Below are 72,089 nucleotides of genomic sequence, written 5' to 3'. Positions count from 1 at the left end.
ACAACAACACAATATTTAAATCCAAATAGCAGATTGTATTCTAAGAATGCAGCAAAGACACATGAAAGTAAACAAAGGAGGTATTGGGCACTTGAGATGGGCCCAACCCCAAGAGCTACAACCTCCTAAGAGATATTTAGAGCTGGTGCAAAGCTAGATTCATCTTTATTGATCGAAAGAAATGTTACATTCCAAAACTATCCACAAGGAGAACTTGAAAATGTGCTAAAAGCAAAGCTAATCTACTGCCTAAAAATCGAACTACAAAATGAATACAAAAATGACTAACTACTGGCTACAAAATGACTAACCACTAGCTAACCAAAATGAGGCCCTAAGCCTTCTTATTTATACAAATTGAGGACCCCAACAGTCCTCCTAAACTTTAGGGAATCGGCTGCCCAAAACTTGTAGTTAACAACAATCCTACTTGACTTGCTTGGCTGCCCTTGTGTTAATTGATTTGGTGGCCCTTGAACTCTGAGTTGATGGTGGAGAATTCAAGGTAAGGGCCCATAAATGAAGGGGACACCTTCCTACAAATCCTCTCCCTTGTTCTCCCACGAATTTGGCTGCCAAGTGCTCATTAAAACCTTCAATTTTGTCTCCAAATTGACCAAAAAGGCTACACAAAGCACCCATTAGACTTGTTGGCATAATGACTAACCCAATTCACTCTATTAGCATAAATATAATCAAAAACATGCAATAAACTAATGATAATGGTGGATTAAGTCGAATTAGGAGGTTGAATGAGCCAAAATAATTATCCATTTTTGGGGCTCATCACTATAGCAGCAATGAAATTTATGTCTAAGGCTCGAGAGTTCGATTCAACCACGAGTTTGGCTAAACCTTGGCCTTTAATCAATTTTGCGGGCTTGATCTCAATGTCATATTCTAGTATGGTCGCAATCCATTTGCCTAATTTTCCATCGGGTCCATTTTGAGTTATATTGTCCTTTAAAACTAAGTTTGGAACATATGCTATTATGTGAGAGTATAGGATATATACTCTGAAATCTTTTATGGCTTTCACTAAAGCAAGAGCTTGATTTTCCATTATATTATACTTTAGTGTAGCATCTTTCAATGTTTTACCGAAGAAAGCGATGGGTTGTTCATAACCCTCATCATTCTTCTGCAAAAAGACTGTTGCAATAGTGTGCTACTGTGCTTTGAAGAAAATGAAAAAATTATGAAATCTCTGTTAAAATTAGGACTTATAAGGATAGGTGTTTTAGTAAGGGCTTCTTTGATTGCTTCAAAAGACTGCTTAGCCTCTACTATCCATTTAAGTGTTGAACCCTTTTTTAACATGTTATTCAAATCTCTAATTAGTTCTGCTAAGTTAGAAATGAATCTTCTAAGAAAATTTATTTTACCTAAGAATGCTTGTAATTCTTTAATGTTCCTAGGATGATTGATATTTAGGATTGCTTATATTCTAGCTGGATCAATTCTAATGCCCTCTTTTGAGATTATGTGTCCCAAGAGTTTTCCTTCTTCTAATCCAAAAAGTGATTTTTTAGGATTTAAGGATATGCCAAACTTTCTGCATTTTATGAATACTCTTCTTAGATGATCTAGATGTTCATTATCTGACTTGGAAAACATTGTGATATCATCTAGGTAGATGACTAAAAATTCATGGATTTCCTTTGCAAAGGCTATGTCCATGGATCTTTGGAATGTTGCTCCAACATTCATTAATCCAAAGGGCATTTTCAAATACATGAAAGTTCCCCAGGGAGTGGTGAACACAATCTTTGCTTGATCTTCAGGTTGGACTAGGATTTGATTGTATCCAAAAAATCCATCAAGTAATGAAATTATGGATGACCCTACTACCCTCTGGAGAATGTGATCCATCTTAGGGATGGGATAGTTATTCTTCAGTGATACTTTGTTCAAGTTTCTGAAATCAACACGAAGTTTGATTTCTCCTATTTTCTTTATAGTGGGGACTAAATTAGAGACCCAATCAGAATATCTGATGGGTGCTATGATCTGATTATCATACATCCTTTTAACTTATTTATCTATAAATGGCATAAGAACAGGGTTAATTCTCCTTAGCTTTTGTTTAAAGGGTTTCTAATTTTCTTTAATTGGTATCTTATGCTGGATAATGTTGGTATCATAAGACTTGAGGTCTTCATAACTCCAGGAAAAGACATCTTGGAATTCTTTAAACAAGCTAATGTACTTCAACTTTTTAGCTGGGGGTAGTGTCTCAGATATCTTAATAATCTTAGGATTTTCTTTTGTTCCTATGTTGCACTCCTCTATATCTGACCTTAGAGGCTCCATTTTAGGTTTTCTAGTGACATCATTGGAGCCAAAGAGGTCTTCTAGTGGGGCTAACCCCTTAGGCAAAAAGTTGTCTTTGAGGTTCAAAACTTGTGATTCATCACTGATTAATTCCTCAATTTCAATTGTCTCCAGTTGTTCTATTTCTAGTTTGGTGAATTTAGTTGGTTCTAGCTTATTTACATTATTTATATATATTTCATTGTTTATGGTATAATATGATGTACAACCAGTGTCTTTGTTATCATTTTGAAACTCTCCTTTAGAAATCATAAAATCACGAATTTGATTGTCATGTGAAAAAATTTGCCAATACTTTAAATTATCAGGTATGGTTGGTCTATGTCTTACCTCAGCTGTGTACTGATGATTTGGCTGGAAGGGTAACCTGCATGTGCTGGCAAAAGTGGCTAAGCTATGAGCTTGCATGTTTTTCTTTCTTGGAATGACAGCAAAGTCAATTTCAAGGAAACAATTTATCAAGTCTAGGATGGTTTCTCTGTAACAGCTAAGTCTAGGGTTATTAGTAATGTACTCTCCCTTGACTTGTTTTATAATGAGTTCCAAGTCTTCCATGATGGAAACTCTTTTAGCTCCCAATTTTCTTATAATTTGAAGGCCTAGCACTAATGCTTCATATCCTACGATGTTGTTACTTCATTTGAAATTTAATCTGAACTAAAGTCCTTCTGAATGATCATTTTCTAAATTGTAGATCCATACTCCAGCTCCCACTCCTAATATATTTACAGAGCCATCAAAATATAAATTCCATAGAGATTCATGTGTTATGCTCTACAACTGTGATTTTATCTTTGCCATTGTCTGAATTATATAAGATAAATGAGTCTAGATCAGAATGGATGGAATAAATAGGGTAATTTTGTGGTCTTTCTGAACTACTTACCATGTATTTCATCAAGGTCTCTATGTAAAGCTTTCTTTGTTGACCAAATACAGAAATGGTAGCATATGACATGTCTAATTGCAATGACCCTTGTAATTTTGCTCCCCATGAGCAAGATAACAACATACCATACTTGGGTGGGATACAACAACTACTATATCCGTAACAATACTCTTTGCTAGGAACTGGACTAGAGTTACACACAGATCTTTTATCAGGCCAAGACATTTGACTTGACTAGAATCAAATGAAGACAGGTCCTTGTAGGGTCTAGTGATGTCTAAGTTTAATATTTCCATGACTTCTTTAGGCATTAGGTTATGAGATGCTCCTGAATCCAACATAGCATTATGTAAGATTTTATCATGAACGTTTAAGCTAATATAGAATGGAGGGATACCCCCTTGTTTATGTTTTCCATTTACTTCTAGACCAAATAACAACTCAGGTTAATCATCATTAAGGTTTACAACATCTTCGCCTTCACCTATCTTTCGTGTTTCAACGATTTGTGCTTTGTATGATTCATTTTTTACCAGCTCTGTTAAAGGAACTAGTGTTTTCAATTGGGTTATCTCAATTTTGATATTGAATGGTATTTGAGTTTTGCCTAATTGAATGATTTCATTCTTAGCAATTGTGGTTTGTGTATTCTTGTCTTCTCTATCAGCACTTGGTAATTCAGTTTGTATGTCAACTGTTTTGTTTTCAATTTTCTTGTTTGGAACAGTTTGAGTTGCATTTGAAGTTTGAGTTGTAGTTGATGTTATGTCCACAATATTTGGGATGGAAGCCTCCTAAGCTCCTCTAGGTAGAATTTGTAGGATCCTGGTCACAGAGGCTTCTACTATTTTCTTATTTTGGGTTTGCACTGATTTCTTAGGAAGAACTTCTATGTTCTTTTTGCTTCTAAGGCTATATTGTTTATGAACTTCGTATATAGCAGATTCATAGCCTTGTTTGTAGTCAAAGGAATCTCCAGACTCTAATTGTAATTGCTGTAACATGTACAATTCCTGTTCTTCCTGAGTAAGAAAAATGGAATCCTCATTGTTTACTCCCATCAAGTTTATCTGGGTGTCCTAGTCTTCTTCATGTTGTTGTGAACTTTCAACATAATTTTCCTGGAAAGGTGGTCTAACCTGTTGATCAGGTACAACTTCTCTTGATTTTCCAGTATTGGGATTTTTTCTAAAGTTGGGGTTCCTAATTTGGGGTCCTTGTTGATTTTCCCACTGAGGCTTTCTTTCCATATTCTCTGCTCTCATTCCTCATCCTGGCTCTTTTAGCCAATAAGTTAGCTTGTACACTAATTGCATCACTCTACATGTGTTCTAAAGTTGCAGGGTTTCTTTCTCTTAATTGATAGGACATGTTAGCATCAAAACCATCTGGAAATTTAATCAGGGCAAGGTCTGGTGGGGGTCTAATATTCACTGGAATTGCATTGTAAATGTTGTTAAACCTAGTACAGTAATCCTGGACAGATTCACTAGGATATCTCCTTATGTTCTCATATTCAAATAATATTTGGAGAGAATTTTTCTTTCTTTCCCACCTATTTATGAACAATTGGTGCAAAGCAGCTAGATCAGTAATATGGTTAGGAGGTAAATATTTAAACCACTTTTTAACATATCCTACTAGTGTTTGTGCAAATAATCTCATTTTTACATTAGCCTCATCAACTTCATGTAACTTAAAATAATATGTCATTTTATTTACATGTTGTTGAGCAGTATATTGAACAGTACCATCAAACTACAAATTTTACTTTGGTAATCCTGTGGCATAGCATGTAAAGGGGCTTGTAAGGCCAAAGGTGCATATTTGTCTACCATGGCTAAAGTTTTAGCTTGACTGGAAGGTGAAGTAGTGTTGCTTGAAGATGAACTTGAAAATTTAGGTTGGAGAGGAAGTTTAGGTATGAATGGCTTTGTGGAATGAACTGTGGTGGATATTATAGGTGAGGTGGTACTAAATGAGGTTGTATTTACAGATTGTGAAGATACTGTAGAGTGTTTAGGGGTACTAGTAGTTAGGGCAGCTAGTTCAATTGAATTTTGAAAATAGGCTTCGTCTATATGCCTTATCAAAGTGGAGATTAACTCATCAAGTTTGTCAAAAGTATCCAAAACATGTTGATCAAAATCAAGATGTATAGTATCCTTCTTTGACTCGATAAATTGAATAAAATTGGGATCTATTACAGTATCATAGACTGAATTTTCAGATTTGGTACGAAACAAAGAATGCTAAAATGATAAATCAAATTGAATATCCTTTAAGATTGATAACTCTTTAGGAAGTGAATTTGATTTATTTAACTGACTAACCCTTCCTTGACTTTCTATCTTTCTAGATTTTCTTAAAAGTCTGCTAAACAATTGTAGCAGGTTGTGGATTAGGATGAGCCCTGGTATAATATGTTCTTTTAGAAGGCAGAATTTTAACTTATAATGATGATTTAAAACAATCCTTTAAAAGCTTAATGTGAAAAATGAGGAACAATGTTTCCTTTAAGATTGATTTTAACTAGGGACTGAGTTCTGCAGTATGGTTGCCACTATGTTATCACTCTGAAATTTCCAGTGGTTGTTCAATGTGTTAAAAATAAATATCAGAGGTAACTACAAACCTACTTTGGAGCTTAGGATCTAGCCTTCCTAACCTTAGAGAGGGCTCTCTCTATATGATTTAACTTTGTTTATTTTTATGGATTTTAGGCTAGTTATGTCTGCTTAATTGGATTGGTTTTGATTGGTTAGTGGAATTCATGATCTAGATGAATAGGTTCTTTTCCATTTCCATTGGGCTATGGATTCAATATGACTTTGAAAACAAAACAATCAACAAACTATAAAGGAAGTATTACAGGGCAAGATAGATGAGCTATATCAAATCTCAAGGTTGAATGGTGAAATGTTTTTTAATTGGGATCAAGGAGAAACTAAGAATTCCTCAAACTAGATACTGAAGAAGGATGAAGAAGATTAATCAGGATTTGAGGGCAATTAAGAATTCTCTAAACCAGATATCAGAAGAAAACATAGAAATCTATAACAGTTAAAAGCAGAGTGTAATGTTTAAGCAAATTCTACAGTAAAACTCCTGTTATAACATTTAAATTTAGAACACATGAAAGTTTATGAAATACTTAGAAAGAAACATGAACAATTGAAACTTGAATCTTGTAAAGAAGTCTCTTTATAACTTTTTCAGTCTGTCAACTGGAAGTTGGTACAATAACCCTCAGGTAATAGATCAGTCAACTACAAAAATATTCAAAAATCTACCCTTGATACTTCAAATGATGAAGTATTTCTACAAAAATTTACAAAATATATTGTCAACTGACTAGGATTTATTTAAGGAAAATAAATATCTTTATGCATGAAGATAGTGACACCTGTTTAATTGACTCAAATATGTCTCTTTTTATTTTCTTATTGTTACTAGACTATTTATTTCATCTGCTTGTCTTTCATCTGATTTTCTTTCATGTTGTCTGTTCCTTTCACTCGCTTGTCTTTCACCTGATTCTCTTTTTTCATCCTTTATGGTAAATCACTCCATTTTTCCCATGTTTCTTCAATTGGGAGTTTTATTTTCATCATCCTCTAGTAAATCTCATCCGCTTCTATATATTTGGCAAATGTAGGTTTGTTCACAAAAAGACGATTTACCTCATGTTGGAGGTAAAAAAAAGTTTTCTAAAGTCTGGAGGAGCACTTTTCCTGTGGGAACACCTTTCATGGATGAACTGTTGGAAGTCTCTTTGGCTACCTCTCTCATATTTTTATCATAGTCTTCATGTTTCATCAGTTTATCATTGATTACCAAAGGATTAGGTAGACCCTTCTGTCTCAATACTTTAAACTTGTCAAAAAACATGTTTACTACAAGTTTCATGTTTTGAAATTTCACCTCAAGCTGTATCATCAGATTTCTTTTGGAAATAAATTTCTTCACTTCTAGAATAGTCTTTGTTTTTTCAGTTATCCTAAGCTCCTCTAATTCATACTTGTTTTTAGATTTAGAAATTTGATTATTTTAGAGGCTTCCTCTGGTTTCTCCCCAAGGTCTGCTTTTACCCTTCGAATTGCCTCATTGGCTACCTTCACCAAATCATTTTATTCAATATTACCTATATAGAAGGCCAAATGTCATTAACTGAGTTAATGATATTGGCCCATGTTGGAAGCGGGATCCCCCAAGGATAGTTTTGGGGCTAAAAGCCCATGTTTGAGTCAAATTTTGTAATAAAATTGTAAAGTCTCCAGATTTTGTGGTCATGGAGCATGAAGGTGTCATAATTCATACAGGGTTTTCCGCCCTTAGTTTTGTAAAGTAAAGTCCGTTGTAAAGATATCTACCCATGGTTTGCAGACCATGGGATTGTATAAAAAGAGCTAAGCTCTAAGTAGTTTTAAGGAGACAATGATAAATCATATAAGAGAGTCATAGCTCTGAAGTAAGAAGTCTAAGTCTTGGGTTGTAGCATAGGTATAGGCTCTGTAGCTGAGTGAGCAGAGACTTAGGATAGAAGTCTACAGCTGAGTGTGCAGACCCCTACAACTGTGTGCACAGGGTGAATAGAGTTTATAATTACTTGGGAGATATCAATAAAGAGAGATATTCTACAATTTATGTGTCTTTGTTCTGTTAAATGCATCTTATCACCTTATGTATGAATTTCCTTTATTATTCTTATATGATGCGTGAATGAATGTAATTACACTGGAAAACTAAACGCAATTAAGGATATCTATTTACGCAGTGTTAACTATAATTGTTTGATAAATATAAGCAAGTCACTTAGATTAATTGGGGAATCTGCACGATACGCTGCCATAGCAGCACGAAAGTACCTGAGCAGTAGGTTAGGGCTATGCAAAGGTTGATCATACCCTTTCATGGAGGTATTAAAGGACAGAATAGAGGGCTCATTTGGCTAGCCCTAGAACAAAGTGACCTGTGTGAAGGCAGGAATAAGAGGGAATTAACTGACATCACAACCATCTAAGGGTGCAGAAACTTGGTTCCAGCATCCCCCCATAATGCTTCAGGTGAGATTTTAGTCTGCGCTCCATGGGTTGATGTTGAAAGGGCCAATAGTGTAGGGATTTGTTTGGCTAATTAACGTTGAACTTGGATTAGGCCCCCTCAAGCCAAGAAATGGTTCCATTGCTGGGACCGCAACCTGCATAAGAGATGTGTGATGTCATATCACTGGAATACAACTAAGAAGGAGATCGAAGAATGGTTGGATAGGAAGATCCACGAATTCGTGGCAGAGGAGAACATAATCCCGTGATTGATAAAGGAATAGTGGTTGGACACATACCTGTATATAGAGATCCATGAGATCTTTTTCTTCTCCTTCCCAATTGAGCTATACAAGTGGATCACGAAGCTAGCAGATAGCCAAGGAAGGTGGAAAATTGAGGGTCCTATTGTTTGGACTACGGAGCTAGTACAGAAATTGGAAGCATCATAGGACAAGATCACCTACGGTGTCGATCATTGGCTCGGTTGCATCATAGGAGGATTTGTGAGTGAATTCACGTTCGAAACCTCAGTCAGCTATATTGAGCTGGAGCAACATTTTTATAAAGGACTGCGAGGTAAGTACATGAAATCTTTGAATACCTAGATTAAAACGCTATTGTGTGAAAAACGGTTTATGCATCTACCTTGATGTTTGAAACTACGAGAAGCGAAAAACTTACAAGAACGAATGAAAAAAGGTTCCTGAATATAATCCATTGATTTCACCTCCGCGAGGAGATGAGGAAGGGATAGCGAAAGTTTCTCCATGAAATTATATTCAGTTAATAACACAAGGATTCCTGCTAATACCACCTTCACCCACACCACCTCTGACTTCACCTGTACCACCTCCACCTCCACCATAGTTCAGTATGGAAAATTCAATGAAGCTGCCTTTCTTCAAAGACTTGGGAAATGATGACCCAAAACAATTCTAGTTTGTTGTGAAAGCTGTATGGGAAGCTCAGGGTGTTACAAATGATCATATAAGAAGGCAACGTTGGTTAGTGCTCTGCAAGATTGCACAGTAACTTGGTATATCAAGTACTCTAATGATAGCCCGAATGCTGGAGTGGCAGACATCTAGACAACATTGAATAGAGAGTTCAGTAGGCCTAAATATGAGGCACAGTTGACTATGGGATTCAAGGAGATGGCGATGCAACCAGGCGAGATGCCTTGGGAACTAGATCAAAGGTTGAAGTGTACAATCTGCAAAGCCAACATGAATTCGACAGACAGACAATATCGCGAGTGGTTTGTGGCTTCGCTACTGCCACACTTAAGGGTTGCGTTGTCACAAAAAAAGATAACAACTCAAGCGGAGACCTTGGCAATGAGACTACATGAAACACGGATGCAAGATCCAAATCTAGGGGTTTAGTAGATCCAGGCACAGTTGAAGAATCTATGCCTTGAGATGCAGAGCCTTAAGTAGGACAGGACGGTCCGACCAGAGGTGCGCAAGGAGGTATGATGCTTGAAATGCAAGAGTCAGGGGCATGACAAGGACCATTGCCTAGTCTTTATGAAATATATTGAAGGAGGAGGATTGATGCCTTTGAGGCTAGAAGCTCAAGCAGTACCTAGCATGGTGCCTCCATTATGGTGCACTATATGTCAGGTAGCAGGAAAACATGCCACAGATAACTGTCATTTGCTGCAGAAGTTTGTACAGATACCGCAATAACTATTCTGCAACTTTTGTAGGTCAGTAGGGCATGATGAGCATAATTGCAGGAGTTATGAATTGATGATGGATAAAACTCCCGCCTATAGGGTTTAGGCAGAAATGTGCCCCCTAACCAGAGCACATGGATGGAATTGACAGAATTTCAGGGGCATGGATGCGGCCGAGGTAGAGGAGGACCTGGTAGAGATCAAGGATAGTTGATCTGATACAATTTTGAAGTACCAGGACACTATGTCTATGATTTCACTAACCCAATGCATCTGTCATGCAAGTATTGCACGCTATTTGATCATGAAACGAAAGACTATCCTACATTGATAGCAAGGATACGTGACAAAGGGGCGCTACCACCTCTGCTGACTCAGAACCTACAGATGATGAGGTCTAAGCCACACGAAGAGGATCCAAACATAAATATAGTGCTCCGAAGTGGAATCGCCATAGGAGATGACAAGGGGAAATAGCTGGAAGAAAATACATGGGTTTTCAAAGCTCCGGCAAAGGAGGCTGAGTTAGATTTGGAGCGCGCACGTGAAACCTTCATGGAAGCTAAAAGGAGCTTCACTGAGGCCTCCACCTCAGGAAGCAAGGATAATCCTAATTAGGATATGGACCTTTCTATGCTCACAACCTTCCTGGAGACCTGCATGAAGTTACTGTGTGATAGTGAGGTTGTGAAGGCATTACAAGAGCTCATCAATAGATGCGCTAGAACCACTTCAGGTGATCTGTGCGTAGTACAAAAGATTGGCAAGCATAAGACAAGAATAGGATGGGAGATGAGACTATCCACGCAGATAGGAGAGTATGAAATAGATTAGGTTATTTTGTACCTGGGGTCAAATGCGAACATCCTACCAAAGCAAACTTTGGAACGGATGGGGAGACTCGCACTGTAGTGGTCTCCGATTTAGTTAAGGATGGCCAATCAACAGAAGATCATCCCCATGGGGTGGCTGCAGGGGGTGACTGTGGATATTGAAGTGCGAGTGCACTGGCTGACTTTGAAGTAATAGAGATAGTGGATGACAAAAATCCCTATCCCGCGCTCTTGGGAATTGACTAGGCTAGTGATATGAACAGGGTAATCAACCTAAAGAAGCAAAATATGATATTTGAGAAGAAATCGCTATGCATAATAGTACCCCTAGATCCTTCTGAAGGATCGTGTTATACTGAACTAGTCTGTGATTATGAGAGTGATGATGATTTGGATTGTATCTATAAGATAACAGCATGAGACCAAGATTGGGTGAATCCCACTACGGATGGACGAATTACATGGGATCGTGAGAGTTCTTGCACTTCAGACTCCAATGAAGAATTAGAATGCTGGTAGAATTGGTTACATGAAGTGACTACGCTAAACTGCAACATGATGACCTGATCGTTGTGCTGTGTGTCCTCAGATATAAGAAATCTACCTACTTATGATGACCTGAATGAGGTAGATATATTTTTCGATACGTTTGAAAGGGAGGTACCAGAAAAGTAGCACTTTCAGGCATTGGACTGGGCACTGCATGCTACGCCCGCAAGATGGTGGGGTACGCATAAGGGAAGTTTTGATGATTGGCATGAATACAGGAGGATGTTGAGAACATGATTAGGAAAGCCTAAGATGCGAATGACAAACAAGTATGATGGGCATGATGACCTGCATGCGCATTTGGCCAAATGGGCCTAGGCTTATGAAGAAAAGCCCCAACCTGAGTGGGTGCACCTGTTCTGTCACACCTTGGATGTTGTCCCGATGAATTGGTACATAGAAACAGAGCTCCGCCATGGTATAGGTGAATGGGATATTCTGCGTGAGGGCTTTGTAATGACATTCAGTTTTGAAGATGGGTTTGACTGCATTGATGAGGGGTTACAAGAAGTGAAAGAAACTATTTTTTGGACACCACATGATCCTTTGGACCTGATTCATCTTGAGTGGGCTACTCAGCTAAGTCATGCGTTGGAATGCTATAACATGACTGCTAAAGAAGAAGATGAGGATCCATAAAAGATTAATATTCCAAAAATAGAAGGTCACCGCGAGGTTAAAGGACCACAGATTGAGAACCCTGATATAACTATGTCGTTGAAAATGAAACAAGTAAATATTGGTACGAAGGAAAAAACCAAGTTCGTGCAAATTGGAGACTACTGGGATGACGTGACCATGGATAAGGTCACTGAATTTCTCCATGAATATCAGGATTTATTTCCTACCAATTTTACGGATCTGAAGGGGATGATCGAGGACCTAGGAATGATGAAGATTACATTGAAGTCTGACGCAAAGCTAGTTAAGCAAAGACCTTACCATCTCAATCGAAAATATAAGGAGAAGGTCCGTTTAGAGCTAGACAAGATGCTCACGGTAGGGATCATTGTGCATATGGAAGAATTTGACTGGGTAAGCCCAATAATTGTAAAGGAGAAAAAGCAGAAGGATGAAATAAGGATATGTGTGGATCTTCGAAAGTTGAATGACGCTTGTGTACATGATCCTTTCTTGACTCCATATAGCAATATCTTCTGGATCTTGATCAAGATGAACATCAGGATGGCCATCAATCACAAACACCGATTGTCGCCTACAGTGTACGCCAACTTGTAGGTTGACACTGAATTCAAAGTCGACTTCCATCGAGTATCCATCAGGGTGTGGAAGGACCCTGCGTAGAAATGGTACGACTTTTCGTGTCTGGCCACAGATGACACCATTGATGTGGTGCTTGATCAATGGCCGATAGAGTGGTGCACTACCATAGACTTGGTGGTGGGCGAGAGCAAGTCCGCCGCATAGAAGAAGAAGAAGGAGGCCAAGCTTAAGATGGCACAGCTAGTTGAGAAGAGGAAAAAGGAGGCCGTTGATAAGGCCCAAGCAGAGCACGAGGCCACACAGAAAGAAGGAAAGCAAAAAGGTGCAACACAATGGGGCTTTGACAAAGGCATGAGGTCGCCTTCACCTGAGATAGAGGAAGAAACATAACAACATGGCGTGGAACCTCAAGAGATGTCCACTTGCATCAAGCGCCCAAGAGAGCTAGAGAAGGGAGGGTCCATGAAGAAATCAAAGGCGACCAAGACCTCACTGGACCCTATCACATTGACATAGGGCAATTTACATGCTATTAGTGACACAGTCAGGGATGTCACCGTAGAGGCCCTGCAACAATTTGAACAAAAATAGTAGATCATCCTAGGGGCTATCTAGACAGGGTTGCAAGAGTTACAGACTTGCGCATCACAGGCTGGTACGGTGTCTACCAGCTTGGGTATCGACACTTTAGAGGTTGCCAATATGCTGCGCACGAAGGCTTCCAGTGCGATAGTGTTGTTGGATGGGGCACTGACTACAAAGAATGAGGCTAATAGGCCCACCGTCAACACCTTAAAGGGAGTTGGGTTGAACCTGGAAGCACTTCTGCATGAAGCACTCTAACTCTTGTAGGATGGAGTAATTGTAGAACTAAGGGCCCAAGAGCACCATCCCCTCCAGGTGATCAACGAACAACGGATCAACAATGAGTAGATGGGCCTACAGAGAAATTCTACCATCACCGCTCAGACCAAGGCGACCAATCAGAGCAAGTGGATCTTGTAGGTCATTGAGGAGGCATGCCGAATGGTTCAAGAGTTGGTCATTCTGGAGGAGGAGCCAGTCGAGGTACGCATCTGCAAGTTGGCCACAGAGGTGCATGACACATGGACCGAGATGGCATGGGTTAAGTTGGAGTTGAACCTACAAATTACAGAGCTATAGTTGAGGGCCCAACCTTCAACTCCACTAGAATTAAAGGAACAGTGGGCGACCGTTGTCACAGAAGCAGTAGCGGAGGTGGATAGTGTAGTAGTAGATTGCACGCAGTTGTTTGAGAAATCATTTGAGGTCCTGACAAGTTTGCAAGAGGACCCCAATATACAAAGGCTAGAGATGAAAGCATGCGAGCTACAACAATGCTACGATGAGGTTAAGGGCACAGTGCGAACCATCACGCTGACACAAAGACCAGCCAAGTTGTAGGAGGCCAAGTAGCTAAAGGAATAGGTGGATATAGCTCTACACAAGGAAGTAGTGCTAAAGGCAAGACTAAATCCTTGGATGGAGGAATCTTACCTAGTGACAAGAAATATCGAAGGCAAGATTATGACTCTGCAAGTGGCACGACAAAAGATTTAGGTTAACAACGCAAGAGCAGTGACTGAGCAGACAATGGAAGACATGAAGCAGGTGGTAGCTCAGTGCATGACTGAGGTAGCGGTCATACGGGTCATGCTAGAAGGGCTCCCTGCAAAGATTTCCACACCTACCGAGTGACTTGAGGGTGAGTCATGATGTTTGTGTTGGGGGCTTGTTGGGAGCGAGATCCCCCAAGGATAATTTTGGGGCTAAAAGCCCATGTTGGAGTGAAATTTTGTAATAAAATTGTAAAGTCTCCACATTTTGTGGTCGCAGAGCGCGAAGGTGTCATAAATCATAAAGGGTTGTCCGCCCTTAGTTTTGTAAAGTAAAGTCGGCTGTAAAGAGATCTGCTCATGGTATGTGGACCATGGGATTGTATAAAAAGAGCTATGCTCTAAGTAGTTTTAAGGAGACAATTATAAATCATGTAAGAGAGTTGTAGCTCTAAAGTAAGAAGTCTAAGTCTTGGGTTGTAGTTTAGGTAGAGGCTCTGCAACTGAGTGCGTAGAGGCCTAGGGTAGAAGTCTGCAACTAGTGCAGAGACCCCTACAGTTGTGTGCACAGGGTGAATAGAGTCTTTAATTACTTGGAAGACATCAACAAAGAGAGATATTTTGCAATTTTTGTGTCTTTGTTCTATTAAATGCATCTTGTCGCCTTATGTATGAATTTCCTTTATTATGCTTATATGATGTGCAAAGGAATGTAATTGCATTGGAAAACTGAATGCAATTAAGGATATCTATTTACGTCGTGTTAACTATAATTGTTTGAAGGGAATCTACACGATACATTGCCATAGTAGTGCAAAAGTACCTGAGTAGCAGGTTAGGGAGGCACGAAGGTCGAGCGTACCCTTTCGCAAAGGTATTGAAGGACATAATAGAGGGCTCATCTGGCTATCCCTAGAGCATCTAGAGCCCATTTTTGGTGCTATTTGCATCCATTTATCAAATATGGTGCAAAACTTGACACAAAATTTGCATCAAGTTTTGCACCAAATCTTACACCAAGTTTAGCACCAGGTATTGCAATAGGTTTTGCACCACGTTTTGCACCAAATTTTATGCCAAGTTTTGTGTCATCCTTTACACCAGGGTTTGTTCCAGGTTTTGCATCAAGTTTGGCACCTAATTTTGTTTGACATACTTTTGCATCCTCATTTGCATCCACTTTTTGCACCTACACTTGCATCAACTTTTGCATCGACTTTTGCATCCTTTTTTGTATCCTTTTTTAAATCATTTTTTGCATCCATTTTTTCATCCATTTGTGCATCCCTTTTGCGCCAAGTTTTACATCATGTTTTGTGTCTAGTTTTGCATAAAATTTTGCATCTACTTTTGTTGCATCCACTTTTCCCTCTTGTTTGGCATCCATATTTACATCCTCTTTTGCATCTATTATTGTACCCACTATTGCATCTAATATTTTTGTGCCACAATTAGCGCCTAGTTTGGCACCTCCTTTTGCACCCACTTTTGATTATAATTTTGCGTCCACGTTTGCATCGTCATTTGTGTCTAGGTTTTCATCAACTACTACATCTATTTTTGCATCCCTTTTTGTATCCAATTTTGGACCGGGATTTGCATCAGGTTTTGTGTCTCGTTTTGCATCTACTTTTGCATCGACTTCTATTGCATCCACTTTTGCACACAATTTTGCATCCACTGTTGCACCCATTTTAAATTTCACTTTTTGCATCCCTTTTTACATCTTCATTTGCATCATACTTTGATTCTTTTTTTGCATCTATCATTACATCCACTTTTGTTATGCCACAATTTGCACCATGTTTTGCACTCACTGTTGTATCCACGTTTGCTTCCAATTTTGCATCCATGTTCACATCCTCTTTTGCATCAAATATTGCATCTATTTTTGCATCCACTTTTATGTCAGGTTTATGCATTGGGTTTTGCATCTCGTTTTGTATCTACTTTTGCATGATCTACTTACATTATATCCAATTTTTGCATCCAATTTTGTTTTGCCTGTTGCATCAATGTTTGCTTCCACTTTTACATCCATTTTTGCATCTTATTTTGCATATTTTTTGTCTATTGTTACATCCACTTTTGTTGCACCATATCTTGCGCCTACCATTGCAACCACATTTGCTTCCACGTTTGCATCCACTTTTGTTTCATCCATTTTTGCATATACTTTTGTTTCCATTGTTGCATCCACATTTGTTTCACCACAATTTGTGCCAAGTTTTACACCTACCATTGGACCCATGTTTGCTTCCACTTTTGCCTTCATGTTTGCATCCAAGTTTGCATTGACAACTGCATCTACTTTTGCATCCACTTTTGTGTCAGGTTTTTCATGTTGTTGTGCATCTACTTATGTTGTATCCACTTTTCATCCAATTTTACTTCTATTGTTGCCCCCATTTCTATGTTCGCTTTTGCATCCCTTTTCCAACACTCATCATATTTTCTGCATTGATGATATTCCTTATGGCATTGACAATTATGAACAATTGATGACAATGTCAATAATATTGACAATGATGAAAATGAAGATGATGGCGATGACATGAATTGTGATTATGATGATAAAGACGATAGTGGTTACAATGACAATGATGATGATGGAAATGATTATGATGATGACGATGCTAATGACGTTGGCGAATCTTCCCAATTTTAGATGTTGTCATTGTCATAATCATAAGCATTATCTTTGGTGTCATCATCATCATTTTCATCTAGGTCATCATCAAAAACTATAATGGCATGAATGATGATGATGATTACAACAATGTCGATAGAAATTACATTAATGATGATGATGGGGATGATAAAAATGACAATGACGATGATAATGGTGGTGATGATGATCATCATCGATCATCTCTCAAAAATAGAGTTGTTATTTCTCTTACGTATATCAATGTGTCCTAAACAACCCTTTTCTAGCACTGATCACATTTTTTGGGTTGATGATATTTCTTACAACATCTACAATTATGAGCAATTGCAAACAATGTCCATAATGATGATGATGATGGCATGAATGGTGATTATGATGATAATGTAATGATGGCAATAACAATGACAAGGATGTGATGATGATGACAATGATTATGATAATGAGAATGACCTTACAATCTTATGGATTCGTGAATAATTACTAGTTTCAATACCATCTTCTGGATACGTATTACTATCATACTTTTTAGATTTTCTGTCTCTCTTGAGGTATCTTACTATAATGGTGTTGTCAACACTAGAAAGATATCTTGTTGTAATGGTGGTTCTAATGTTAGCACTAGCAAAGTTTTTGTTAAATTTTGGTTAAAAAAAACCGATTTATGCAATTATTTTGACAATCTATGTAAAAAAGTAAATAACATCCAATTATTTTGACTGTAGTCCCATTGATTATCATGAATTCACCAGTCTGAAGACCATCTTCTACATACATATTATTATTAAACTTTTTGCATTATATCCCTCTTATATCTTGTTGTAATGGCAGTATTAGCACTAGAAAAATATATTGTTGTAATGGTGATGTTAGTATTAGCACCAAAAAAATCACTAAATTTTGGTAAAAAAAAGTTTATCATTTATTTATTTTTAATTTGGGAAATTTTTGTTTTTATAGTTTTTGTTTTTAATTCTATTTTTATGCAGTAATATTTTTTTTGGTTGAATTTTGGTAGTAACTAGTTTTTGGTCTAATCATATGTATTAACCATGTTCTTTATGCTACAAGTCTAATTGTTGGGACAAAATTGCTCTTTCAAATAAGTTGCAAAAAGCATATAAATGGAAGAATAGCGATGACAACTATTTTCATTGTCCAATTGTTCAGTATATCATGTATGAAAATATTCAACATTTTTATAAACAATGGATTAGAGGTGAGTCTGTAATTGTACATAATGTTTGGATGATACATAAAAACAAAGTTTGTTTCATTGATGTGGTTAGGATCTACTTTGGATACGAAACCCTAGGTTTGGAAGTATGCAAATAATGAATTTGGTTTACCTTTGATAACAAATGAAATTTTATTTCTTTTTCCTCGTAAAACCAAGGAAGATATGGCAATAATTCTCGTTAGAAAACTACTTCTTGTTGAAGGTTTATAATTGGTTGCAAAAATTCAACAACTGGGTATAGAAGTTTTTAGTTGCTATTAGGGAAACAATGTGATTATAGGTTTTAGCAGACATAGATCATTCTTGGTATTTGATTCACTTTGAGAATATAAGTACACCAAAGTGGATTAGGTTATGAGTGGATTGGCAAAGCAACCTTTATTTGTTCCTTTTAGTTTTTGAGATATCTCAAGTTCAACTAGTGCTAGTAAATGGTTTCAAAGATGTTTGCTAGGGTTTTTCAACAAGGTCACTAGGTCCCAATGTAACATAGATACTTCATATTTGTTGAAAAGTAAAACCCCCACATAGCACTGAATAGATCATTAATGAATACCTAGAGAACTTAGACTAAATTAATCGTGGAAGTAAAAATTACAACCAAATTAATCATGAAAGTAAGAACTACAATTGAAAAAAACACACTTGGTAATATACTAGAATTCATCCTCGCCAAATCCAAAGTTGATGAATAATATGTTAAATCTTTAATGAAACTCATGAAAAATAATAAGCATGTTATCGATATAAGAGTGCATGAACTTGATTAATGTATATTTGTTAATTGGAGATGATGAATATCTAAATAAATTTGATGAATAATATGTTAAATATTTGATGAAACTCATGAAAGATAATAAGCATGTTTATCCATATAGGAGTGCACAAACTTTCTTAATGTGTAGTTTACGAGAAATTTTTCCAGCGTAAATCACAAGATATATCATTTGTTTAGGCGTTTCGAACCAACCAGTGTGGTTCATCGTCAAGACAAGTTGAAGAATCAGATCCAACTTTGCATGTTAAATAGTTTGAGCAGAGGGGATATTTGCACCTTAGCCTTAACAACCCTTGCCCAAGATGAATCTATTTAATGGACTAGCTTGGATATGTTAGGTCTTGGATTTCCAGAGTACCCAATCAATGCTTAACTCCCTAGTCCTAGCCAAAATTCACTCCTATTGAAGAGACAACTTGAACAATCTTGCTAATAAGATTAACAAGTTCGTTCCTTTTGATTGATTTACAACAAACCTTAATGCCTCTCTTTTCTTATCCTCCTCTTCCATTCTCCAACAAAAACTTATTAATCTTATATCATAAACACTTTATATAGGTAAGCATTGTAATCATTTTCTTCAACTCACACGGTACCTTTACACCTCAACCCATATAAGTGGACCTAAGTCCATGGCACAACCCATCACACTCTAAGATGGTTCTAATTGTCTCCTCAAAACTAGGACATAACACACCTTAAATACCAAATGGTTAAGTCATCCCAAATTTGTGGGATTTTTTCCTTCATGGAACACATTCTAGCTAGTGTTGATCAAACACAATGAACTAACACCACTAACACACACTGAAAGTCCTAGATACCCTTACGCTGTGGCACACACCCAAGCACTTCGACTGCACCTCCATAAAATGCACCTTCAACTTTGGATGTCCCAAAATAGTAATATCCTAACCCAATATGGCCTACTTGTTAGATTTGTGTAGTTCCCTCCTTATCAGATCCTTGCACCTCCTTGCACTCCATGGTAAATCTACTCTAATGGTCACCTTCCAAGTTCCAACACTTCCTTTCACATCATGACATAACCACCGATATACATTACAACAACCTTCAACTTCTTTAGTGGGTTGCACATCTATTTCACATTTCTTCTCCATCTTACAAAGTGGTAGTGCCAAGGAGAGAGTATCAAGTTGAATCAAGGATTGCTCACTTAGTACCACTACTAAGTTGCCTTCGTGCAACTTGTCAAATCCCTTAATTTTGTTTCACAACTTCTCATAGGGCTTAACTTGCTTGTATACACTTCTAAGTGAGACTAAAATCCCCCAACCTCTCCTCTGCAACCCTTGTTAGAGTCTTCTTAGACGTGCAATCATGCCTCAAGCTGAATATAACACTAGCATCCCAAATGTGCATGCTCATTCCATCTTTTAATGCTTCGCTGAAACCACATTATGACACTGCTTAAAATGAAATGTTTACATCTTAAGACAATGTACCTACTTTGCTTATGACAATCTAAACTATGCAAGTGGCTAATAGAGGACTATATTTTCCCAGGATGAAAATATAGGGTCTTACAACCCCATTCACACAATAATTTTAATATATTTCACCCGAAAAAAGATACATACCCTACTCCTTTCAAATTTATCATATAATTTTAAGAAATTAACACTTGTTATTAACTATTAAATAGACTTACTATATATTCTCCTTTGTTTGCACCCACCTTATATGTAAAAACATATAAATATTTTCAATACAACCAAATTAAAATCATATTTTTCCATTTAAAAATTATTAAATTGAAATTAAAAAAAATTACACCTAATAAACTTAAACAACAACCATAAAATTATATTATTATTATTATAAATATTTTCTAACCTAACCAATAACCAAAAACATTATATAGTTACTTCTTTAGTGATGTGAAAATAAAAAAAAATGTATTTATTGTTTTAATAACACCTAATAAACTTAAACAACAACCATAAAATTATATTATTATAAATATTTTCCAACCTAACCAAGAACCAAAAACATTATATAGCCACTTAACTAGTGATGTGAAAATAAAAAAATGTATTTACTGTTTTTCACTATGAAATTAGCATTTTTGAAAAAAGGTAAAGCTTGAAACAAGAAGCCTGGCGTTGAGCTGGTAAAAGAGTGTGAGAAAACCAGCCATTTTATTACTTTTCACAACCTCATATATACTTCTCGAATTCAGCAGTTGGAGAAGGAGATTTGTGGCTTCGTTCAGTGCCAAATGCCTCCCCATATATTGCTTGATTTGAAGAATCTCATAACAGAGCTCAAGAGTTTTCACCATTTGTACGAGGTGGGGTCAGTGGATGAGAGCGAGATGACTGAAAGAATGTGAAAATATGTGGCCAAGGTCAGCAATGATCCCCATGAGAATATCATGATGCTTCAACAAATGGGAGTAGAAGACCTATTTGATAGAGCTGTTGATGAGGCTCCCTGTAGTTATAAATTATCAATAAAGTCTGATTTTGTACTGGGGTTCGAGAAAAGCATTTCGAATTTGAAGAGAATACTGCTCCAGCAAGAGGTGTCAGTTGTTGGGGTACAAGGTATGGGAGGGCTTGGCAAAACAACTCTGGCGTTAGCTCTCTTCAATGATCAAGAAATTAAAGGTAACTAGGGTTTCCATCTTTTGAAACCATTTTTCTCTCCTAAAAGGTACTTCGTTTTTCCTTTGGTTCCAGGGTAGCTACTGCAAAAGCCAATATCTTGTTTATATTTTCTTTTACTCTCGTTTTTGCTAAAATCTGATACTTATATTACTAACAGAAGCAGATCCAACCAGGTCTGAGATGCACCTAGAGGTTGTGAAGTCGGAAGTTGCATGTCTCTACGTTGAGAAATGCATCCTTCACAACCTCAGACCTGTGTTTAGATAGGTTTGTGTTAGTGTCCATGTTCAATACAACCAATGCTCTGTCTAAATTCATTATACTATCACACAGACACATGCAAAAGTTGATGGATCACCCTTACCCCTACCCAAACTGTAGAATGCACCTCTCTTTTGTCCCTGCAACTAAAAGGGATATGATTGCTATCCCTGTAAGAGTACATAATTAGTTATCTTCACATCAAATAAGCCTTCCTCCTACCCATCAATGCAAGTAGAGCAAGTCCATGAGATCTCGCTATTGATTCTAGTAGAGCAAATCCTTGAGATCTTGCTCCTTAATGTGGCTTTTCACAGTAATTTCTTATGGCAATCAGATGCGTTGAACATTGAATCACTTTTGAGTTCAAAATGAAGAATTTACGAATTTTAGTTATTCTATCTTTAACGAATCTTCAAACGTTTTGACACACATTTTACGCCATAGGTAGTAGAGAGTGAACATCCTTACCTGTGAAGCACTCCAGACAGGGTTGTGGTAACATCCAGGTGTTATAGACATTTTTGTGCCTAACAGCATGAAGCATGAAATGTCGAGAATCTGAGGGATCCAAAGTCCCTAAACATGTTGTTCTTACCTCTAGAGGAACAAGGTCAGCAAACCACAGCACTGAAAATCAGTTCTCCACCTGAAAACACTCAAAAACAAGCTATTTCTGGATCATGTCAGCTGCTCCACTGAGCATCTGCGCTGAATGTCAACTGCTCCACTCTGTACCTGCGCTGAATGTCAAATCTAATGAAGGCTACCTGCGCTGGGCGAGATTGGCCAAGTGGCACAGTCATTCTGCAAGGTGTCAATTGCCCAGGAAGCTTCCAAACTGACACTTGGGTCAAGGAATTCGCCTTGTGATGAGTAAGAGGGTCTTGATCTCCAAGTGGAAGCAAGAATCTCCAAGTGGACTCAAGAACTGAAGAATAACTGAAGTGGGAGAGGACACTAGTCAGCTTCATGCCAATCTCAAGATGACTCATCCTTTCTCCAAAACCCTATATATAGAGCTCTCTCATGAGGTCTAGGGAGGCTGGAATTTTGTGCAAGCAAGGAAGTGCTGTTGGTTTGAGTATAGAACTATTGGGTGATTTGCTTGAAGGAGGTGAAGAGGAGATTTCTTTCTGCTGGGAGGTGTTGCTGGATTGGGCCTATTATGGTTGTAACTCTCTCAGAACTTTACTTCTTCCATTAATAAAGTATTTGAGGTTCTTCTATATGCATATATCTTGATGATGAATTGATGCTTGTATATTTGATTTATGCTAATCCCTGAATCGATTATGGATGTATGCTTCTTTTAGTTTCCTTTTCTTGTGCTTTTACAGGATCTTTGTGTAGTTGGGCCGGTGAAAGAACAAGGAGCTAGGAGCAAGCAGTAAAGAGTGAAGACTGGATCAACCATTAGCGCAAGATAACGGTTAGTGGATCATCCTTCTCTTCTCTCTCTCATCTCATAAAGAAGTAATCTTGAATAGCTTTGCATTCAGTTGTTGCTGAGGTACTATCACCCTTAGAGTGGGATAGGGTCATTCCGTACTGGATACTTTTCCCAACAACAAATTGGCGACTCCACTGGGGAACGTATCTTGTTGGTTGTTTGTGTTTTTGCTATTCATTTCATAAACAGAGGGAGTACCGAATCGAACTGTATTTGGATCTTTCAAATACAAAGTAGAGGGCAGCTACTCTAGCTCAGTTTCTGGGCAAGTTTATGATTTGAAGAGCTGATCCACAAGGACTCTAATAAGCTCTTAGTGATAGCTTTTCATCCTCCTTTCCATCCCTTAGTGTGTCCTTGACTGATAGCTTCTGATTTGAGCAAAAACTGTGAATTTTTTAGCAATCTGTGACCCGGAAACCAAGAGAAACGAAAGTTTCGTTCTTCATTGCAGGCTGTACAAAGGCTGTCTGCATTTCAGCGCAGTTCCCGAAGGGGATACCTGCGCTGAAGGTCAAACAGGCAGTGTTCCACCTGCACTGGACCAGTCTTGCCTTGTGCTACTGGGGTTTCCTGCTGTGTCTTGCCCTGTTTTCACTCTTGTTTTGTTGTTTGTTACCAGTCAATGTGCCTATCTGAAACCAACTTTCCTTGTCACTATTCCGCCTCAGTTGTATAAAGAAACTGTGTTTTTTCTTTGTGTATTTCTTGTGCATTTACAGTTTCCCATAACGAAAGTGAACCAGTCTTGTTGTGGCCTCTTAGATCTAGACCTGTGATTAAGTGTCGTTTTGATCTTAAGAGTTAGTTTTTTTGCTGTTCATAGCTGATTGAGCTTGTCGCTTTCGTTATATGGTTTGAATTTATATATTTCTAGTGTTGAAACAAGTAAATCTTAAGGTGTCTTTTGATTTTGGACAAGCTTGTTTGTTTTCGCTTGAAATTGAATTCAAAATTATACAACAGCTTTCTTTTTGTATTTCACCGACATTAAGAAAGAGAAAAGAAATACTTGCATTGTGCATGTGCATTATGACAGTTTGCATGTTGATTTAGGGAAAATGCATTAGTGTGTGCTCTATGATCTGTGTGAAAAGGTGTTATCTTTCTTTTCCCTCAGTAGTTAAGGTTTTCAAAGTTTAAAGATTGAAAAGCTTGCTTATCATCTTAGACTGCATTTAGGAGTGTTACTATACATCTCGTGGTGATCCATAAAGGCAAACTGCTAAACAAGATCAGCCTTAAAATAAATTGAATTTACATAACAACGCATTGAAACATAACGCAAACACATAGAGGTCTAAGCTAGAGACGTGTTCCGACGTCGTTAAACGTGATATCTTACCATTGAGTGGTTGGGTGATTCCTCCACGATGAAGCGATAAGTATCAATACGGACTTGTGCTCCCACGTACCGTCGTGTATATATTGGGAGACCCCTATAGGATCAAAGCCTTTATCCATAGGAAACCGTGTCGGCCGCCCTACTGATCGCAATGCAGTGAACACAGCATTCACGAAGATCGACCACTCGTACCGTAAAACGTATTCTGTGGTTTTGCGAAAGGTTTGGCACACCCTCTGCCTAGAACTCCAGAGCAGTTTCTTTTGGCCTTTTTCAAACTCTATAACTGAAAAAGTCCATCCGAGCATTTGTCACTTCGGGCTCGTTAAAACATTGAAGGAGACTAGAGTCATCTTTAGCTTTTTCTCGACTCTTAAAAAGTGAAAATGCAAGTTGTGTCTAAGCGTCGTTATAAAATTTATTTTAAACGGAACATAATCACCTCCTATTCCTGCGTTGATCTGTAAGTTGAGAACATGGAACGCCCCAACCAAGGAATTCCACATGATGGAAATCCTAGTCCTTTCTCCTCTTGGGGAGAATTTGGTGCGCCCCACATGGCCAGATTGTCGCTTCCAGGACTGACAATTGGCCTGCCTATTTGGCTATTCTCAACTAATGTAGTTCAGAACACCATGGTTCCTGAGCAGTCGAGTCAACAGTTAGATGAGTCTAGAGCTTCCCACCAGCCTTCTACTTCCTCTAACCCTTCCTCCAATCCTTCATCTTCGAAAGGTAGAGCCGGCAAAAGCCAAGCTCCCATGGAGAAGAAGGAAAAGAAGAAGAAAGAGAAGAAGAAGAAGGAGCCTAAGGCGACTGGGGGCAAGCAAAAGACATCTAACAAAAACCCACACACAGCACAGACCGGGCCTAAATCGCCATGTGTCATATGTAGAGGAGACCACTTCCATAGAGATTGTCCCTATTTTCCCCGGATACTAAGGGACTGGTCCCCTCGGTTGCACAATTCGGGAGCCTCAACCTCTGATAGCCAGGTTGAGTGCTTACCATCAACCAGCGAAAGTGAAGGTTCAAGACAAAAGGGGGGAGCAAGATCCCCCTGTAGACTGTGTGAAGGCGATCACGCCATCCGCCGTTGTCCCTTCTTAGACGAAGCGAAGAGAGTTTTGGAAGATCGTCTAGTTTCACCGTTGAGACTTCCTCCTGGATACAAAAAACTCGTGCCAAGTCCATTGTTGGTTGAAAACACAGCTGGCCCGCTCAAGTGGTCAGCTGAGGCGTCAGTCATTGAAAATGAACCTACTGAATCCAGACCAGACGAAAGTCTAAAGGTCGATACGGCAGTTGACCCGGTTCTTCCTTCAGAGGTTTCATCCTCAAATGACACCGTCACTGAAGATTCATCTTCAAATGACACCCTCACGGAAGAGAATAAGGATGACACCATCCAGATTCTTTTCATCAACACAGATTCTGATGAGCATCAGGGCAATGCGCCCATTCCTTTATCGCAGGAAGGAACATCGTCAGGATCGTATCCGGCCGTGTATTCGGTCCCACCACCAAGCAACCTGGTTGTGTCCTTTGATTGGAACCAACTGGGCAGACCCCGGTTCCCAGCCAGTATACCATTCAGAATCATAGTCCAAATTTATAGAATGGTGATGGTTGGAACTATCATTGATGAAGGGGCATCTGTGAGTATCCTTTCCTCTGTTGCTTGGAAAGCACTGGGTTCCCCGACGCTTTTGCCTGAGATAAGAAATCTCTCGGGCTTTGATAAAGGAACCAGTCGACCGTTAGGGATCCTCCCCAATGTGCCTGTTACATTGAAAGGGAAGACAGTTCAAATGAACGTGATGGTCGTTCAAGGACCCTTGGATTATAACCTACTCCTTGGACGAGACTATATATATTGCATGGTAGCTATAGTCTCCTCACTCTTTAGAGTAATGTGTTTTCCACATGAAGGAAGGGTGGTCAAGCTCGTAGACCAACTTTCATTTCCGGGATCACGCATCGCAAATAGTAAAATACCAACCCTCAATGGTCTATTTACTCAAGAAATGTCTCCACCCCCAGTCCTCCTTCCCGATGAGTGCGAGTGATTCGGAAAGATGGGACTGGAACCCAGGAGGCATGCATCCTGGTCTGCTTCGGGCAGAGGAAACCTTGGGTATAGGGTATAATTTCCGCGAAAGAATATGACTAGTCCATACCCCGTCCGTATTTGGAAGAGGGGTTATTCTGGAATAAGGTTCTTTTGTTAAGGTTATATGTTTGACGAGTTTTAGTCATTCACCATTGTCTACTATGGGAGACAGTGTTGAAGAAAGAGATTGATTTGCGGCAGCAAATAGAACCATCTTTGGGTAACCAGAAAGAGGCAAGCCTCACCCTTTGAAACAAATGTTTTATCGGATAAGTAGGGGCAGCCTTGAAATTGTACTTTATACCTGGGGGCATGCAAACCTTTTGGAGTGCAATCTAGGAGCGGTTATTTATCTGTTTTTAGGATTAGCTGTTTCCGAACTTGCATAAAGAAAGGATGAGAGGGAGCATAGCTTTGGTAAGGCGCAAGCTCTATAAAAAATGGGATCTTTCAGGAGACATTCTTATCTTATGACTGGTATATCGAGCAGTTTTAGCATAAAGTTCATGCTCGTTAAAAAATAAACGCAAGTTCGAGCAGTTTTACCGCAGAATTTATGCTCGTTAAAAAATAGAAAAGCGTGAGCAAGGGTTCCACCAAAGTTCAAGCTCATTAAAATATGAACCTATCCCGATAAATAACCATTGTGATCATAAATTTATTAGCCATAAAAGCCTTGGTCGTGTTTGCACCTTCCACCTCCATTCCATTTGGTCGATCGTTCACCCCCATATGATTGTTTACCCATTTTGAGGAACAGCTGCGAAGAGTGATTTCACTTAGCCATCCTTGTGACACTACCGTGATTGGAAAATTCCAACCTGTACCTGGAATCTGCTGCTATCCTTGTTTATCACTCGTTCCTCAAAAGACGAGTCTTCTTTGAGCTCTTTTCAATTGACTCGTAAAATATGAAAAGTTTGCCGAGTTTTGGCCTTCCAGCTCGTTAAAAGGACCGGAAGAGCTATCCCTCCTCTAGATTTTAATCTTTTTGGACCTGAGGGATTATTGCACAAAAAGGTCGAGCGCTTGTTTTATTCGGCTCGTTAAAGTTATCGAAAATTCATCCCTTCTGTATTGTTTTATACTTTTTCGGACTTAAGGGATTAGATGATGAAAAAGGAATTTTGGAGTTAACTTTCTGTACCTTTTCAGACTCTCTAAAAATGAAAAGGACCGAGTTATCTTTGTCGCTAGACTCGTTAAAATGATTAAATAGCGACAAACTTGTCTTTAGATGAGAACGAGTTTCCCTATCGCTAGACTCGTTAAAACATAGCGATGGGCTTGCCCGAAGGGCAGGTTATAGAACAAGCATATGTTATCCTCCTCAAGCTTGACAAAAATAAAGAGGTACTGGTCAGAAATGACTGGGGAAAAATTGGGAGAACCTCAAAGCTTTAATGGTAGCAAGTCACTCTTGAACATGACACTTTGTCCTCCGTATCACATCGGGTTGGGTTGTTTCATTCACCGGTTTCATCACCATGGTCTTCGCCAAACCATCCGTATTTGGGGTACTGCTACCGATCCATCACATCAGTGTCGTTATATGTTCAAGAGATGTGTTCAGAAAGAGTCAACCGTGTCCCATCCACTGCCATACATTATCCTTCATCCACCCATGATCGCCACCCTGAATCATATCTCACAGATTGTTTTCACCTCCACTAAAATCATTAGCTCCATTCCGTGTCACTGATGTGGGATTCATTAAGGCCCTCCTTTGATGGATCGCTTCTTGTCGACTTCAGCTCATTATCCAAGAAGTTGATCTAGGAACACCCCCCCCAGTACTTTGAAGCTTGCATGCCTCAATGGCAAGTTTCTCACTTCCGGCGATAGGTATACATCAATGACCTTCAACCAGAAGATTTTGCGTGGTGTTCGACGCCAGGTCCTATATTCACACCACGTGAATTGTACTGTAGTACCTTGAGGGTCATTATCATTATCGGTGATTCCTCTCGTGCTTGTTAACGGTTTACATTATTGACCGGTAATCAAGTGATGTCTTTCCATGTTCGACTTCAGCGCAATTCTCACATGGATCGACTTGTACTTAGAGTGAAGATCGAACGAGTTTGAAGACCCCGGATCTAGTTTCATCCATCCGGGCTGCGATATATATTCAGGAAATATAAAGGCATTTGATATGTACATTATTGCAGCAGATGATCATCCTACCCAAAGGATGATAATTTCAGCAGAGAATTATCAGTCTATCATCAGACGGTCGTCTGTTATATGTACCAAAGTGAATTTATAAAGCTGAGCATGGGAATGCCCGCCTCAGCTAGATCATGAAAGCAGAATGAAAAATAATGTATTGTATTGTATTTTATTACAGGGCACCTCTCAGCGATTGAATGAATTTCGGATCCTCCTGATAAAGCATTTCACCCGATAAACGACCTCATACTTTAGGGGGCAACTGTTATAGACATTTTTGTGCCTAACAGCATGAAACATGAAATGTTGATAATCTGAGGGATCCAAAGTCCCTAAACATGTTGTTCTTACCTCTAGAGGAACAAGGTCAGCAAACCACAGCACTGAAAATCAGTTCTCCACCTGAAAACACTCAAAAACAAGCTATTTCTGGATCATGTCAGCTGCTCCACTGAGCATCTGCGCTGAATGTCAACTGCTCCACTCTGTACCTGCGCTGAATGTCAAATCTAATGAAGGCTACCTGCGCTAGGCGAGATTGGCCAAGTGGCACAGTCATTCTGCAAGGTGTCAATTGCCCAGGAAGCTTCCAAACTGACACTTGGGTCAAGGAATTCGCCTTGTGATGAGTAAGAGGGTCTTGATCTCCAAGTGGAAGCAAGAATCTCCAAGTGGACTCAAGAACTAAAGAATAACTGAAGTGGGAGAGGACACTAGTCAGCTTCATGCCAATCTCAAGATGACTCATCCTTTCTCCAAAACCCTATATATAGAGCTCTCTCATGAGGTCTAGGGAGGCTGGAATTTTGTGCAAGCAAGGAAGTGCTGTTGGTTTGAGTATAGAACTATTGGGTGATTTGCTTGAAGGAGGTGAAGAGGAGATTTCTTTCTGTTGGGAGGTGTTGCTGGATTGGGCCTATTATGGTTGTAACTCTCTCAGAACTTTACTTCTTCCATTAATAAAGTATTTGAGGTTCTTCTATATGCATGTATCTTGATGATGAATTGATGCTTGTATATTTGATTTATGCTAATCCCTGAATCGATTATGGATGTATGCTTCTTGTAGTTTCCTTTTCTTGTGCTTTTACAGGATCTTTGTGTAGCTGGGCCGGTGAAAGAACAAGGAGCTAGGAGCAAGCAGTAAAGAGTGAAGACTGGATCAACCATTAGCGCAAGATAACGGTTAGTGGATCATCCTTCTCTTCTCTCTCTCATCTCATAAAGAAGTAATCTTGAATAGCTTTGCATTCAGTTGTTGCTGAGGTACTATCACCCTTAGAGTGGGATAGGGTCATTCCGTATTGGATACTTTTCCCAACAACACCAGGATCTCCGGAAGAACGCTCTACCAGTAAAATTGTGGCATAATATACATGTAAAAACTCTTTCTAACCAAGACCAGACCTTCTTAACAAATTGGCATGTACAAGAAACATAGCCAACATCTTCCGAATCCCCATAATAGATGCAACTTCTGTAAAGCCTCTTTTATGAAGCCTTTCTTCAGTTGAGACTACGGAAACCTGGGTATCCCAAATGGCTTGCAGTTTGTTGTGGTATTTATATTTGTTGTTACCAAGAGTCCATATAGATACAAAACTCCACTGAGTCTTCCAAACTCTCCTAAGTTTGACTTCTCTTGACCAAAAAAGAGCCAAGTCAAACTAGCCACTGAAAGAATCAGTCAGATTGGTCAAAATTGGTATAACTCGACAAGTTTATATGCAACTTGGTCGAGTCCTGTAAGACAATGCCGTACTTGGTAAGGTCCATCTATAGAATTTCCACTTATAGTTGTTAATGTATGAACCACAGGTGCAAGCAGAATGTAAAGGCCTTCCACTTGCTTTGAAGGTAATCGGAAGCTCTTTGCATGGTCAGCCTCTCCCGGCATGGGAGAGAGCCAAGAACAAGCTCTTAAATGGGGAACCAATCTCAGATTATCACAAACAAGGGCTTCTTAGAGTCTTGGAAACTAGTATTGATGTCCTCGATGAGGAAACAAGGGTTTGCTTCTTAGACTTGGGATCATTTCCAGAGGATAGAAAAATTTGTGCTGAATCATTATTGGACATTTGGGTTTATGTGCGAAAAATGGACTGGCAAGATGCTTTCGTCATCTTGTTAGAACTTGCAAGTAGAAATCTGTTGAATTTGACAAGCAATCTCAGGTAAGTGCCTTTGCAAGTAGAAATCTGTTGAATTTGATAAGCAATCTCGGGTAAGTTCCTTCTCGACTATTTGTTGTGCTAGGCTCTTTGATCATGGCTTCCTTTATCTTATACATTGTGTTTTCTTCTTAATTGGATGTAATAGCAGACCAGCCATCAATTATGGAAGTGCCTCTGAGCTGTACTTTTCTCAGCACAATGTAATGCGACATTTGGCCATATATTTGGCTTCCCGAGACAGTATAGTTCATAGGAAGAGGTTGCTTATGCCTAGTCAGGGGCACAGTTTGCCAAGAAAATGTAAGCTGCCTGAGGATCAAGCATTTGATGCTCAAATAGTTTCCGTTTCCACAGGTGGGTGATTCTAGCAGCCTGCTTAAAGTGTATGTATTTATTTGTTTGAAGCATTTGGAGCCAAAAGCACTGCATTCGGAATTTCTGTTTCTTTTCCCTAGCCCTTGTGTTTCCTGCTAAGCAAGAAGTTGAACCAACAAAGGATGCAGGCAGGCTGTCATGGGCCAGGCCTAGAAACCAGAGAACCTTGTGAATAAAATATTTTGGGGCTGTTTATAATGAAGTTTTTATTTTCTAAGCATTTCCTACCAAACTGCACTATCCAATCACCAAATTCTCTAAAAGCTTCTGCTAATATTTTTACGTTTAATAACAGTTTTTTATGTTTTCGAAAAAATATATATGAACCAATTAATAATGTACCTTGGATACTTGTATTATCTGCTTTCCTTTTACGCAAAACACTACCTAGCAGTGTCAAGCAATTAAATTCAGGGTAAAACATTTATTGTTGTTGATCTACCAGCATATAAACGACCTGCATTCACATACAATATTTAGTTTGTGCTCAAGATTACATGTCCATGTCACTTGCGAATCTTACCTTATAATCAATAGCTGATCACTGCGTGATCTACATCTAGTGATCACAAACAAATTTCTAGGTGTTGGCCATTATGTCAAAAATCTTAGAAAGTGATTTCATAGTATGTTCAATAACCCATATGTTTTAATTGAACTTTTCATGTGTGGTTTATCTATGTAGGTGCCATGTGTTATCTCAAAATCAAGCCCTGGAAGGCTGCTGACCAGGAAGACTTCAAGTAACTATTTCAGACCAATCTTTTGACTAAGGCTTAGCCTCCTTAGCCTGAGAGGGCTCTCTCAAAGGGTTATTGATTTTGACTATCAGTAAGATGGCTAACTCTTATGAATAACATTGACAAATAATGAAGGCTGGACAAACATTACATAAGTTTCCATTGGGCCTATGGAGTCAAACATACTACAGCAAACAATGATGATGCCTTACATAGAAGTCAGGGCACTTAGCATTTGGATGTTCAGAAAACCACTTATATAAAACCACAGTTTACAAAGGCATACAGGAAGTCAGAGCATGATCAATGAATTCTGAGTGATTATGCATTTGCACAACTGTAAAAGAACACTAAAGAAAATATACCATCACATATTCTGAACAAGTAAATCCCTTATGAATCCTGAGAAGTAAAACAGTCATTTATATTACTGAACTCTGTTTTTTACATAAGCCAAAACAGTCCTCTGTTTTATAAAATATCCAACCCTTTGTACATCAGATGTTCTTCTATATATAGAGCTCTTTACATGCTTGGATTCCTTCCTCCATCATGAGGGGAATTCGAATTTACCATCAGTGACACCTATTCTAACCATAAAACAAGACTTTAAATGCATTTGACACCTAACTAGCAGTCCTAGAGACCTAATACAACTAGGAGTGTAACTCCTTATTATGATTACAACAAACTTATCTAAACATTTAAAACATTCTTTGACACCTAACACTCCATGAAGTCGAATTTGATGAAGCCTCCCACGTGGTCACCCAACTGCTGATGACAAACCCTAGACAAACCCTAGAAATTAGGGAACATGTTTCCCTGTTTTTAGGTTTAGATCCTTGAAAATTGCAGAGCCTTTATCTCTTCATCCATGACATATTTTACGAAACTGAAGGAGGTTTTTGTATCCCATGATGTCTAGAACAAAAACCTCTCCTGGTTTTTTAAAAAATTCCTCCAGCTGTTCAGAATCTGTCCTTGAAAAACACGTGTCAAACAGGAAACTGTCCCTTGCTCTGTTCTGGCTGAAAAATAGGTCTTGGGACAGAGGTCATAACTTCTCGTAAAAAATGTATTTGGAAAACCTGAAGGAGGTTTTTGTGAACCAATAAATTCTGAAAAAAAACCTCTTTTTTTTTTTTGAAAAACTACTCCAGCTACCCAGAATATGTCTTTGAAAAACAGTTGTCAAACAGGAGATGAAAAACTGCACCTACAGCAGTTTCGTAGCGCAACTTTGGTCACCCTTTTCTCCCAGCTCATAATCAATTTGAAGAAAGTGGAAGAGGTTTTTGTAGTTCAACATGTTAGGAAGAAAAGCCTCTTTCAGTTTGGAAAATTGAGTTCTCAACTACTCTGGAAAGCTTCTGGAAGTTACCTAGTAAACCAGTTTTTTCTGCTGAAACAGGCTGCTACAGGGGTTTCGCAGCGCGCTGCGAAAACACTGATTTCGTAGCGCAAAACAGGATTTTTACACTGTCTGCGCTACGAAAACGTGGATTCATAGCTAGTTTCAAAATTTCTCCGAAATTATGTGAGATATGTCTTCTAAACACATGGTGAGGCTTCTAGGACATGGAATGAGGCTATCAAACTTTATTTGAAGATGGACATGAGACTCTAACCCTAAGACTTAGACTTTAAAACATAAAAATGACTTGACCATGACTTGACCATGACTGATACAAGAATTGAGAAACCATGTAAGTTGTCCAAACTTTTTAAGGAAGTTTTACAGTGATAACACCACGGAAGAGACTCAGTGGTGCAATATGAATTTCTCTGAGGCAGAGGCTTAAATTTTACACTTTTCTGCAAGCGAATACTTTCTTCCACTGTTTTTCAGTTCTATGAGAAAACTGAAGGTTCTCATAGTATTAAATTATGGGTCCAAGAGAGCCATAGTGAATGGTCTACCAGCATTATCTTCTCTCACTCAGCTTAAGACTATCCACTTAGAGAGGTTAATTGTTGCACCACTTCAAGAGCACAGTCAAGCCTTACTGAACTTGGAGAAGCTATCTTTGAGCTTATGTGAAGGGCTTGGAAATATGTCCAGGTTCAACAGTGCCCAGTCAAGCCTAGAGCTTCCCCTGATACTAGATTTTAACTTGGACCATTGCTGTGATTTGGAGGAGTTTCCTGCTGGAATTTGTGACATGACTTCACTTCAAAAAATTTCTATCACTAACTGTCACCTCCTTGAAAAGTTACCTGATGACTTGGGAAAGCTCATATATTTAAGAATGTTAAGGTTATTGGCTTGTCTAGGTCTGAAAGAGCTTCCAGCATCTATTGGAAAACTTGGGAAGCTGGAATATCTCGACATTTCGCTATGTGAGTGCTTAGAAGAACTTCCAGAGGAAATAGGGCAACTAAAGAAACTCAAGGAGCTTGACATGAGAGAATGTTCTCACTTGAGGAAGCTGCCTGAGTCAGTTGGAGGACTGAAATCTCTAAAGCATGTTCTCTGTGACGAGCAGATTGGGCAGCAATGGATGCAGGTCAAGAGCTCTGCTCTCATGGAGCTGAGAGTTGAAGTTGTAGAAGCACACTTCAGCTTGGATTGGCTGGATGGTTGACATCCTACCTAGACATAATGCAGATGTAAGGAGTTTCAGCTTATACTGATAAGAGATCAAGACAAGCTTGTATTTTCTTATTATGAAAACTTCATTCTCAGATGATGTTCAAACTGTAGGTAGTTTCATTCTAATTATCCTTTGATGTGCTGTGTATGCCAAATATAAGATAACCGATAGCAACCCTCTTCAATAGCTATTGATAGTGACAAATTCAATTGCCTGGGGAAGTAAATAACAGAAACCTTGATTCTCGTACTGTCAGAATGTTGTAATTTTGCTAGTTATTAGCGCCAAGCCATCCAGCCAGACATACTTACACGGTCAACCCAATGGGTTTGAGGCAGAATTCACCGTGAAGTCTCTGGTTATAGTCTATTTAAGATTAGAGTCTGGTTATTAGGGAGGTCACAGATTCCAATCGGAGCAAGTTCTATGAAGTGATCAGCTACTGTTGCGGTTGTCACCATCCTCCATGCAGATATTCTCGGGAGGACGTAGAAGTCCTATGAAATTTCCCGTATGTGTGTGCACAACAGCCCTAATTATCAACAGCTCTGGTAAATTCTTCATCTCTATTTTGGTAATATATATTTATTTTTATAAATAATTAAAATAGTTATTTTTGTTATGGCCTTGTCTATGTGTGAATGAACTCAAGAAATAAAAATTATATGGATATTTACGCCGTAAGGCGTTTCCCTCTGAAATCAACTCCCCTAATTGCCTTTCTGTCTTAATGCTAACCGTCAGATGCATTGTTAGACGATTCAACAATCGGATGCCGTCCAATTTAATTAAAAAACATTAAAAAACTTTTAAAATAAAATTGGTTAATTAAAAATTTAATTAATTATGTTACCTACCAGCCTCGTCCGTCGTGTTTTTCTTTGCCGCAGGAGGATGAAGAGGGCCGCTCGTGTTTTTCTTTGCCGCAGGAGGATGAGGAGGGCCGCGGATGGGAGTGAGGGAATCCCTTCTTTGCTGCAAGATGACGACTCAGGATTGTTGAGGCATGGTTAGGGTAACGACCCACGGGAAGCAGCGAAAACACCGCCATTTGCGCACCTTTTTAGAATGAAATCCAGATCTTGTAAAAATCTCTGCACTCATTCTATCTCCATGGTACATTTGTAGAGGTAATAACCATCGTCAGGGTTTCCGCTCATTCTTAATGATAAATTGGTTTTGAAAGAGATCCCCTTTTCAGGTAAGGGTTTTTCATTGCTTCTCCAGGGCCTTCCATTTGTAGGTTTACGGGTGAGTTTCCTTTTTTTTCTTTTTAAACTTCAAAAAATGTTTCTTCTCTATTGGGGTTTCCGCCTGATCTTCACATTTGAAATTTCCTTCTATTGGGGTTTTCGTCTGATCTTCACATTTGAAATTTCTTTCGAGTTCATTATTGTGCTGGTTAGCTAGATCATGGAGGCCATTGCCATGGCAAGGCATTGCTAGTGTTACAATGGCTATTTCCAATCATGGTAAGAAACCCCTCCCACCTATGCTTGTCCTCATGGGGATGGAAGGATTGCTGGCTTCAGCCCAAGGCTGAAGAAAATCCTGTGCAACTGCAGGCTATTAGTAATTTTGTCATGATGATGTGCTTCTCTCTCAGTAGTTGGCGTTGTGGATGATCTCTGTGCAGGTGGATAGTAGGAACAAGCATGGCATACTTCTTGAAGTGGTCCAACTTTTGACTGATCTAGATCTAACCATTTCGAAAGCATATATTTCTTCAGATGGTGGATGGTTTATGGATGGTAAGCTCGCTCCTTTAGATCTATCATTGAACATTTCCCTTTTCATCTCTGCAAATGCTGCTGTGTGGACATTGTAGGGGACTCAGCCAATTGTTTGATTGAATGATTCAAGTTTTACTTTTGTGTTAGTGTTTCATGTGACAGACCAGCTAGGGGATAAACTTACAGATGAAAGCATAATTGAATACATACAGCAGGTAGCTTTAGCTTGACGTTGGAAATTAAATTATTTTAACAAGAGGATGCTGTGCAGATTGTTGGTATATTGGATTTGTTGGAATTGTTTATGAGAATTTACTCATTAATATTTGTTGACTTTCTTGCTGCAGTCCTTGGGACCAAAGCGTGTCACTTCCAGTAGAGAGGTGAAGACTTGTTTAGGCACGATTGTAGGTGTACAATCCATTGGAGAATACACAACAATAGAATTGACTGGGACAGATCGCCCTGGTCTTCTTTCAGAAATTTCTGCAGTGCTTACAAGCTTTGGTTGCAATGTAGTAGCAGCAGAATCTTGGACCCATAATATGAGAGTAGCATGTGTTGTATATGTAACTGATGAATTATCAAACCGGCCTATAGAGGATGAAGTTCGTCTGTCTACCATTAAGGAACGACTTTCAAACGTGCTTAAAGGGAATGACAATGGCACCAAAGGAGTCAAGACAGAGTGCAGTCCGCAGGTCTTGCAGATTCAGGGCAATATTCGGCAACCAATTTTCAGCTACAAGTTTAGCCGCGACAGGAATTCTAGATCACGGTTGGTGCTCTGATTCTTAGCTACGCATTATTTACTCTCAACTACATTGTGCAGAATCTCTAGAGCTTGGTATACAGGATTTTCTTTTGAATTGAATGAAAAAGGACGCTACCGTGAAATTTAAATCCCTTATTTGTTTTCACAATATGCTTTCTATTATCAACCATTAATGTGTGGCAACCGTGCCTTTACCAGTTTGGCAATATTACAAATGACTTTCTATTGTTATCATTGTGTCTATTGTTATCATTGTGTCATTGTGTGGCAAGTGTGCATTTTCCCAATTCTGGCAATATTTCAATTGAATATAGATGGCTTAGAAATTCTTCACCTAGGTGGGTATCTTATTCTGCCAAAGTCACCCAAACATGCAACTGGTCTTAACCACTTGAAGCAGCCTGCTTACTTGAGCAAGACAGCCCATGAGGGATGACATTGAGTCGGATGACAGGGATATGAAGCATTCCCACTTCAACATCTCTAACCAAGCCCTTATATTAGACACACAAATGTCCCCATTTCCAGTGAATTTTCTGATCTATAAATTCGGTGGTCCTCTCCCAGTCAACCCATAACTTTAAAATTTGAATAAACTACTGGATCAGGTTGAATGTTGGCTGTCTTCTGGCATAGATTGCGGGTAATGGGGTGTTTAGAGTGCCCATTATCAAACTTCATGCAAAATTGGTATATATGCTATCATATTTAATGTCAGACTGTCCTGCAGTTTAGATTATATTTTAAGAGCTAAGCACCATAACAAACCCGGTGGTGTCTTTTTTCTGTTTGTTATTTTGCTATATTTTTTTTTAATGTAAAATTTGTGTATGCTATTGTAGGTTGTTTGTTTGAACTTAGAAATTTGAATTTCTTTAGCATATTTTAAAGAAATGGGGTGTTTAGAGTGCCCATTATCAAACCCCATGCGAAATTTCTATATATGCTATCATATTTAATGTCAACCTGTCCTACAGTTAAGATTAAATTCTAAAAGCTAACCACCATAGCAAACCCCGGTGATGTCTTATATATTATTTATGTAAAATCTGTGAAGGCTATTGTAGGTGGTTTGTTTGAAATTTGAACTGCTTTACATAAAAATTTGTGGAGGCTATTGTGCGTGGTTTGTTTGAAATTTGAGTTTGTTTGAACTGCTTTAGCAGATTTTAAGGATTTGTATCATTAGAGTGTGTTTCTGTTGTCGAAATAGTTTGTCATGTTTTGGATCGTATGAAGGGATTGTTGTTTGTTTTTTGCTTTTCCTTTGTATGTAGCTAGAGATTGGTATACAGGATTTCCTTTTGAATTGAATGAAAAGAACGCTAGTGTGAAATTTAAATCCCTTATTTGTTATCACAATATGCTTTCTATTATTGTTGCCATCAATATGTGGCAAGAGCACCTTTCCCAGTTTGGCAATATTACAATTGACTTTCTATTATTATTGGTATCAATGTGTGGCAAGTGTGCATTTTCCCAATCTGACAATATTCCAATTGAATGTAGATGGCTTAGAAATTCTTCACCTAGGTGGGTATCTTATTCTGCCAAAGTCATCCATACATGCAATTGGTCTTAACCACTCGAAGCAGCCTGCTTTCTTGAGCAAGACAGCGCATGAGGGATGACATTGACTCGGATGTGAACCTTGACAGGGATATGAAGCACTCCCACTTCACCATCTAACCGAGCCCTTATACTAGACACTCAAATGCCCCCATTTCCAGTGACTTTTCTGATCTATAAATCCAGTGGTCCACTCCCAATCAAACCATAAATTTAAAATTTGAATAAATGAGTGGATCAGGTGGAATGTTGGCTGTCTTCTGGCGTAGATTGTGAGTTATGGGGTGTTTAGAGTACCCATTATCAAAACCCATGCAAAATTTGTATATATGCTATCAAAATTAATGTCAGACTGTCCTGCAGTTTAGATTGAATTCTAAGAGCTAACCACCATAGCAAAGCCCGGTGATGTCATCCTTTTTTTTTTAAATTTGTGTAGGCTATTGTAGGTGGTTTGTTTGAAATTTGAAATTTTAGTTGCTTTAGCAGATTTTAAGGAAATGGGTTGTTGAGAGTGCCCATTATGATATTTAATGTCAGACTGTCCTACAGTTTAGATTAAATTCTAAGAGCTAACAACCGTAGCAAACATGGTGATGTCTTATATGTTTTTTTTATGTAAAATTTGTGGAGGATATTGGAGGTGGTTTGTTTGAAATTTGAAATTTGAAAGTTGAACTGCTTTAGCAGATTTTAAGGTTTTGTACCATGAGAGTGCGTTTCTGTTGTGGAAAGAGATTGTCATGTTTTGGATTGTATGAAGGGATTGTTGTCTGTTTTTTGTTTTTCCTTTGTATGTAGATGTTTCTGTGGATGGTTGCATGTTCTTGTTCTGTTTTATTAGCAGGGGTTTAGAGACTGTTTTTGTATTTGTTGATTTCTTTTGATTTTGATTACAGCTTTTTATCTGTCACAGATCGATCCAATGTGACTCAAGTAATAGGGGCTGGTTAATCTCCTGCAGTAGTAGTCGGGAGAGAGATATAAGGGTACAGAAAGGATGGTTGGTTATGATACATGATCTTTCTGGGTCTCCAGTTGCAGCTGCATCAATGGTAACTCCTTTTGTTCCTTCAGTTGGTACAGATAGGGTTAGCCGCTCTAACCCTGGAGCTTGGCTTATTCTTAGACATATGGGAGAAGGCAGTTGGACGCCATGGGGTCGACTAGAAGCTTGGAAAGAACGTGGTGGTAGTGACGGTTTGGGCTGCAGATTTGAGCTTGTGGCAGAGGGTTGTGGATTGGTTGGCATGAATAATGGGATATTGCTTGCAGAATCAGTGATCAGTTCCTAGAAGGGAGGGAAGTTTCTGATTGACATGGGTAATGGACGGTCAGGATGTTCATCCCTCAATTCTCCTGTTGCAAGTCCTCACAGCAGTGGAGATTTTTCTTTCAGCCAGTTCCCCTATCCTGTTTATAAAGGCTTTGTGATGAGTTCTACTGTTCAGGGAGAACGTCAATGCAGCAAGCCCGTTGTACAAATAGCTATGAGACATGTTAATTGTATGGAAGATGTTGCAGTCTTTGTGGCCTTGGCAGCAGCAGTAGATCTGAGTATGGATGCTTGCCAGCTAGTCTCACGGACACTGAGAAAGGAACTGTGTCAGGAAGATGGGATTTTTTAGTTGTGTCAAACGTTGTATAAACAAGCTTTGATCCTTATTTTGATTTTGTCATGGGATAGCACCATGTTTTCTGCATTTGGGCTTTGAGATTTTTCCACAAACACAAAAGCATATTGTTTGTTTGTTTGTTGTTCAGTTTACCACATGTTATTGTGAATTGTACGTGGTGTTGCTGCCAGTTATAAGCATTTATCTGTGATCATTACTCGAGATCATCGATATACTTTTCTTTGCGGGCTCGTTCTTGGAGCTCTATGGAAGATTCTAAGAAGGGCAGAAAATCCCACTCTGCATATAGTTAATCTGATAATTGTGACAGGGAGAGAGGGGGCTTTTCTGTATTTAATATAATGTTAGGCTCTTCTCCTCCTATTTCACAAATGATGAAGGTCGTTTAGTTAACAACCAAAATTAAATGGAGGCTAAAATGAAAAAAATCATCATACAATCTTCACCGGTGTTGCAACGAGTGTTTTTTGGTTTGTGGTGACCTTTTTTTTAAATCACCAACAATCACGTTTAACCAGCATAACAATTCAGAATATTTTATTTTTAGTTAAAGTGAGGCTCACAAAAAGCTAACCTATCTAACCCATAAGTTATGAGAGGTTAAACATGACCCAAATTTGGTTTTGTGGTTACTTCCGTTCGATGCACAAAATGTGCATTTCTTCCAGGGAATTTAAAGTTTTTTTTACTTCTAAAAGGATCTGTACAAAGTTTTAAACGAAATTCCGAAAACTTTTATATTAAAAAGCTTTGCTGGGTAACGATTTTTAATGAAAATTTCCAAGATTTTTTTGATGGGTAAAAAATACCCAGCTTTTTGTATTTAAAGTGTGCTTTATCGTTTTTTTTTTACCAGCAAGAAAAGGTTCATGTGTTTTATTTATTTTAATATCATAAATAGCATTGCTTGTTTAATTTAAAAATTTATTTTTTCTATAAATTTAAAATTATTCACCATACTAAACAATGATATAATTGATCATTTGACTTAGTATATATGAAAGTTCACTATGCTAAATAATGATATAATTAGTCATTGAATCTAGTAATGATATAATTGATCAATGGAGTAGTCTACCTAGGCGGTAGAATGGCCCGTTTTCCGTCACCGGCCGGAAAATCGTCCGGCTCCGGCCACCAAGAATGTCTCCGTCCTCCGCCACCCTCCCCTAGCTCCGCCACCCTCCTTCTCCGCTTCTCCGCCACCCTCCCCTGGGAAAACGGGCCATTCTACCGCCTAGGTAGACTACTCCTGCAAATAATGGTGTAAATTTGGGATGCAAACTTGGGTGCAAAAAAAGAAAAAAAAAAGATGTAAGAAAAGACAAAAAACAAGATGCAAAATGGGGCTGAAAAAAGGTGAAACCAAGGATGCCATATTGGATGTAAAAAATGATTCCTAATCACATGCAAATTTAGGCTCGAACTTAGACACAAAATTATATGCAAATGTGGACACAAAATGAGGCAAAAAAAGATGCAAATTTGGATGGTGAAAACGATGTAAAACTAGACACCAAAAAAATGCAAAATTGGATGAAAAAGTCGGTGTAAATAATGGTGCAACATTGGACACAAGTAGACATAAAAAAATGGTGCAAAAAGGGGCATAAAATAGCTTAAAATTGGATGCAAAACTTGGTGCAAAAACAAATACAAAAGTAGACGTAAAAAATGGCTCTAAATTGAATGTACCATTAGACACAAAATAAGATGCAAAGGTGGACACAACACATGACTCAACATAAGATGCAAATATAAATGCAAATTTGGATGCTCAAAATGATGTAACATTAGATGCAAGAGATGGTGTTAAAAATGATGCAAAATTGGATGAAACAAATGACGCAAAATATGGTGCAAAATGAGATGGGAAAAATGGAGACAAATCAAACATAAATGTGGATGTAAAAAATGGTCCAAAAAAAGATGCAAAAATGGGCACAAAAATGGATGCAAAATTTGGTGCTAAATCAAATTCAACACATGGTGCAAAGATAGGCACCAAAGCTGGTGCAAAAATAGAAGCAAAAACTAGTGTAAGACTAGATACAAAACCTGGCGTAAGACTAGATGCAAAAACTGACACAAAATGGATGCATAAAAAGACGTTAAATTGGATTCAAAATATAGTGTAAAATTGATGCAAATGATGGTGCAAAAATGGAAGCAAAGAATGACACAAAATAGGAAGCAAAAGAGAATGAAAAATAGATGCAAAAAATGACACAAAACTAGAAGTAAAACCTGTCATAAAATAAGATGCAAATTTTGGTTCAAAATTTGCCGCAAAAAATGATGCATAGTTTGGTGTAAAAAATGATGCAAAATCTAGCGTGAAAAAGGATGCAAAATCAGGTGCAAAAAAGGACGCTTTAAAAATTGTACAATAGAGCCAGATTTAGCGCCAGGTTGCTCATCACAATTACAAAAAAAATGCACTAAAATCTGGCGCTAAATCTGGCGCAAATCGCTGGTTTTGTTGTAGTGTTGGCTTCTTCAAGTACACATGTAGATCATGAGGCATGGTTGATTGACTCAGGTGCATCCTTTCACTTCACTCCCCATAGAGAGTGGTTCTGTGAGTATGAGAAATATGATGGTGGTGATGTCTTCTTGGGGGATGACAGGAAGGCTAGAATCATTGGTCATGGAAAAGTAAAGTTGAACTTGCAAGGTGGAAGGGTTAGAACACTTCTGGGTGTTTTGCATATTCCTGCATTAGCCAAAAATCTAATTTCTGTAAGCAAGCCGTATGATGCAGGTGTAAAAATATTGTTTCGAGAAGGATACCTGCAAGATGGTTTAGCGGGCATTGGTATTGATGCGGGGATTTTGAATTGGAACTCTGTACAAGCTGCAAGGTAGCACTGTTGTTGATGGGTGCAATAGTTCTGTGGTTCCTAAAAGTGGAGTAGAAAATCTAGTGGTCTCTGGAGAGAAGACCATGCTATGGCATCAAAGGCTTGGACATATTGGAGAGAAGGACCTTCGAATACTTCATGGTAAAGGTATGGTAGAAGGTATGAGTAATAGCTCTCTGGATTTTGATTTCTGTGAAAATTGTGTATATGGGATGCAGAATTAGGTGAGTTTCCCCTTTGGTGGTAAGAGGGTGAAACAAATATTAGAGCTTCTACACAATGATGTGTTTGGACCTGTGAAGGTTCCATCACTGGGTAAGTCTGTGTACTATGTATCATTTATAGATGACTTCTCAAGGAATACATGGATATGTTTCCTTAAGGAGAAATTTGAAGTCTTTGATATGCTTAAAGAATTTAAGGCTCTGGTGGAAAACCAAACAGAGAAGAAGATAAAGGCGCTGAGGATAGATAACGGTGAAGAGTTTTGCAGTAAGGAATTTGAACAATTATGTAAGAAGTGTGGTATAGCACGACAGAAGACTACTCCATATCCACCTCAGCAAAATGGAGTTGCAGAAAGAATGAACAAGATGTTGATGGAAAAGGCAAGAAACATGCTCAGTGGTGTTAGGTTAGGGCAAGAATTCTAGGCAGAGGCAGTGGAGACAACATGCTACCTGGTCAATAAATCACCTTCATCAGCATTGGAGGATAAGACTCCACAAGAGGTATGGACTAGTAAGAAACCCTCTCTTTCACATCTAATGGTATTTGGATGTGATGCATATGTACATGTTCCAAAGGAGAAATGAACCAAATTAGATAGTAAATCTAAAAAGTGCATCTTTATTGGGTATAGGGATGGTTTAAAGGGTTATAAGCTTTGGAACCCAGTAACAAGGAAGGTTGTGTACATCTGAGATGTGGTGTTCAGAGAGGTGAAAGATGTTATTAAACGTGAAGTCCAACCAAAGTAACCTAAGAAGATAGAGTTTGTTGAGATTGCAACAAGATGATGGAGCTTAGTGAAAAGAGTCGCCTTCACTAAGTGGGCCCGCAGGCTATTTTTGGCGCAAGTCTATTTTTAGACTATGTCTATTTTTAGACTATGTCTATTTTTAGACTATGTCTATTTTTAGACATATGGATCATGTCTATGTTTATGGATGATTGATCAAGTTGGGAAAATAGATGGACTTCTATTTTTGATGAAAGTGTGAGTGATCAAGTCTATTTTTAGACTGGCTGTCAAAAATAGAAAAGTCAAATATTATTATCTCACAATAATATTTGGACTATAAACTTAATCTTATTCTCTTGGAGCACTTCAGTTTGAGCTACGGAAGTGGCACATGCAGCTGTCAGAAGGAAATTCGTTTTTCTTATGAGTCAGTTGAGTTTTTGCATGCATGACTTCAGTTAGAACTCAAGTGAGTTGAGTTTAGTGGACTGGAGGTACAGTTGATGGAGTTGTGTTCAGTTTAACTTAGTTAAACTGGTTGTAGTTAGTCTAACTGCAGATAGACTAATGATGAGTTGTTAAACTAATTATTAACTCATAATACAACTAAAGAATACATCAGTTAACTCAGTTGCATGTCAGTGCATGTTCAGTTCAACAGGGACAGGTGGTAGAGAATCAGATTGCTATCAGTTGTGACTATAGTTGTGCACCAGATCTTGCACAATCAAAGGATTGAGTATGCCAATGAGTTTGCTCACGTATTTGGCCCGCATTTTAGCCTTTGCTCACGTCCACAAAGAGTGAGTGACTATTTTGCAGGTGAAAATCGAGTTTGGGAAGCTATTCTCATCAGTTCTTGAGCAGGTATTGAGCAGTGGAGGCAGGCAAGCAGTGGAAGAGATTTGGAGATCAGATCTGAGCTGTATTGTGTGTAACAGAGGTGGAGATACTTGTGAGAAGTATTATGCTGTGTAATGTTACATGACTCAATCATTAATATACAGATAGTTGGGGTTTTTAGCGCGATGCTTTCCCCGTGATACATACTGTGTTAATGTGTGAATGCTCTTGATGTTTTATTGTTATTGATGCTGCTATATTCTTGATCAACGTAGAGGAGCTTATGTATTGTGTATGTTTTCCGCATTAGTACATGATCAGGATAATCTCCATTGAATATGTGTTAAATTATTCAAAATTTCTACATGGTATCAGAGCTAGATAATTGTAGAAAAAGTTTCTACATGGTATCGGAGCTAGATGATTTGTAGAAAAAGTTTCTACAGAGTTGGAGCTAAAGGAGGAAGAATTAGACTCTACAGTAGAGGAGGAATCGAAAGATGAAGAGCCACAAACTCCGGGTGCGATAAGATCAGTTCAAGAAAGAAGGCAGCCAGAAAGGTATAGTCCATCTGCTTTCTGTTAAAATTTTGCTTTATCTATTACTGATGATGATCCCAGAACTGTGAAGGAAGCAGTAGATTCAGAGGATGGAAAATTCTAGAAAGAGGTCATGGTTGATGAAATGACATCTTTTCACAAAAATGAGGCTTGGATTCTGGTAGAGTTGCCAGCTAGAAGGAAACCCATTGGTAGCAAATGGGTGTTCAAGAAGAAGGCAAATGTAGAAGGAAAGGTGGAGAAATACAAAGCTCTGTTGGTATCAAAAGGTTATTCCCATGTGTCAGGAATTGATTTTGGTGATATTTTTTCTCCTATTTCCAAGGTAACTTCTATTAGATTACTTTTAACTGTTGTTGTTGCTTTTGATTTTGAGGTAGAATAGATGGATGTGAAGACAAAATTTCTTCACGGGGATCTGGAAGAGGAGATCTACATGAAGCAATCTAAAGGCTTTGTGGTGAAGGGTAAGAAAGAACTGGTATGCAAGTTAAAGAAGTCTCTGTATGGGTTAAAAAAATCACCAAGGATGTGGTATAAGAAATTTGATACATTTATATGGGGGCTTGGCTTCACCAGAAGCAAAGCAGAACATTGTGTGTATTTTAAATTAATTGTTGACCATGTTGTTTATCTGATCTTGTATGTGGATGATATGTTGTTGGTTGGAAATGACAAAGAAATTATCTAGGATTTGAAGACCCATTTGTCCTCCAAATTCGACATGAAAGATCTTGGTGTTGCAAACTATATTTTGGGCATGGAAATTAAAAGAAATCTAACAAATACGAAGCTCTGATAAACCAGAGGAAGTATGTCGAGACAATATTGCAAAGGTTTAATATGTAGGATAGTAAAAAAGTGAAGGTTCCTATTCCTGTAGGTGTAAAGTTATCTGCTAAACAGTGTCCCAAGGCATAAGCAGAGGAAGAGTACATGTCCCATGTTCCATATGCAAGTGCAGTCAGTAGCCTGATGTATGCAATGGTCTATACTAGACCAGACATTGCACATGCAATGGGATTATTGAGCGGGATTATTTTAAAACCAGGGAAGGAGCACTGGACAGTAGTGAAGCGTGTTTTCAGGTATTTGCATGGCACTAGTGATTATGGTTTGTGCTACCAAGGAAGACCAGGATTGGACAGAGTGTTTGATATTCGTGGCTTTGTTGATGCAGACTGGGCTGGAGATCTAGATCAGAGGAGATCTACAAGTGGGTATGTGTTTAACCTATTTGGAGGTGCAGTTAGTTGGATGAGTAAGAAACAATCTGTAGTGGCACTATCAACTACAGAGGCAAAATGCATGGCAGCCACTCATTCAAGCAAGAAAGAAATTTGGTTGCAGAGAATGTGTTCAAGTATGGGGTTAGTACATGGAGCTACAAGGATAGACTATGACAACCAAAGTGCAATTTTGTTGGCAAAGAACCCTGCATATCATTCAAAGACAAATAACATTGTTGTTCAGTATCACTTTTTGAGGGATATGATAGAAGACAAAAAGGTGTTGCTGTAAAGGTGGACATTTTGAAGAATACTACAAATGCATTGACAAAATCTATGAGCTCTAATAATTTCTCTTGGTGTAGAGAAACAATGGGCATTGTAGCTCGATAAATGACTAAGCTCTCTTGTGGCCCCCTATGGAAAGAAAACAACAAGTGGGAGAATGTTGGGTTGTGTTATATTCTTTCCACGACTAGCCCACGTAGTTAACTGGGGGTTAGAAGGGGGGCAGGGCCCCACCTTCATTGCACCGATTAAGTAGTGGGGGAGTCATATGGGGTTTGAGGGGTGCAGATAACCCCACTCTATGGGGTCCGGGGCAGCGCCCCGGAAAATTTTGTTTTTGGACCCTATATTAGGTTGGGTGGACCTACCTATAGTTTTGTGCATGATTTTTCGCACATGGTTTTCGACACGATGGTTTTTGCTCCATGGTTTTGGACGCAATGGTTTTTTCTCCATGGTATTCGATGCTTCGGAATGTATAAATATGTATTGTAACATTGAAAGGAACATAATGAAAAATCAAGCTGGTAGTCCCAGTTTTGGGATCCAGGGGAAAATTTCTATGTATATGTGTTTTATGTGTTATGCTCTCACATTTTTTATTTTCTGTGTTTTAGAATTCGTATGCAGGTAATTTCTGTACAGGGTTAAAACCTACACTGATTACAAAAGGGTCAGTAGTGTAGGGATTTGTTTGGCTAATTAACATTGCATCTGGGTCAGGTCCCCTCAAGCCAACAACGCACAAATGTTGCTTTGCTTGGGCCAAAGGCTCCTTTAGTGAAAATTCTTTTTATAGCTGGTGAATCTTGTCATTGAATCTATTGAATTTTTGTTTCTCAGCCTGATGCATTACTTTTTCTAATTTATTTTCATCTTCTAAGTTCTTCACTTGCTGCTTGAGCTTATTAATCTGTGTTGTTTGAATGGACATATCTTCCATTACTTGAATCAATTTGTTGGCCTCATCAGTGGGATGGGTTGTTGGTTTTGTTGATGTTGTTGCTGCTATAGATGACATAGCTATTGGAACTGATGTTGATGTTGTTGCTGTTATAGCTACTATGGGAATAGCAGTAATGGGAACTGCTTCTCTGCTAGTCTATTTTTCCTGTACTAGTTTATCCACTTCTATCTCCATTTCTTTTAGTTGAGTTGTCAACTGGATGATTAAGTTCATCATCTCATCCTTTTGATTAAGTGTCTCCAAAACCTCCTTGGTTTGTGGATGCTCAATGGTTGTTAGCTTTAGCTATTTCTTAAGTGCAGCAATCTCTGCATTTTTCTTTTTAATGAGTTCTTCTGCTGCCTTGATGTCGGTTGGATTATAGTCAATTTCAATTACCAAATCTTCTAGTGACTTAATCCTGTTGTCCTTTGTTTGTGATGAGGCCCTTTCCAGCCTTAACTGCGGCTGTACATTTTCAAGAGAATTCTTCAATTTCTAGAAACTTAGAGCTTTTTGTGTCGTGGTTGAATATAACATTTCTCCTACCTGTTTATCAAATTCAATTTGGTCAATTGGATGCACATCCTTGCCATGAATTACAAAGGTTGTTTTCTTATAATCTTCTGAAGTTCTTGGGGCCTTTACCTCTGGCTATAGGAAAGTCATCTGCAATTTCCTTGTTTTGAGGTCAAAAGCTAAAAGCAACCTACTATGATAACTGGGAGTTTGTTTCCAATATTGTGTACATATAGCAGCTTTTAATGCTTCATTTTTTATTTTAATCTCTTTGTACCTCTCCATGATATCTTTCTCTTTCTCCACTTTTTTTCTAGATGATCAAACTTCTACATTATTATGATTTTGAATGATCTGTGCACTAGAATATGAGGGTAGAGGTGTTTCTTCTACATGTTTTGAGGGTGCATCACCCCTGATGATAATCTTTGTTTCTACTCCAATTATCTTTTCATGCTCTATTACTGGATTTAGCATGGTTTTCTTTCTGCACAAAATCTTAAATTTAGTATCAGAAGTATTCAGCTGAGTAGGATCCTTCTTCTCTAGCCCTTTTTGAATTTCTGTCCTATGGATCTGGAGTATGCAGGATGGAACTGGTATCAACCTACTTATCCCCCTCCTAAAGAGTGTTTTCCAACCACTCTATTTGGTTGGAATACTTTTCAATTTCTGGTTTTGACTCATTGATGAAGGGGGTCAATTTAAATTTGACTCTTAATTTACTTATGACACCTAAAGGATCATAATTCCATTTGAAACTGCTGCTGAACTTGAACTCTTGTAAACATTTATCTGCTTCCTTTCCAACATTTCTATTGTTACATATAAAAGGCCCTATTTGGTTTTTAATCTTGAACTGGGTCTTCTTTTTAGCTGAAAGGAAATGGATTTCATCAGAATTCAAGATTTGCCTGATGTATTCCAAAGAAAATATCCTCATTGGGAGGTATTTGGTAAGCTTGTATGGAACTAGCTAGATTCCATACACTCTAATCTCTGTATAATTTTGGTATAAATACCAGTCTCCTGTTTTACTTTGATCTAACTACTATAACACCTTCATCTCTTCACTGATTCTAGGCTTAATGATACTACTTAGCATATTGACAATTGGATAAACTAATGAATCAATGAAGTCTTTATAGTTGGATTCTGTGGGATCCTTTCTGATCAAGGATGTCCAAAAGACAATAGATTGGGGATTACCCTTTGTGTCCAGTTTTTGGAGGCTGACTGCAAACCTTTCTGATTGGAAATACAAAAACATATGGAACAGAATAGAGGATTATTTGAACACTCCTTCTTCATGCCACTTGACTAGTTGACCATGGATTGCATCTACTAGGAATTGGGCAAAGTTAAAAGTTATAGCTAGAAGTTGGCCTGGGAAAAGGATAGAGAGGAAATCTAGGATGGATTCATCTACATGTTCATCAGTAAAATATCCTAAAATACAAGATAACATGGTTACAACTTGCCTGGTTTGTTCTGGGAACATGGCAGCAGAGTATGGTGGGTTTTTCTTAGGAATTTGAGTTGTTTCAGGGAGGAAGGTCTGGAAGATTTGAGACCTTTTAGGAAAGTCTAGCTTTAGGTAAAACTGACTAAGGGTTTCAATGGAAAGAGGCGCTCCCTCTGGCTGTGGTCGAGTCTATAGCATTTGATTAATGGATTGAGCATTGATAGTGAATAGGATTTCTTGGGCAAGGGTGTCTTTGGCTCTTTCATTGGGAAAATAATTGACTTGGCATAGTCTGATGAGTTCAGGGAATTGGTAGGTCTGTGGAAATGCATACTTAGGCAGGTTAGAATCCCAGAGATGAATATCATCTGCCTGGTCAATGAATTTGTCATGGCTGCAGCAGTGGAGCTCCAAGAGGTTGGGATCTGTCACAGTGTCAACGATTTTGAAGTCTTTATTGGCCAAGGGTAAGTGTTTGACATCTGCTACTGGAGGTTGAAGAGGTTTTACATTCAGAATGGTCTGGTAAGCCATTAATTTTAATTCTTTTATCAATCTGGTATTCAATTGATGGAGGTGAGTATTTAGAATTACTTGGAAATCATGAATTTTGGTTGTAGAAGGGTTCAGGCAGTAGCAGGGGCTTTATTTCCAGTTGGCGATGGATTTTGGTTTGCTTCGAAATATTAACATAGAATAGGAAAATAGTGGAACAGAGAGGGTTTTATACTTTGGAGACTAGGTTGTTTATCATAGGGTGCAATGGTTTATCGTGTGGCGAAGGGCAGTATGGTGGTTTAGGACTGGGGGTTACGATAAGATCTGGTTGTGCTGCGTGGCAGGGGAGGGTGTGGATGAAACCACCCATTCCGCAACCTTATTTAGCTTTAAACGTCGGTCTTAGGGAGGATGCAATAATGCATGAGGACCATTGGATGTGATCAATGATCGAGCGGTGGACGAGGTTTTTATGTGTGCGAAAGAGTATGAAGTAGGGTTGGACATCAATATTATGGGGAATTAACCATATAAGGTGGTAGAAATGTATTAAGCATGTGGAAAAAGGAAAGTGGGGTCTTATTGCTTTTTATTTTATGCTTTAAAACCATGCAAAAGTGGGTTTTGTATGTTTTAATTGAATTATGCAAAGTTAGTAAAGGGAAAAGGGATTTAAATGATGAACATGGGTCCTTTAAGGGGAAAATGGGTTAGGGTAAGGGGAAAGGGATTTTAAACAAAGGAAGGGGATTTTAATTTGGGAAGGGTTAAAAAAAATGATATTTTTTGCTAAGCATAAGGATGCTCATGATTTTTATTTTTTTTAGAAGCATTCTACCTACCGTCCAATTTATACTAACATTTTTTCTTTCCTTTATTGGGTGCATTTGAGCTTGTTGACCCTTTTATTTTCTTTTGATAAGCAAACTAACTTATTTCTAACCTTATGTCTTCCAATGGCTCAGATAAAACGTATGAGCTCATTTTAATTCTCTACCTAACTAATGATCTACCAAGATTAAATGGTTTGGTTAGATCTTTATTCACTAACTATCATGACATGAACTTTAATAGCATGAATAATTAAGATTAAATTGTATGATAATCATGAATTGTGGCATTATGGACAAGTTGCACACAATTTTATTTGCCAAGGAAAAGTGAACAAAGAGTAGTGGCACTTGAATGTGCAACACTTTCAAAATTTCTTTTTGTTTCTTTTTGTGGGGTTCATATTTTATATCTTTTTTTTATCTTTCTTTCTTTTGGTCCTTTGATTATTCTTTTAGGACATACTGTCTTTTCATTTTCTAATATGGAAAACATTTGCAAACAAAGCAAAGCTATGTACAATATTACAAGACTTAACATAGCCAATTCAAAATTATGATCCCTATTATTATAGGAACCTAACAGGTGTTACACGGTCAGCCCATAATGCATTCGTCAGGGTGGTATGCCAATTAAGCTCCTCAGAGAAAAAGGTCTTCTTGATTATACAGATGAGGTTTTTATTTGTGGACTTTGCTAGATTGTTTCCTTGCAAGTAGTAGTTAGATGAATTCTTTAGCACAATACCACTATGTAATGAAAAGACATAGAGTTTCCAAGATGAAAAATAAGTTGCATTATCAAAAATAAGTGATACCAGAACGCCGAAGTGTGAGATGATGTTTTGTTGGAGGAAGTTGATGACCTCCTGATCATTCAATTGTTTGAACATAACTGCTTCTATCCACTGTGTGAAGTAGTCAGTTGTTGTTAGGATATAGTGGTGTTATTTTAACGAATGAGGGAAAATTTCCCCAATGATGTCCAGGCCCCACTGTTGGAATGGTTTGGTCACTGCAACAGGGTGCAGTGGGGCTGCTGATCTTCATGTTCTACTGGCACATTGCTGACAGACCGGGCACTTGCAGGCATAAGCATGTGCATCTTTGAATAATGTGGGCTAGTAAAAACTGGCTCGTATGACTTTGTGTGCAGTATTATTTCCCACAAAGTGACCCCCGGTGGGTTCGTCATGCAGATCTTGAAGTACCTTCTCTGATTCATGTGCCTCCAGGCACCTGAGCAAAACTCCCTTACTATGAGTTTTTTAAAGAACTACATGAACTAACTGATCTGCTAAGGATTTCAGGCACAATTCCCTCTTCTGTCTGATAGAAAAGTGAGAGGGTATGTTGCCATACTCAAGATACTGGCACACATATGTGTACCAAGAGGTTCTGTCTTCAGTGGGTGTTGCTCGCCTTATGTCATACATCTCAATCTCCTACTCCTAACCAAAGATCTCTTCTTCATTCTTTGGAGCGTGCACTGCTTTAGCTGCAAGTTTGTAGAGCCCATGTCCTTTGATCATGTGCACTGGTTTGATTTCAAGATCATATTCTTGCAAGCCTGTCATCTAGTTCACACATCGTTCACCCAGTTCTTATTGTACAAGAAATGTGTAGACTGTTGGGTAGGGGATGAAGGCTATGCAGTGGTTCTTTAGCAAGTAGGGCCTGAAGTGTTTCACCTATTTGTAGACTGCATAAGCTTGTTTGTCAATGGCAGGGTAGTTGAGATCTAGTCCCTACATGCTTGCACTCATGAAGGAGATGGGGCATTCATCATTAGCTTCATCCTTCTAAGTGAGTAATGTAGCTAGTGAGTTATCGGAAGCAAAGGCGTATAACAGGAAATATTTCGTGAAGTTTGGGCCATAAAGCGCAGGTGCTTCTACAATGGCCTGCTTGATCCGGGCAGATGCATACTTTTCCTTCTTTACCCAGTTGTAGACTACATATTTCTTGATCATTTCCTGCATGGGCTTAACCATATGCGCATAATCCGAGATGAACCTCTAGAGGAAGTTTATTTTTCCTAAGAAGGATTGCATGGCTTTCTTGTTGACTAGGAAAGGAATCTATGTAATGGCTTGGACCCGGTTTGAATCCACCTTGATCCCACTTTTGGAAATGATGTGTCCAAGGAGGTTCCCACTGACACTGTGAATACACTCTTTTTGGGATTCAAGGAAATCCTATATCTCTTGCATCGCTCAAAGATTTTCTTAAGGTGGCATATGTGGTCTTCTCATCTTCTTGAGAAAATAGTCACATCATTGAGGTATACCACCATGCTCTATCCAATGAGTCCGCAAAAGCCGATGGTGCGATGAAATTTTGCACCTGCGTTTACAAGCCCAAACGACATTCATTTATAAGCGAATGTACCCCACTAGGTACGGAAAGTAGTTTTGAGTATGTGAGGTTCTGCTACCAAAACCTTATTGTATCCTGAGAAACTGTCAAGAAGAGAAAACATTTGTGCCCCAGATACTATTTGCAAAATATGGTCCATACATGGCATGGGGTAGTTGTCCTTATCCGAGGTGCGGTTTACGTTCTAGAAATCGACACACAAAAGGATTTCCTTGGACTTATTTCATATAGGAAGAAGGTTGGAGACCCATGTGGAATGTCGAACTTTGTATATCATCCGTGCATCCAACAACTTAGTAAGCTCTTTCTGTATGATGGGTTCAAGTGACGGATGTACTTTCCTCAACTTCTGTTGATATGGCTTGACCCCTTCTTTGATTGGGATGATATGTTGGATGATCCACATGTCATAAGCTTTCACATCATCATACGTCCATGCGAACACATCTCGATACTATTTGAACAAGCGGATAAAGGCTTGTCACTCTTTCAATGTACAACATTTACCAAGATTGACAAACTTCGAATCTTTTCTGTTCGCGGGTTTATTAGTTCGTGCCTCATGGTGGAACTGTAGGTATTGTTGTTACTTAGCCCTCGAAAACGTTCTTGCAAGTCATATAGCTTTTCCAATATTAACACACCTTTTGTGATAATGTGGCCTTTCACGTTACTAGCTTCCGCTTGCAGAGAGCACTTGTGATCATCATTGCCTCTCGCTGGATCTTTTAAGACGTCAGCGTTGGCCATGAAATGTAGTATCTCTTGTTGGTAACTTTTGTGATGCAATGATAAATAGTGAATGGTGTTACGTATTTTCCATACCACTATCTCTGAATCACCTACCACTTTGAGTATGGTCACGTTGAGGCAGATGGATTTCTGCAAGCCCAATACGAGTGCTTCATATTCTGCTACCGTGCACTCGAACTCCAAGCAACTTGAAACCAAATGCTTCTTGTTGCAAGGGCCAATCAGAACACACCCAGCTCCTAATCCATCTTGTGACGTTGATCTGTTAAAGTACATGGTCCACAACTCATCTATACATAGAACGCTTGATGTGCTAGTATTATTGCTACTACTGGTGCTATTGGTACAATGTGTTGTACAAGTTTCATTACCATCAGTTGGGAAAGGAAGGACTCCCAACTGTGCATTTGGTGGGGTTGGAGATGGCCGTGCAGGATAACACCCCAATGTTGTCTCAAGGAGGCAGTTTTCGAACATGAATTCTGCGAAGACCAACAATTCATTCTCGCCATTGAGGGGAGTGACATTATGTTTCATGCACCTCTCAGATTCTACCCATATTTGGTTGCACTTTCCCTTGTACAAAAGCCACATGTGGGACCAGTTTGTAGCAAAATATCCATCTAGCTTGTTGGACCAGTCTTTGTTGAGTAATAGATCATATGCTTCTGGTATGTCCACAACAACTATGTTAATGCATTGGTGGACTCCATTGTCACAAGATAGTCAGATGATTACATCTCATAGTTCACCAATGGATGGTAACAATGTTCGATCAAGTTGGATGATTCGTGCGAATGTCTTGCTCCATTGTGCATTGATATTCTTAGCAATGGAGAGAGACATGACATTGGTTGTCATGCCAGAATCAACCAAACAATTGTGAACATTGCAGTTGAAAACTTCAAATGAAAGTAGGAATTGAGGGCAACCTGAGTTTCCTTCTTCCATCCAGAGTGTATTGAGCATAGTGGAAAGTGATCCGGGAGGTGTTCTTGCTCCCATACTGGTAGAGGTTCTGCTATCTATTGTTGTTTGTCCCAATCCACACAACAAAATATCTCATTGATTCTGGATCTTAGCCAACTTGAAAAAACTGATGTTTGCTCAAGTTTTCTTCATGTCATCAACAACGTTGTAGTCTAGAGGTGATAGACTTACTGAGGTGTCTGGGTAGAATAGGTATTTGTTTTGTATGGAAGATTTTTTTGCAACTTTCTGTTCATGGATGCGCTTTTGTCAACCAATGTCTTCTCAGATTTGCTTTGAGTTTTCTGCTTTGGGGTAGCTGGTGGATCAGCCTTCCTTATCAGCAGTCTGATCATTTCTTGCATCTCCCCAAGTGTAGGAGGAGCCCCTTTACTTCTGAGATTGTAATGGTCATTTTTCTTTCAGGGCTGCTTCTCGATGTTCATATTTGACGTCATTTGCAAGCACTGATATGCGTTCACCACATGCCTAGAGCTTGATGGATCATCACGTGAAAACTCTTCATCATCATTAGTGTCTTCCAATTTCTCTTGCATATTGCTTCCTGCATTGAGTGTATGACTGTAGAAATCATTTGTGGTTCACTTCCAGTTCGAACAAGAGTTCTCGGGGTGATGTTCCTCGTGGAAGGAACAGAACTTAGGATCTGCACACTGTTCGAGCTGGAACACAGGCTTCTATGTAGTTTTCGAAATGAACTGGCTCGTGCTTGATGAGCTACTTTCGTGTCTCTTCCTGGGTTAGTGACTACTTGCAAATGTGTTTGTTTTGCATTTTTTGAGTTCAGACACTTCAGTGGTCAAGCTCTTGACAGGATGAGTGAGGGTCTTAATATCAGTTGCTTCCTTGTCTTTATCCTTACTCGCCACTACTTGAGACTTCTTGCTCGCATGCTTGGAGTCTTTTGTTGATTCTTCATCCTTGATGAATCCAACTGCACACATGTATTTCTCAATAATGATGGACTCTTCATAGTTTTCCAACAGTGTTGGTTTTGTAGCTCATCAAGCGAGCTGCGCAATGTTGGTTGACAGTGCAGACATGTAGTAATCAATGGTGATGGTCATGAGGTTTAGTGTCTACTGCTAACTTGTTCAATATATGTGTAAACCTCTAATTGAAATCTTAAATTTTATCTTTTCCCTCCATCTTGAGGCTTCCCAACTCTTTGAGTAGCATGGATGGGGTCTTGTCATCAGCGAACTTCTCAAGGAACATGCATTTTAATGTAGCCTAGTTCTGTATAGAGTTCGATGGAAGGCTGTGATACCAAACAACTATGCAACCATCCAAGGTACATGGGAACAATATACATGCTACATCATCATAATGTACCTCAAGGGTCTGCAGCTGTAGGTAGAATTTTTCTAAGTGGTCTTATGCCTTCACCATGTTACCAGGATCAAACTTGATGTTCATTCTCTCTGCTCGCCTCAACATCTTGTGCAGAACGGTTGGGAGAGCCAATGGTACCTGATTCATCCATTCAAGATTAGGGTTAGCCATCTCTTCTTCTTCTTCATCCTCTTCCTCTCTTTCGGAGTCTGATGGTTTCGACTCTGAGTTTGTTGGTTCGTCCTCACCTCCATCTCCTTCGTTGCCTTCCCCTTCACCTCCTATACCAGATTTCGATCCCAAAATCACAAGAGTGTCTTGTTCACCTTGACGGAATATTGGGGGTTCCTCTTCATCTTGAATAGCTTCTTCTATACATTCAAGTGTGGAAAGGACTACTTCTTCCACCGATGATAAAAAAACTCTTGTGGGAGTGGCTTTTGGTTGTGGAAGATGCTTTATGCCTGGGATCAGTCTGACTGTTTTCATGAACTAGCGAGTGATGGGATAGATAGAGAGAAGGTGTTGATATGGAATCTCGTGTTCAATTTTGGGAGGTGAGGAGTAACCAACTATAGATTCGTGTGTAGGTGAGAGGGAGTGCGAGTTACTTCCTTGACCAGATGGTTGATGAATGAGTGTGAGGGGATATTCAGCCATATACAAGTGGCAGCCCTCCTTCTAGCACCAGAAATTTTGATGGTGTTGGACCCACCAACATTTAGGGGATCACCCCGGTATGAAGTCCCAACTAGACCTCACACTATTTGGTGTGGGAGTCCCATCTGATATGATGGTTTGGTTTCCATTGTATTAAGGATTTTCCTCAACTCTTTCTTGTTAGCACAGGATAGTGGTCTGCCTTGCCTTCAAGATGTGAGGTTCGCGCGCCTAGTGAGTGCTAGTGTACTCCTGTCAGTGGTTCTTTCACTGTAAGGGGACAGGGTGAGAGTGAGTCCCAAGTTGGTTGGGATGAACTCCCAACTTTCCTAGGAACACACAACACAATAGGACATGCACAACTTTTGGAGGAGCAATCCACACAGATGCGGTAGTCACAACACACAAGGTAAGTGTTGACGGTGCTCGACCCGCCAACATGTCAAGGGATCTCCCTGGTAAGAAGTCCCAATTAGACCTTAGATCGTTTGGTGTAGGAGTCCCAACAATGGGTCATATGGTAATGCCTTGACTACGATTTCGCATAGAGGCAAGTAAGATAACTCTGTTGGTAGTAAGGGTGTGATAGTTGCATGGAATCAAGGAAGGTGCATGAGGGGTTATAACACATGGGGGTTGAGATGAGTGCACCCATTGGAAACCTGTAATAGTAATCAGCTTGGAAGGGAACACATGAGCAAAGATGCATCACCAGCTGGAAAGAAAGTTAGCAAGCAATCCAAAGTGATGGTTAAACCAACAACACATTTTAGAAACATTCATACATACTTATACGGAATAGTCCATACATGCATGCATAAGAAAACAATACAAATATCATTTAGAGTAAACAAGATATCATAGAATACAATACAACATATGCATGAAACATGTTGGTTGTTATTATATAAAGAAGTGTAAGTTCCAATCATACAATACATCCATGTGTTATTGGGAAATCTAGTGTCCACTCGGAGCTGCTAGTCCCACTAAGACGGGTAGCTATCTTCGAAACAAACAACCCAAAACTACTTTCGCTTTCCTTTATGAAAAATAGATAAGAGGGGAACAAAGGACACCAACATTAGTCTTGTGCTTGGTTCCTCTCCCTTCTGACAGATCCTTGCCGCTCCTTCTTTGTTTACCTAGCTTCAAAGAGCACCTATGGAATCAAAGTAGCATAATACTATCAAAGAACAGAGATATACAATCATAAACAATATAGGACCAAATATATATTGACCACACAAATGCATATATCATCAAACATACAAGAATGTGGAGGAAAACTTGAATAGATTTATTAATATCAAGAATAGCAAAGAGGATTACAACCCATTGTTCTAACCCAGCGTCATCCTCTCAACATGAAAGCCCTTCTTCACCTCATGAAAAGCTTAGATCGCCCAACTCTATGATATTGCACCAGGAAACCAACAACACTTCCTTACAAGATACAAGATTTCAAGCTCTGGATCTCTGTGATGAGGGATCCATATATAGATGATTGTAGGGGGGTGAGTCAGTTTCTGGGATTTTGATTAGTGTCCTCTCTCTGATAGTTCTTTATTCCACTTGGAGATTGATGATCTCTTACTCATCCATGGGTGAATTCAGAGAGGCAAGTGTCACAGGAGAAGTTTCTGGAAGATTCCATGATCATCCACCTTGCAAACTGTCTCTGCCATTTGTCTATTCTCACCCATCGCACCCTACAGAAGGGCCTTCCAGTATGCATCACACTTTTTACACTGAGTAGGTGAGATGCATCGCACCCTCTGCACTGGGCATTCTGTATGGTCCAGTTTTGACCAGTTCTGAGCAGTTTTCTGTGGAGAACTTCTGGGAGATGATGTAATCAGCTGACCTTGTTCCTTTAGGGTATGAAACAACACTTTTAGTGACTTAGAAGCCCCTGGTTTATGGACATATATGATTTGGGTTGCAGTGCCCAAAAATGTCTATAACAGTTGCCCCCTAGAGCATGAGGTTGTTAATCTTTTGATGTCGGGTGAAATGCTTTATCATGAGGATCCAAATTTTTTTCGAGTTGGAAGGTGACCTATAATAAGATACAATACAATACATTATCTTCATAATTTTTTTCATGATCTAGCTGAGGCGGGCATTGACATGCTCAGCTTTATAAATTCATTTTCATGTACATAGGACAGACAACCGTCTGTGTAGCAGACTGATGATTCAGACCGAGTCATCATCCTTTGATTCGGATGATCATCTGTTTGGAAATGATGTACATTTGATGTCTTTATATTCCTGAATATATCGCAGCCCAAATGGATGAAACTAGATCCGGGGTCTTCAAACTCGTTCAATCTTCACTCGGAGTACAAGTCAATCCATGTGAAAGATGTTCTAGAGTCGAACATGGAATGACATTGCCTGATTGCCAGCCAATGATGTAAGATGTTAATAGGCGTGAGAGGAATCAACGATAATGATGATGACCCTCAAGATACTATAACACAATTCGTACGGTGTGAAAAAGGGACTTGGCGACGAACACCATGCAAAATCTTTCAGTCGAAGGCCATTGATGTAAACCTGTCACCGGAAGTGAGAAACTTTCCATTGAGGCATGCAAGCTTCAAAGTACTGAAAGGGTTGTTCCTAGGTCGACTTCTTGGATAATGAGCTGATGTCGACAAGAAGTGACCCGTCGTAGGAGGGCCTTAATGAATCCCACATCTATAACACGGAACGGAGCAAATGACTTTGTGGAGATGAAAATGATCTGATGATACAAGGTTTAGGGTGGTGGTCATGAAAGAATGGAGCATGAATGTATTGCAGCGGATGGGACACAAGTGAATTCTCTGAGTGACTTCTCTTGAACATACCGGCGACAATGAAATGGATTGGTAGTATTAACCCCAAATATGGATGGTACGATGGACCAATGGTGATATGACCGGTGAACTAAATAACCCAACCCGACTCGGACGTGGAGTGAAAGTGTCATGTTCAAGAGCGACTTGCTACCGATAAAGTTTCTTCAAGTTTTCTTCCCAATTTTTCCCCAGTCATTACTGACTAGTACCTCTTTATTTTTATCAAGCTTGAGGAGGATAACATATGCTTGTTCTGTAATCTGCCCTTCAGGCGAACCCATTGCTATGTTTTAACAAGCCTAGCGATAGTGAAACTCGTTCTCATCCATTTGGACAAGTTTGTCGCTATTGATTTTAACGAGTCTAATGACAATGATAACTAGGTCCTTTTTTAATTTTAGAGAGTTTGAAAAGGGATGGAAAGGAAACTCCAATAATCCTTTTTTTTCATATAATCCCTTAAGTCCAAAAAAGTATAAAATAATACGAAAGGGATGAATTTTCGATAGTTTTAACGAGCCGAAGAAGACAAGCGCTCTATATTTTTGTGTAATAATCCCTCGGGTCCAAAAATATTAAAATCTAGAGGAGGGATAGCACTTTTGGTAGCTTTAACGAGCTGGAGAGGCCAATTGCTCGGCAATATTTTCATGTTTTACGAATCAAATGAAAACAGCTTAAAGGAGACTCGTTTTTTGAGGAACGAGTGATAATTTCGGGTAGCAACTGATTCCAGGTAAGGTTTTGAATTTTCTAATCACTACACTGTCACAAGGATGGCTAACAGAATCACTCGTCGCAAATGTTCCTCAAAAAGGGTAAACAATCAAATGGAGGCATAGGATCAGCTAAAACAGAGTGGAGGTGATGATGATAACACGACCAATGCTCAAAAGCTGATGATAATGCATTCACAATGGTTATTTACTGGAGATTAGTTCATTTTTTAATGAGCTTAAACTCTGGGGGAAACATTTGCTCATGCTTAGGTTTAATTTTTAACGAGCTTGAACTTCACATAAAATACGCTCGTGCCGGTCATATAATAAGGATGTCTCATCGATAGATTCCATTTTTATGGAGCTTGCACCTTTCGAAGCTTTGCTCTGTATCCTTTCGCATGCAAGATAGGAATGACCAACTACTACCCTAAGGGCTAGTTAACTACTAAGGTCAGGTAGGAAAATTTTTCCTTTACTTTGCTGGTGCCATTTGGCCCCCGTGAAGGTGAATGATTGATTCGACCATTCACTCAACTTAAGCAGTCGAAGCCAGTAGAACTATAGAGGCTGCTCTTCATTTGCGCACAAAAGGTTTGCATGCCCCCAGGCATAGTGAAGTAGAGTTTCTAGGTTACCCTTCAATTTGCAGAAAAAACATTTGTTCTATCGGGAAAGGCCTACCTTCTAATGGAGGTATCTTATTTTGGTCTAATTCCCTCTTCCTATACGGACGGGTATCGGACTAGTCATATATCCTTCGTAAAAACCTACTCTTTGCCTAGAGTTTTCATGCCGGAACAGGCCAGGGTGCATGCCCCCTCGATTTCAGTCATGTCCTCCTGAATTACTCGTGTTATTCAGGTGGAAGGACTGGAGATTTATGAGACATTCCTTGTGTGAAAAGACCATTTAGGGATGGCATTTGACTATTAGCTATGTGTGAGGTAGGGAAAGAAAGTTGGTCTACGAGCTGGACTACTCAGCCTTCATGCAAAAACACATTACTCTAAAGAGTGTGGAGACAATGGCTCCCATGCTATAAATATAGTCGCGGCCAAGGAGTAGATTATAGTCTAGAGGTCCTTGGACTACCATTACGTTTATATAAACGATTTTCCTTTCCAAAGTAATAGGCACATTTGGAAGGATCCCTAACGGTCGACTGGTTCCTTTGTCGAAGCTTGTCAGATTTCTCATCTCAAGCAGAAGCGATGGCGAACCAAGTGCTTTCCAAGCAGTTGAGGAAAGGATACTCACAAAATCCCCTTCATCTATGATAGTATCAGCCATGACCATTCTATAAGCTTGTACAATGATTTGGAATGGTACACTAGCTCATAAATGGGGTCTGCCTGGTAGATTCCAATCGAAGGAAATGACTAGGTTTCTTGGAGGTGGGACAAAATAGACGGCTGGATATGACTCTAACGAACTTCTTGCTACAGTAAAGGAATGGTTAGATTACCCCTATGTTCATCGGAGTCTGCGTTTATGAAAATAATTTGAACGGTGTCGTTCTCATTCTCTCCAGTGATTGTATCATCTGAAGATGGACCTTCTGAAGGCAAGACTAGGTCAACTGCCGCCTCGACCTTTTGACTTTCATCTAGTGTGGATTTAGAGGGTTTATCTTTAATGATAGATGCTTCGACTGACCCTAATGGTGTGTCATTCAGATTCTCAACTAGTGATGGACTCAGCAAGAGTTTCTTATATCCAAGAGGAAGCCGCAGCGGTGAAGCAGGAAGGTTATCCAAAACTCTTTTAGCTTCGTCTAGGAAGGGACAATGGTGGATGATGTGATTGCCTTCATAGATTTTACAAGGAAATTTACATTTCCTTTTCTATCCAGATACTTCGCTTTCACTAGTTGACGGTGTACTTTCAACATGATCATTAGAGGTTGATGACACCGGATTGTGCAAACGAGGAGACCAATCCCTTAAGATTCGAGGGATGCAAGGAAAATCTTGATGATAGTGGTCTCCTTTGCAAATGACACATGGAGATTTAGGCTTGGATGGTGTAGTGTGTGGATTTTCGCTAGACGATGCACGGTTTCCCCTTTTTGCCTTTGGATCCTTCTTCTTCTTTTCCTTCTTCTCATTCCCCTTCTTCTCCTTCTTAGTTACTTGATTTTCAACTTTACCAGCTTCGTCAAGCGAAGAGGAACGAGGAGAGGGAGAAACGGATGAAGTATAAGGTTGGGGGGTAACTCTAGTGTCATCTAGTTGCTGACTTGATTGTTCAGGAATCACGGTGTTCTGAACAGCAGAGGTAGAGAAGAGCCATATTGGCAAGCCAATTGTCAATCCTGGAAGTGACAATGTGACCATATGAGGTGCACCAACATCTCCCCAAGAGGAGAAAGGACTAGGATTTCCTCCAAGGGGAAATCCTTGGTTGGTAGACTCCATTTTCCTCAACCTAAGACCAATGCGGGAATTGTGATATTATTCCGATTAAAATAAATTTTATACGCTTTGACACAACTTGTTTTTTCAATTTTTAAGAGTCGAGAAAAAACAAAAGATGACTCTAGTCGCCTTCGATCGATAGGGCGGCAGACACGACTTCCTAAGGATAAAGGATATAGCCTATTGTGGTCTCCCAATATATACTCGACGGTATGTGGGAGCACAAGTCCGTACTGGCACTTGTCGTCTCAAAGAGGAGGAATCACCCAACCATCAATGAAAGCGATAGTTACCAGGCTTTACGACGCCAGAATATGTCTCTAGCCTAGACTTCTAAATGTTGTGTGTTAGGTTCCAAAGCATTTGTATGTTCATTGAATTTATTTTACAGTTGATCTTGCTTAAGAAATTTGCCTCTCAGGTTCACCGTGTGATGTAGATATATAATTCCTAAAATTCAATCTAAGATGATAAAAAATCATTTAATCTTCTTTTTGCAATGTAAATCCTAGCTACTAAGGAAAGAGAAATGAGATTCTTTCAACATAGAGCACAGAGCACACACTAGATGCACTGTCCTAAATCAAACCAACAAGCAGTCTAAATGCAAATGTGCATGCATGTATTTGTTTTCAGCCTTCTTAATGTGTGAATGGCAAGAAGAATGCTAAGTACAAATTTGAATTATATTTTCAAAGCGACAGTACTAACAATTTTTCTTCAAAATATGAAAGGAAGATAATGACGACACTTTGCAATTTTGAACTGAAAACTACTTTCGACACTTGAAAAAACCACTAATTCAAATCAAATAGAAGAGTAACAATATAATTGACTGTCAAGAACAATAGGATTCTTTTCTACGACTGAAAACGACACTTGCGACATTTCCAAATCAAGAAACGACAGTTCGATTATGCTACTTCTTTGTAAAAGAGAACTTAAAATAGCACACAATACACAAAAACATTTACATTTCTTTGCGCAATGGAGGAAAAATGATGCAAAGGAAGGGGGTTTCCACATAGGTGTATTGATCACTGATAGCAAAACTCCTGAATAGAGCTGAAGAGAGTGAACAAATGACCAAAATCTGGAAGCAGAAGAGGTCTTGTTTGATCAGCGCACTTGTTACATAGGAAAAGTGCGATGCAGCGCACCTACTTCACACGAGAGGTGCGATGCATCCAGATTCCCAAGAGGAGAAGGTGCGATGGTCCAGAGACGAGACTTCAACTTAGTTCTTGGCCACAGTTTGCAGCTCAATTCAGGGATTTAGGCCGAGAAAGTGATGTTCAGTAAATATAAATCACAGGGGTTGATCTAATGAGGTTACTAGAGCCATCACCAAGGCAATTAGAATGTTTGCAAATTGATTGTTCAGTTTATAAACAAAACCTGGATATAGATTGAAGCAGCATTGATCTACCTTGCATTTGAATAGAAAATGCAGTTCGAAGGCTAGCTGGCTTGACTTCAGGCTCCATCTGTAACTTTATACAACAACAAAATACAGACAAGCAAACAAGCTATTCGCTCCCCAGCGGAGTCGCCATTTTGTTATCGGGAAATCAAGTGTCCACTCAGAGCTGCTAGTCCCACTAAGATGGGTAGCTATATTAGAAACAAACAAACCAAAACTACTTTCACTTTCCTTTATGAAAAATAGATAAGAGGGGAACAAAGGACACCAACCTCAGTCTTGCGCTTGGTTCCTCTCCCTTCTAATAGATCCTTGCCACTCCTTCTTCGTTTACCCGGCTTCAAAGAGCACCTATGGAATCAAAGCAGCATAATACTATCGAAGAATAGAGATCTACAATCATAAACAATATAGGACCAAATATATATTGACCACACAAATGCATATATCATCAAACATACAAGAATGTGGAGGAAAACTTGAATAGCTTTATTAATATCAAGAATAGAAAAGAGGATTACAACCCATTGTTCTATCCCAGCATCATCCTCTCAGCATGAAAGCCCTTCTTCACCTCATGAAAAGCTTAGATCACCCAACTCTATGATATTGCACTAGGAAACTAATAGCACTTCCTTACAAGATACAAGATTCCAGCCTCTGTATCTCTGTGATGAGGGATCCATATATAGATGATTGTAGGGGGGTGAGTTAGTTTCTGGGATTTTTATTAGTGTACTCTCTCTGATAGTTGTTGATTCCACTTGGATATTGATGATCTCTTACTCATCCCTGGGCAAATTCAGAGAGGCAAGTGTCACAGGAGAAGTTTCTGGAAGATTCCATGATCATCCACTTTGCAAATTGTCTTTTCCATTTTTTTGTTCTTTCCCATCGCACCCTACAAAAGGGCCTTCCAATATGCATCACACTTTTTACACTGAGCAGGTGAGATGCATCGCACCCTCTGCACTAGGAATTCTGTATGGTCCAGTTTTGACTAGTTCTGAGCAGTTTTCTGTGGAGAACTTCTGGGAGATGATGTAATCAGTTGATCTTGTTCCTTTAGGGTATGAAACAACACTTTTAGGGACTTATAATCCCTTTTTTTATGGACATATATGATTGGGGTTGCAGTGCCCAAAAATGTCTATAACACCATGTCCAACCACTAGTTCCAATAGTGGAACATTACAGCCACATCTGCCTGCTCCTCCAAAGAGATGTACTAGCTCTGCACAATGGAGAAGCCAAGGCTCGTTACAATAATGTCCAAGCTCTCTTCAAGAGGGACTATTTATATAAAAGGGTGGGGTGACCCTTGACATTCCCCTTTGTGACAGTTCAACTACCCTCATGACTCTTCACCTACTCTATGATAGTTATATCCAACTATCACAACTTGACTTACACTTGACATGACTTTACATTACAATGCACATGTACCCATGTGAAACAAGATGGATTGAACAAGCCAAGCTAGACATCACTCTGACTTAGAAAACTATGGAAGTCCAACTCCTCAACATCTTCATGCTGATCGACAGTAACATACTGATGCCAAGATTGGTAGTCCTTGATGGTGCCTGTGTGTTCTATGGTGACATCCACCTAAAACATGACTCTTTCCTCCATAGCATTTGGGTACACTACTTGGGCTCCTTTTTCCAACTCGTCTGAAAGCATGCACATCATTGTCTTCAATGTGGCCAGACCAGCAACATACATGTTCATGATTTTTACACTGATAAGCAAGTCTGGGCTGGTGGAAATGCACATCAACTTGTCGAAGTACAAGTCAAGCTCTAGTTGGACCTATTTCTTTGTCTTCACCTAGGTGAGATTCCTAATATATAGGATCGCATGTGTGTGCACCACAACCTCCATACGCTTGAATACTCGTGCATGGGAATCATGTATGCTAGTGATGAGTTGTGGGAGCTCTTGATAGTTCTAGATCTGACTCCAAATATGTTCTTTCAACTTGACTGCATTGGCCCTCATCATCTTAGGAAAGTGAAGTGGGGCTCCCTTGTATTTCATCGTCCATGTTTGCATGTCATCAACAAAAACATGTAATTTTGTCAAGATATGTGCTCTTCTAGCAGATCTTTGTTGTCATCCATTGAGATGGACGACTGCCTTATGCATGGTACCAAACTTGGAGTACAATGCTTGCATAACTATGTCAAGGGACAATACCTCATCTAGTATTGATTTCTTCAGTTCAGCTCGAGCGCACATTGTCACCAAGTCTCCTCCTTGCTTGGTCGTCTGTAGTTATTTTGCCATTCGCTCATTCTAGGCTCTTAGAAAGAAAACAGTTGAGATAGTGGCATTGGCATACACTTTGGTTGCATATGCCAAGGATTTCGGATGTTTGTGCACATCAGTCACGATCACTCGTTCTTCAACTTGCACAGGAGATGTATGATCCTCCGAAGTTGACACTCTATGAAACTGCACAAATCTATGTTGATATTTGTCGAATGAGATGTTGTGCATCTCTCCTTCTGGCTAATCACCAAGGATATCAATTCCTCCTTGGTCATTCGATACTTTCTCATCATCTGGATGCATTGAAAGCGGGTGAGTTGACCTCTTGGTGATAAGGCATGAGGTCAGTGTCTTGTTCCAACTCTTTATGCTCCATGTCTACATCCAACTGTTGAAGTGCTTGTTCTATCTCATGAGTGAAGTCTTGCTCCTGCGATGGTTCACCCTGTTCACTTGATGCCAGCTGTTATGATGAATCAACTACTTGTATGGGCATTGCTTCATTTGTTTGCACATGTTGCACCCCCTGCTGTATCTTTTGTTGCTACGCTTCCCTCTTCTATTTTCGCAACTCTTGTTATTTTTGGAGTTTCCCCTTCAGCTCATGCAACTCCTTCTCTGCCTCTTCCATTCTTCTCCTATCCCTTTGCCTTTGTGCAATTTTCATGTCATGCTGGTGCCTCTTTGCCTCTATAGCCATAGCGACTTTCTCTACCAATGGATTTGCTCAAAAATTGCAGCTTTTCTCCTCCTCCATGTGATCAAAAATCTTCCTCTTACCTTTGTTGCGCACTGGTATGCTTGCCTCAGTTGCCACTGCTACTATTGGTGCTCTTTGTGATGCTACTTCATGTTGCTTCACTAACCACTCCACATCGAAGCTGACCTTTTCATTGGGTTTGGAGAAACTGTAGAAATATCTCCATGGGTCCTCCTTGACATAATGAAATGCCCTGTGGATCCAATTGAACTAAACTCTCGCGCAGTGATATTTCACAATGAAATGTAGGTCATACAGATTGTATCTTCAGAGGTTTAATGGGTACTTCTTCATCAGTTCTGCTTTGACATTCTCTTTCTTGATCCTCCAGATCTCATATAACCTAATTTGCAATGGAAGAGCGGGCCAAGGTGCCTTCTTCTTCCGATGCAGTCTAGCTGTCAATCCTATCGATATGTGATATGCTACTTCTTGCATGACAAGTACATCCAAGGAAAATTTTGAAAGAACATGTGGAGGCTTCTCTGTGCTGAAAATTCGGATAAATGTGCCAGACAGTGAGGCATACAAATCAACAATGCCTATCAGTGCCTCCAATTCTTCCTTTGACATGCAGGGTGGATCTTGTTTGAATATCATCTTGTACACTAGGGTGAAAAAATGTTCGAACAACCATGTGATTACTCCTTTGAAGCTACATTCAGACAACAGCTTGAAATATGTGTTCATAATAGTCTCTGTCGGTGACCATGCCCACTCCAAGCCTGGGAAGTCCTGTCAAGAATAGACTGCATCTAAGATGTAGGTTGACATGTAAATATTTGGAGGAATACCTTCGAGTGACTATCAAGCCTTCATCACCTTGTTCCTTCAACTGATGAGTCAACATCCCAGACTAGTTACATGGTTTTACCTCTCTAGCCAGTTGGTCCAGTGCGATCACTCAACTCTGTGGGAAGGTTTTCATGCTTTATTGGCTATACATTCGACATGAAAATATTACCAAGTATTGATATGCCTTCTGTAGTATCTTCATCTTATAGATCTGGTTGGGTGTCAACTTGAATCGAGTCGACTCCTTTACCTAGTTCTTGAGAATGTATCTAGAGTTAGCACTGCTATTGGGTAAGCTGAAGGGAGTCTTCATGATAGTCATAGGCTTTGACATCTGATACATCGCATCATAATCTCATGCCTAGAAGGTTGCAAGCTTCGTCCCACTAACACTGCTCAAGGTCATTGTCTCTAGATCAATGTGAGAGATGATCTAGTGTATCATGTCTGCGCTTGGAAACGCGGGGTATCTCCATGCAATCTGATACAAGCCAGACCTATGAATGTTCACATACACCTGACAGTCTTCGAGGTATTCCTCAAAAGTGCCTCCAAATGATTCATTGACCTCTTGTCACTTCAACTTGATTTCCTTGTGTAGAACGGCTTTGTATCTTCATAGATCGGTAGACGAGAGGACACTTGCTCAACTACTGCTCCAGATGCCTTCCCGTCAGTGTCCTATGATCCCGCCCTCTTGGAATCCATTGATCTTGTACTTCTAAGAGGCGAATGAACACCTGAAAGATCTAGAGACAAAAAACATGCATGGAAAGAAATCTGTCAGTGAAAACCAAAGAAAATTCAGGGAATGAAACAACACATACCAAGGGAAATGATAGGAAAGATTGCGCAATTTTTCCTAGGAGGTTGGGTGACTGGCTATCAAAACTGCACAAAAGGTAGTCTGGGCTATTTGGGAGGAAATAATGGCTACTGTATTTGTGCAATCCAGACTAGCTATTGGCTGCTAGGATTGTGCAATGCGCAAATCCAGCTGGGAGTGACTGCAGGCTCAGGGACTGCATTGTGCAATTTTCTGGGCCAACAGTCTCTGCCCCTCAGAAATGTGAAAAACAATCCTGGAGGATAGTGCTGGGTAGAATTTAAATTTCTGGAGAAGAAGAAAAGGCCTTCCTTTCCCAGATTATGCAATGTTGTCTTAGTGAAGGCAGAGTCCAGGCCAAGGTTGGCCCAACTCACCAACGAGAAACTAAAAGAAAATAAGACAATGAATGCATGGAAACACTAAGTGAAAGCATACGTGATTTACAATACATGCAAACATGAATGAAAGATTCAGTAAATAGATCAACATGCATGTGGGTGTAGCGAGTCGCCGAATTGGCGACCATTCGTGCAAAACAGTTTCATGCATGTGACAATAGTGAGATAGCAACGAAAACTGAAATAGTGCTAGGACAAGCTTGTATATATGTAAATGACAACAAGTGCTTAAAGAAATCAAGAAAATAAATGTTGATACCTAATCATCAGGATTGGGTAAATAAATATAATTTATGTAAATAAACAATAAGAAATATGAATAGTCATCAGGAGATGAAGTGAACAGTGTCCCTCATGTATATAATAAAGACCAACCTGAAGAAATAAAATGAATTGAATGTTGTGGAGTTACTACCTAGCATGACATGGTATCAGAGGGCAGGTCCCAAGTTCCAAAAAATAGTTGTAACTCCTTGTATCAGTTTTTCTACCATTTTATGTGCCCTCTTCTCTGACCATTTTTTATTCATACTCACCTATAATACGCTATGCTGCTCTGCTAATATCCCAACATACCTTCTGAAATATCCCAACATCTGGCAATACCTTCTAGATATTTCCAGAGGCTTTGGAGGATCTCTCAGTCATAGGCATTGGAGGATTTGTTAATCATAAGCATTGGCCACAGACAGAAGAATCCCTAATCTCTGTCTCGCAATCCATTGCTATGTATCTTCCGGTGAAACTATAAGTAGAATATTTTGAGAAGGTATTTCTCCTTCGAGGGATCATACTTCTATCTGCGGAGAATGTAAACCTTTTTCTCTTGTCTTCATAACAGAATCGCCTTTATCAGTCTTGGTCTTCGATTTTACCGAATCGCTGACTTCATCTTCCTTCACCGGTTTCTTTGTTGTTTCCTTGGGCTTCTTCTCTTCTTGTTTGGGAGTTTGGAGATTTGGTATCCTACGTGAAGGACCACTCCGTGCTTGAAGAAGGCCATCAGAATCTTTTTTTTTTAGTGAGTGCGGCCAAATGTTGCTAGGTCTACATTGGAAGACCGTAATGTGATGGTGGTTTTGACACTGAAGAATTTATGGTTGTAATGAGACTATTTTTATCTAAAAATGTCAGAGGTAGATCATTTTGACGGAGGTGAGGTCAGTATGCATAGTAAATAAGTTTTTTTTTTTTTTTTTTTTTTTTTAATGAAGAGTGACATATGTGTCTTTGAGGCTTCTAAAAAGCACAAGGATTTCTACTTGAAAGAACCGAGATAAAGAAAATATGTGTTTACTTGGAAAAGACAAGAGAATTATGAACGTTGTGGTATTTTGAATGATATCTTGCACAGGTGCAATTTCGGAGAAGTTAAGGTTATTCTAAAGACTTCTAATTGACTTTTGTAGACTGACTAATTTGGTGCATTACTATAACAGTTGATTCATTTATGGAATTGCTTATACAAGTCTCAGTAGTTTTCTGTAGATTCATTTGACAACATAAACAATAATTGTGAAGATGCCATGAAGATGAAAATAATTTGTTCACATATATATTTGATATTTTTTGTGAATTTGGATTGAGATAGCTTTGAAGATAAATTATTATGCATACCTCTATCTCCATATATCATATATCAAAATCAATTTTTTTTAGTAGCAGAAGTTTTCTCCACAAAAGCACATTTTTGCTAGCAGAAGTTTTTTTGTTACAGTATGCATTCAATCATATCCATTGTAGGAATAGTTCTCACTAGCAAGGAGAACTATCTTGAGTGGTCCTGGATGATAAAGCACACCCTCATTTTCAATGAGTTGTGGAAAGGAGTGTGCATTGGAGACGGAGACAAAGATCTAGAGCATCCTAACTTAGACAAAGAGCTCGCCATTTGGGAAAATAAGAACAACAAAGCTTATGAATTAATCGCAACATCTGTAAATGAAGAGGTGAATCCCCATATTTCACCATTTTCAACTGCTTTAGAAGCCTTACAAAAGCTGAAAGAACTCTATGACTCACATTCTGCACTTGAAGTTTTTAACTCATGATTAAACTCTTCACTCTTGAATTACAAAATAATGGTCCTCTTGC

At 39.1% G+C, this 72,089-nt stretch overlaps 2 protein-coding genes and 1 pseudogene across 3 annotated transcripts; all 3 read left to right on the top strand.

Moving 5' to 3' along the window:
- Positions 1 to 30,250: 30,250 nt before the first annotated feature.
- Positions 30,251 to 31,983, top strand: LOC149236173 (putative disease resistance protein At4g33300). Of its 2 annotated transcripts, none has more exons than XM_089461526.1 (2): positions 30,251 to 30,972; positions 31,118 to 31,983. In XM_089461526.1, the coding sequence occupies exons 1-2, from the start codon at positions 30,602 to 30,604 to the stop codon at positions 31,332 to 31,334; spliced, it is 588 nt and encodes a 195-aa protein (XP_089317652.1). In that variant the 5' UTR covers positions 30,251 to 30,601; the 3' UTR covers positions 31,335 to 31,983. The 2 variants fall into 2 exon arrangements, with proteins under 2 accessions (XP_089317652.1, XP_089317653.1); XM_089461527.1 differs by having other exon boundaries at positions 30,252 to 30,972; positions 31,121 to 31,983.
- A 2,131-nt stretch (positions 31,984 to 34,114) lies between these two features.
- On the top strand, positions 34,115 to 34,684 carry LOC149236172 (uncharacterized). Its single transcript, XM_089461525.1, has one exon. It carries the CDS (start codon positions 34,145 to 34,147, stop codon positions 34,673 to 34,675), a length of 531 nt encoding a protein of 176 aa, XP_089317651.1. The 5' UTR covers positions 34,115 to 34,144; the 3' UTR covers positions 34,676 to 34,684.
- A 2,083-nt stretch (positions 34,685 to 36,767) lies between these two features.
- LOC149236171 (uncharacterized) lies at positions 36,768 to 40,389 on the top strand (annotated as a pseudogene).
- Positions 40,390 to 72,089: the final 31,700 nt, after the last annotated feature.

Source organism: Pinus tabuliformis, chromosome 8, assembly GCF_031772625.1.
Source record: "Pinus tabuliformis cultivar Carrire ecotype Pingquan chromosome 8, CPIR1, whole genome shotgun sequence".
Classification (NCBI taxonomy): Eukaryota; Viridiplantae; Streptophyta; class Pinopsida; order Pinales; family Pinaceae; genus Pinus; species Pinus tabuliformis.
Note: the sequence above shows the minus strand (reverse complement) of the source record. Positions and strands in the feature narration are given on the sequence as shown.

Excerpts from the sequence above, each read along its gene's own strand:
- LOC149236172 (XM_089461525.1), top strand. The coding sequence starts at position 34,145 with ATGTCCAGGTTCAACAGTGCCCAGTCAAGCCTAGAGCTTCCCCTGATA.
- LOC149236173 (XM_089461526.1), top strand. The coding sequence starts at position 30,602 with ATGTATGAACCACAGGTGCAAGCAGAATGTAAAGGCCTTCCACTTGCT. Across the intron at positions 30,973-31,117 it reads AATTTGACAAGCAATCTCAG|CAGACCAGCCATCAATTATG; the intron begins GTAAGTGCCTTT and ends TGGATGTAATAG.